The sequence below is a fragment of the Silene latifolia genome, chromosome 2, assembly GCF_048544455.1.
Source record: "Silene latifolia isolate original U9 population chromosome 2, ASM4854445v1, whole genome shotgun sequence".
Classification (NCBI taxonomy): domain Eukaryota; kingdom Viridiplantae; phylum Streptophyta; class Magnoliopsida; order Caryophyllales; family Caryophyllaceae; genus Silene; species Silene latifolia.
In genome coordinates this window covers 147,663,084-147,735,172 of record NC_133527.1, presented here as the reverse complement: position 1 = coordinate 147,735,172, position 72,089 = coordinate 147,663,084, and the positions used below count along the sequence as shown (strand labels likewise).

At 35.8% G+C, this 72,089-nt stretch overlaps 6 protein-coding genes across 6 annotated transcripts; 3 read left to right on the top strand and 3 right to left on the bottom strand.

Moving 5' to 3' along the window:
* The first annotated feature begins 31,769 nt into the window (after nt 1–31,769).
* On the top strand, nt 31,770–39,487 carry LOC141643098 (pumilio homolog 1-like). Its single transcript, XM_074452127.1, has 9 exons — nt 31,770–33,005; nt 33,818–35,298; nt 35,377–35,518; nt 35,619–35,726; nt 36,076–36,288; nt 36,376–36,486; nt 36,947–37,141; nt 37,825–37,999; nt 38,945–39,487. Exons 1-9 carry the CDS (start codon nt 32,391–32,393, stop codon nt 39,010–39,012), a joined length of 3,108 nt encoding a protein of 1,035 aa, XP_074308228.1. The 5' UTR covers nt 31,770–32,390; the 3' UTR covers nt 39,013–39,487.
* A 4,755-nt stretch (nt 39,488–44,242) lies between these two features.
* LOC141641440 (uncharacterized) lies at nt 44,243–45,652 on the bottom strand. Its single transcript, XM_074450100.1, has 3 exons — nt 45,498–45,652; nt 44,848–45,190; nt 44,243–44,611 (listed from the first exon to the last, which is right to left on the bottom strand). The coding sequence occupies exons 1-3, from the start codon at nt 45,650–45,652 to the stop codon at nt 44,243–44,245; spliced, it is 867 nt and encodes a 288-aa protein (XP_074306201.1).
* A 1,360-nt stretch (nt 45,653–47,012) lies between these two features.
* Nucleotides 47,013–48,920, top strand: LOC141643096 (transcription factor PCL1-like). Its single transcript, XM_074452125.1, has one exon. It carries the CDS (start codon nt 47,609–47,611, stop codon nt 48,407–48,409), a length of 801 nt encoding a protein of 266 aa, XP_074308226.1. The 5' UTR covers nt 47,013–47,608; the 3' UTR covers nt 48,410–48,920.
* A 215-nt stretch (nt 48,921–49,135) lies between these two features.
* On the bottom strand, nt 49,136–50,392 carry LOC141643097 (thaumatin-like protein). Its single transcript, XM_074452126.1, has 2 exons — nt 50,228–50,392; nt 49,136–50,013 (listed from the first exon to the last, which is right to left on the bottom strand). The coding sequence occupies exons 1-2, from the start codon at nt 50,283–50,285 to the stop codon at nt 49,328–49,330; spliced, it is 744 nt and encodes a 247-aa protein (XP_074308227.1). The 5' UTR covers nt 50,286–50,392; the 3' UTR covers nt 49,136–49,327.
* A 5,336-nt stretch (nt 50,393–55,728) lies between these two features.
* Nucleotides 55,729–60,655, top strand: LOC141643094 (uncharacterized). The gene is made up of 5 exons (XM_074452123.1): nt 55,729–56,065; nt 56,425–58,296; nt 59,365–59,566; nt 59,768–59,964; nt 60,208–60,655. Exons 2-5 carry the CDS (start codon nt 56,448–56,450, stop codon nt 60,282–60,284), a joined length of 2,325 nt encoding a protein of 774 aa, XP_074308224.1. The 5' UTR covers nt 55,729–56,065; nt 56,425–56,447; the 3' UTR covers nt 60,285–60,655.
* A 186-nt stretch (nt 60,656–60,841) lies between these two features.
* LOC141643095 (L-type lectin-domain containing receptor kinase S.4) lies at nt 60,842–63,162 on the bottom strand. Its single transcript, XM_074452124.1, has 2 exons — nt 61,106–63,162; nt 60,842–61,012 (listed from the first exon to the last, which is right to left on the bottom strand). Exons 1-2 carry the CDS (start codon nt 63,033–63,035, stop codon nt 60,993–60,995), a joined length of 1,950 nt encoding a protein of 649 aa, XP_074308225.1. The 5' UTR covers nt 63,036–63,162; the 3' UTR covers nt 60,842–60,992.
* Between the last annotated feature and the right edge of the window lie 8,927 nt (nt 63,163–72,089).

Genomic DNA, 72,089 nt, shown 5'->3' with positions numbered 1-72,089 from the left:
CATCCATGTGGAGGGGGGATATGATACGGCCTGAGCAGAACCAAGCCGAGGAAGAAGACGCCGGGGAAGAAATTTAACTTGCGCAGAATACGCTCAACACTCATCGAAGGTCCATACCACGGCATAGACTACGCTGGGGGCAAATTGATGGGGCATATTCTGCACCCGCTGACCGAGTCAACATATTGAGCAAGGTCAAAGACATCCACAGCAAGTCAACGTATTAGACAGCCTAACCGACGCAGCCTGTCGGCCTGTCATTTGGGTCTTGGCTAGGCAACTAGCCAGCCGGGAGGCATATCCGCGTACTCATATCCAGGACCCCTCGGCATGGAGTCAACCAGGCCAGCCGGCCTGCCATGGGTCCCTCGGCCGAGGGTAGAACAGTCTTTCCACCTGCTCTGCCACTTGGCCACTTGGCCACTACGTGACAAAAGGTGAAAGTCTATAAATACTCCACTTCTCTCATTGAGAAAGGAATCGGAAAATAATCCAATAATCCACAATTCATCCATAAACTCACTATTAATCTGGTATAAACTCCCTTATCTCTCTACAATATACTTTGCCAAGTAACACACAACTTAATCTCTTTAAGTTTACTGACTTGAGCGTCGGAGTGAGTACGCTCGGTACCAAGCCAAGCCATCAGTTTGTTCATTGTTTCAGGAGAGGCCGAAAGGAAGAGTCAAGCAAAGTCGTCATTCATCAAGCTTACGTGGTCACAAACACTGCTCCGTAATTACACCCGGAACAAAAGTATAATAAAAGAGTTTTAAAGTAAAACTCGAACGACAAATGTGATTATCACATATGAATAGTCAATGCCTGATTATTATTTCATATTCTATAATCTAATTTGATCTTGTATGTAGTCGTTCATCTCAATCCAATTGAAATGACATGACTCATCATGTTAAGCCTATGAATAGGCATTGTAAGTAGGTCTTAGCAACTCCCTGCTCAACCTTGCTACATACTTGTTTTCCTTTCGTAATGTATACATTTGCATTACAAAACTTTCTGAGTATGTGTCTAGATCCAATCTAGACATAGCCTTTCTTGCCTTAAAATAGCTCCCACTAATTTCACAGTGTGCGGGACTCATCCCTCTTGCACATCCCATGATTGCAAGTGTACTTAATTTCTGTTGTAAATATTTCTCATTGTTCTTTATTGCCTAGAACGATTCTAGAAAATCTATTTGTTAAATAACATAGCCACAATGGTATCTTAACCATCCTAATGTGTTTTGATTATGGTTTTGTTGAAAACCATGCGCAATCTCAATTGTCAATTGTCATTTGTGTAACACCCTTACACAAAATTGCATCAAAAACACTTTGCTTTACATCCTTAATGCTTCTGCAAGCACTTAAGGGTAATCTTTATGGCTTACTTGGTAACTATTACTTAAATTCGATTTGAAAGAATTCATCATACTCAAGGTATATGAAGTTTTATATATCATTTCCTATTTAATTGATTCGGCAGCGGAAGCAAATAGAATCAATTAAATTAGTCATAAATCTTATCAACATAAGACTCCTTATTTGACATTAATATCATGTGGATTTATCTACATAAATCTAGATATTAAAGATGTACTATATTACTCCAAAGTCTTAAATCATTCGCAATGCTCAATATGTCATCCATATATTACACTAATTAAAATTTCCGTAACTCCCACTAAACTCCATGTATAAACACAACTTCTCGACTTATCGAGAAAAGTTTTATAACATGATGAAAACATTGATTCCAACTCATTTATGTCCTACTTAAGACCCTCTCTTAAGTTTCACATTATCTTAGGATTGCAAGAATCTGCAAAATTCAAGACATGTATTGAATACATTCCTTCTAATTGAAGAAGTGGGTTTTTGGATTCACTTGCTATATGTATATCATCATAATGAAACACAATCCCTAAGAAGATCCAAATAGACTTAAGCATTTCAACTAGTGCAAAACCCTTTGACACCAATCAAGCTTTGATATCAAATAATTCACTTGGAATTTATTTCGGATTTTCATGGTTTTAAACCTTGTATTGAGTTGTGACTTAAACATTCTCATGTAAGTCATGAATTCACATTACTTTCCAGAAGTAACTTGAATCAAACAATTTCTTTGTAAGTTGTAAGGTCTTTACTTTCTTAAAAGTAACACTAATTCATCATCTTCAACAAATGATGACTTTAACCTCCTAGGTTTTGAAAAACAACGTCTTACACAAAACGTCTCATGTCGACATAACATTCTTTGTGGTTTTTGAATAATTTCTCCCACTCTGTCTTCTAGAAATAAACTTGTATTTTAGAAAGACAGCCTCACGAGCCACAAACCCGTTGTACTCGTGATTATAATAACGAAAAATGAGCATTTGTTTCTTTGAAAACTTACAAACATGGTACCCTACCATTTCATATCTCATATGATTCGTTTTAGATTTAGTGGAAAAATAATTTAGACAAAATGATAAAATCCCCAAAAGGATCAAGTCACTCAAAGTAACTTGATTGAAGTCCAAACCATATCGAATAGCATTTGATTTCTTTATCCAACCACACATTATCCCATAATGCGTGTTAAGAGAGATTAATTTGTGATACTATATCACATTTCCTTTGGCTTATATCAAAGTCTTCACTTTGATAATCCCATCACGACTAGATCGTGATTATTTGAACTCTTTGAACTTCTTCAAAGATTTCTCTATTTATCTTATTAAGTGAACACATTAGTGTCAACTTAAATCGTTGGTAAAAGTAAATGATCAACCTATTCTGTATCAATGATTTACATTCTCGATCTCCTTTTCAACCAAAAGCACGAGACATCTTGCTTTGAATACAAGATACGTATATACCATAAGATTAACAATAATGGTTCCAAGAGTACTCGGTAACTCTTTGCGTTCATCATTCTAGAATATATAGTTTAATCTTGGGTTACCAATTTCAGTCTTGCATCATCTACATGATATATCATTCTAGTTTGGTTTAGAATATAATCACCTTGATAATGGGCTAGCCATACATCAAATTATGGTGTATAGGGTCACAAAAGTGAAACCTCTTTTGTATCTTAACAAGTATATATTCTTATTTAGAGTTTATGTACTTAATAGTCACAATTAAGTACAACTTTAAACCCAAAAACTAGATTGAGTACACAATCACTCTATCTCTCGACATCATTTGATGCTAGTCGTCATATTATAATCATCTTATGTATCGAATACAATGATGAAAACCTCCACTGGTTTCTAATATTGACGAAGTAGTACTAGCAAAATTTATATTAATCAAATAAACATTTAAAGAAGAATGTCCCATTAGATGTCCCACAACTAACTTGCTGATTCTTTAATAATTTGGGGTAGTTTCCTTTCTGGTGTCCAACAATTAAGACAATGGAAACTTTTTCGGTCGGGATTGATAGGTTTAGTATCGTTATTCTCAATAACTTTACTTTTAACATTACCTTGTATCAATTCTATTCTAATTTTACTTCTTTAAACCTCACCCTTTTCTTAACGGTTTAAGAGAATGCTCCCACTCATTTCAATGAGTCTTTACTAAGAGAAGCAAAATTGAAATTCATGGAGACCGCTCTTCATTCATTTGTTTAGTCTTAAAACTTTCATTGAAGTGGTTGCGGTATTTTGGTCAATTTTGATTTCCAACAAATCTAGTTACCAAAATGATGTAACGTTTCAAAGTACTTAACTCAATTAAGCATATGAGAAACAATTCATTGTAAGTAGATATGTTAGTCAAGAATCAAAAACCCTTTTGATCACTAATAACTTTTATATATACTCTTCATAAGAGATCCTTACAATGGATAATACGAGGTTTTTTTTTAGAAGAAAATTTAAATTTTGTCTTTAGTTACGATGTTTTAATGGAGATTTGAATCAAAAATCGAAATGATATCGTATATGAATTGTGGTAAAGAAATAGAACAATATGATAACGGAATAGTGGAAAACTTAACATTTATCGTTTTATTAATACTTGTAAATAACAAGTAAAGCATTTACATAGTGACCTCTACCCAACTATGATAAATGATTCCAAGATCCAAATTCATATTAACTTGGGCATCGGTAAAGCCGAATACAACCCTCATCAATATAACTCGGTGGATTAACTCTTTAATCGATTCTACTTTTAGAACTCTTGGTCGATAAAATTCTTTAATATTTATCTTTAGCCCGAAACACATCTGGCAACCGTCGAGAATACTTTCGTTGATTTCAACCCAAATTTCGAATAAATGTGTCCATGATCCAAATTTATATCAACTTGGGCATCGGTAAAGCCGAATACAACCCTTTGTAGATACCTCATTTCTGCACCTCTCGCAAACCACCCGGTGATGATTGGGCCGCATGTTTGGTACACGGAACGATTTGTGACAGTTCGTAAGTTTATCGTCAAGTGATAGCTCAAACACTTGTGTCTACTTCATGGTCGTCATCTAGGTGTCATTACGGTCGTTTTGGCAGTAATTAGAGTTCATTTGGATTCCGGGTCAAAAACCGTCTTCATTTCCTAAAACCGTCAAATCCCGAGTCAAAGCAATGTGCTTGTCTACCTAAGGTTAGGATGTCATAAAATGTTGAGATTATATCTCATTTTGAGTCCCATGTCACTTCTTTGGGCTAAACTTAAAGTTTACATTACAAAATGTGCATTTCATTTAGTTAAAATGACAACCCGATATTTAGGCCCGTTTTACGAGGTCATAACGAGTTTTTTGGGTCAGGCCTATTTCACAGAAAGTTCTAGATATTTCTTTTAGCTTTCCAACGCCACCGAAATCACCTTAATCCGAGTCTTGTAGAGAACGTTATGCCTAAAATACGACAGGCTGTCAAACGCGCTTTCTTGCGCAGGAGGAACCTACCCGGGAAAGGACGCAGCAAGTGTTGCGCCTCTTCCAAGGGACGCAGCTCTGCTGCGCCTTTTCCTCAAGGTTTTCTTTTTGTCCAAGTTTCCCCGTTTAACCTAAGTCGGTTATTTCCGGATCTTTCTCTCCTTTCCTAAACCCTAATTCCGTGATTAGTATAAATAGGAGCCTTCGTTCCTCATATTTCTCACGCGAGTGTCCGCCCTTCTCTTCTCCCTTTGCATTCTAGACCTTTGTTCTTACTTTTTGGCGTCTACGTGCTTGAACTTTCGACCACGTAAGCTCTGATCCTTCTGAGTACCAGCCTCGTTTGCATGACCGACCAATTTGACCAACTCCACAATAATCAACTTTAATTAATCTAATCGTTTTCCTCTTACGAGGGCACTTTCGTTACATTCGCGTCGAGCATCACTAATCGATATCTTAGTCCTTCTCGTTTCGTCAAACATGTAAGTCTGAGGGTGTAAATCTCTCTTTATTTAATGTTATTTACCTTTTGTAATCATTAATGTAAGGTTTACGTCGAAAATACCTCCTTAAAACCGATTTCTAAAACCGTGCTTTAAAACCTCTTTTTACGGATTTCCAGAAGACAAACCGTCGAGAAAGGACGCAGCAACTGTTGCGCCTCTTCGAAGGAGCGCAGTTCCTGCTGCGGCTCTTCGTGAGGCTGCCGCAATTCCTGCTTCCTTTCTTCTTCCTTCGTCCTCTGAAATTCGTCAAACTTTTATTTGTTTCGTTTGTTTCCTGTTAATTCTTTGATATAATAGCATAGTAATTTCACATGTACACTATTTATCATTCATTAGCATATAATTCATCAGTAAATCCGACTTAAATCCCTTATAATCCAATATTTGCGGGTTTTCGTCATTAAACTCAATTCGGGTTTTAGAGGTTCGATTCAATCAATATTGAGTCTCTGAAATTCGTCGTTGACATATTTGCACCTGTTATTCATTGTTTGTTCATCACATTCATCATTAATTCGTCATGTTTAAACTAATTAATTTGTTTAGTTAATTTATATTTGATCTCATTCGTTCATTTAAATAATCCGTTTAATTCCGTCTCATCTATGTTTTATTGTTTTTATGACCATTAATCACATGTAAATAACCTGATAATCACTTTCATCCGAGTAAATATATTAATCGATCAATTAAATTCACCAATTAATATTAACGATTTGCAGTTCCGGCTTCACAGTCAGAACTCACCCTTGGAACAAACGCAGCAACTGTTGCGCCTCTTCCAAAGGGCGCAGTCCTGTTGCGCCTGTTCCAGGATGAGTTCTGTCTCTGAACTCCGTTGTTGCCTGACCTAGTTTAATTAGCTTACGTATAATTAACTATTATTCGTATTATCACCTTCTGATCTGTTCGTTAATTCTTCCTTTCATTCTTTTTTCTCAAAACATCCGTTTTAAAGGTATTTTCGACATAAATCGCCTAATCCATTGTAATTATTGTAATTTTCTTTCGTTGTATTATTTATCGCGTTTGTATGATTTATTTGCATGTTTTCATATATAATTGAACATTAAATCCAACTTCGACCCAATTGCATGCTAAATTAATTGTCAACCGACTTAGTCTAATTCTCACATGCTAGGATTAAAACTTGGATCTTGCATTGCATGCATATAATCGACAATATATCGAGTATAGATAATTTCCCTAATCATTAGTAGAAGCCGCTATCGAGGCGGGCGGGATTAGGTGTTCGATCAAAAGAGCTTCCTAATACGTACTCTCACCCCTTACTCCAGATCTCTGTGAACATCCATGTTCATTGGCATCCACGAGAGTCATTCTAGACATAGAATGCTAAGGGTAACGAGTTCTTGGTGTTCATGTCACTACTTTGTGTCCTGACATGGCACGAGGTATTCGAACGGTTTCCAATTTTCCACAATAAATTGGTGGCGACTCCACAAATGCAAACACTTGTTTCCCAAGCGCCCCCGTGGCCCATGTCCACAGTTTGGCGACTCCGCTGGGGATAATACACTTACGTGTAGCCAAGGGTGAAACTTGAACAAGGTTAGGGAATAGTTTGTACAAGACAATGGTCGGTTTTCATAACTCGGTCTTCCTAGATCCTTTCATTCGGCCTTCCTAGGCCCAACCCTAACCATTCGACCAATCGTCCCGTCTAAACGGTCCTAATTCTTATTTGGGCCTAAGGATGGATAGCGATTGACGTCTTCCATACCATGATGCTTACTCTTGTTTGTATCAAGGACTTTCACTACTTGAGGAAATGGACTAGGAATTGGCCTTACTCTTGTTTGGTACGAGCCTCTCCACAGACTTCGGGTTTGATTGTTCAGTATGGCAACCCACCCTTTAAACCAAAACCCTTTTAAATGCACTCAGCATCCCGTTATAATGCCTGTATATATGTTTGTACCTTACATGATCACCATTTTTGTAAAAATCAAAATCCACTTTCAAATGAAAATTTCGAAAAGGCCTTTGATTAGCGCAAAACCCAGTCAAAACTCTGTCCGTTTGTCGAGTCAAAACTTCGGGCCTAAAACCCATTGCAAAATCCGTGTAAAAAAACCAAAAAAAAACGAAAAAAAAGAGTCCGAAAAAAAAAAGAAAAAAAAAAGGTTTTAATCAAAATATTTTCAATCCATGTAAATGCGAATATGTAAATTCAATTGGGCTAAGTTAGAGTCAAAGTTCAAACCGACTATGTCCTAGTCGGAACTCTGTCAAGTCATAAACCCGTCTTCCTTTACATTTTGGGTCTTTTCAAAATTCAAGTCAAGTCCTAAGGCGTCACGCCGTCATTTTGGACTCCCTACCCCATTTCAATTAGGATCTAAACACTTCAACACCTCGACTCACGCACTCGAGGCTAACACATCGAGTCATTCCAAAATCCGTCTCTTGAATTATCCTAATGACACGTTCGGGACACACATACCCGAACCTCGAGTCAAGTTTGTCTTAAACAACACAAATTAGAATTAACATGTGTCATCAATAACGTCAATAAGGTTAATCATATAAGGGTCACTCCGTCAAAGTCAAGCACCGTGAATTCAAACACGAGAAGTCGCTCACGACGTTTCACGAATTCACAAATCAAGTCTAGATTTGTCATCTTGTCCCTTCCTTTGTTTGTTGCCTTAGTATGCGTGACCCCATGTCGAATCGAGTTGTAATGCGCGTCATTTCTGTCGAGTAGGAATCCAAAGAAGTTCGTCGGTCAAAGAAGGTCACGAAGAAGATCAAGCCACAATCACCATGTCTCTCCAGGACGTTTATGCCATGGTCCTACGAGTTCAAGTTACAGTGGAAAATTTGAGCATTCGCGTCCTCACCCTCGAGAATGGAATGGTGGAAAAGAATACGCCACCTAGGGAAACCTCTAGTCTAGGTCATCCAAAGCTTACCTCTTGTAATAACCATCGTCCTAGAAAGCCGAAAACAGCTGAAAGGAAACCTGGGAGGCATCAAATGGTGCTTACCAATTTAGACATGTCTTACGTCGATGTTTTGAAGAGACTCTCTGCCCAAGGCAAGCTACATCCAATAGGGCCAACTCCGGATCCACCTTTAGAGAAACAGGTGAACCTCTGGAAGGGCAACAAATACTGCTTATATCACCAAGGTAGAGGCCATGATATTGAAGAGTGTTTTCTCTTGAAACACACCATCCAAGATATGATCGAAGTGGGCAAGCTTCCTAAGCCACCTTCTGTCGGAAAATCCAAGAAAATCGACCCTCTTGGGTCTAATATCATTAAGCATGATGAAGAACCATCTCTAGATTGTTCTCATCTCCTCAATCATCATGATGATAAAGAAATCAATGTCCTCGAAGATGAAGATATCCAAAATGGAATGCTCATGCTTTCCATTACCTTCAACAATAAATTCTCCAAAATAGAAGGAGCCATTGATAATCTAAACTTCCGACTTTCCAACATGGAGAAACAGTTTGCTGAAATGAGTAAGAAGCTTGATGCCCGACCTCACAAGATGAAAAGTGTCCAGACAAACCCTCAGCTTGACAGTCTTAAGGAGAAAGCAACAAATGGACAATCTATTCCTAGTTCTTCTCATCCAAGAATCAAAATCAACAAAGGCAACCTCATGGAGCCTTCGGGGTCATTTACAAAGGCTTCCGAAAAGAAGGGCACGCCTCCTAGGAAATTTACCAACATTGGTATTAGATACGCCGATGCCTTTCAGAGACTCATGGAACAACGAATGTTGAAGCCTATTGGACCTACGCCTAACCCAGAGAAGAAATCCAAGTTTTGGGATGAGAATGCCTACTGCAAATACCATAGAGGCAAAAGGCATGATACAGAGAAATGTTACAAATTAAAAAACGACATTCAGGATATGATCGAAAACGGGAAGTTGTCCCTCTCAACTTTTAACTCACATGGCAGGTTAGGCAATCCTCATGGATATACCACTTATCAAGAAACTTTTCTTGACTATTACCCTTTCAATGTTCCCAATGACGAAGATAAGGTGCTCAAATGGGTGAATGCTCAAAGTCAGATGCCGAAGCCAGTTGCTGGAAGAGAAAATGTTCAAGCGTGGGCTGATGATTACGAGTCTAGGTCTAAGATCCCGTCAAAGTCCGGGTCCGAGTCCGAGTCTTAGGCTTTCTATCTCATATTTGTTCTAGTATCTTTCTCCATTTTCATTCCTAGTGACAACATGGGGGCTGTCCTATGAGTCACGTGTCTTCTCATATCTATGTTAAATACATTTATTATCCATTTCAATAAAAGCACACTTTTCAATCCACATATTCTCCACATATCTCTTCCTCTACCCTTTTCCTGTGACAACAAGAATTGGTTTGAGACATTTTTTAAAATGACAACAACAACACATGACAGTCAATGTGAGTGCACTTATATGATGTTCCGTTCAAAGTTGTAGAGGACCTAAGACTCCGTGTTCTTTCCTTACCTATTCCATGTCTGGCAATAGAAACCACAATATAACCCTAGTCTAGGACGAGCATATCTCAAGAGATTCTAGGACGAATCCAGACCGTCTCCCTTGTTAACAATCCATGACGGAAGGCAAGCCCATTCCCCACAATAAATAACCCGTGTTACTAAAACCCAATCCATTTCACACCCAAAGGTGCTAGTCTGACTCAAATACATGGTAGAAATCAAATCCAAGATGATATGAGCCACGATCAAAGACAAAGGCTCAATCAAGAGAAATACCCAAGATCAATATCCGAAGCCGTAGTTATGCCTATAGCCCAAGACAAAAGAGACAAAAGAAGAATGCTCAATCAAGCAAGTCAAGTCAATATCCAAAGTCAAAGTTATCCTCAAAAAGCCGAGTCAAAAATCTGAGCAAAAGCCGAGATATACTCTAGACCAAGAATCTAAGTGTGAATCAAGAACGTGTATGAAATCAAATAAGAAATACTGCTGAAGTCTATATACAATCAAGACATCAATGAAGATGGTTAGCTAGCACCCTCACTTAGCCTTTCACACATCACACACCCTAAGTCCTTCTCGAGACCGTTACGGGGAGATAGTTAGGAATTTTGAGAATCTTCTCAAGCTTGTAAAGTATACCTATCCTTTAGGGCCAAGACATGGAAACTTGATCCCACGTCATTTTAACCTACCTTTATGTGCTCAGGCTACATCAAGCCAATAGACCCCATTTCCAACCCACATTACACGCCATAACCCCATCAAGCCTTAACTCCACAAAATCAAGCTCCAGAGATTTGCTCATCAAAGCCTCTTATTACCGAGCTCCACATTCCAAACATCCAATCCAGTTTCACTTTGACCCATACACGGAGTCTTCAAATACTTTGTTACCTAGGACGGGACGAACCCATATCATCCTTAGGGTCCACTTCTAGTGTGCTCACATGACAAGGAAATTTTTACAAACTTAATTATACCTCTTTGGTCTATGATCGAAGGGAGTTATCTCAAATCGATTCTTCAAGTCACCAAAGGAATATCACCCTTGTGACCCCTGCACTTTAAGGCCCTAACAACATAGCTTAGGCACACATTTGAACTACGAGCATGGTTTGATTTCACCTCTTCAGGTGGATACGTAGGCAGTCCTTTCTTACACAAGAAGGATACAACCACAATACCCAAACAAAATTAACCAAACCTCAGAACTACGATCTGGTTTGATTTCACTTCACGTGAATACGTAGGCAGTCCTCAAGGACACAACCATCCCCACTTCCAACTTTCAACCACCTCAATCATCAACTTTCAACCTCAATTTTCAACCTTCCAACCTCAATTAACATCCCTTCCACAAACAACACCTCTATACTGGGGGCTCCTTATTGTCGCCCAGTCTCTTTTTTACCAAATTCCAGAGTCATATTCTCATCATGGGGGCTTCTCTTCCGAGATGCCACCCTTCCTTTATTCCTTTCTTATTTTAAGCCAAGTTAGTACTCGGTCCAAACAATGACAAGGGTCTTAGATCGATTCTCCGATTTATCGTGCCTCAAGAGGGGTCTCTTTTACAGCAAACGGTGGTGAAAGAAGTCCTAGTAGACAGATGATCCATGGCTCATGCCTTACCTTTATATGCCTTCATCATTTTTGCAATTCTTATACCATTGGAACTGATACGCATTGTCACCCACACTTGGCTAGGGTCGCGCATACTTAAACAAAGTCTGTCAAAGTCATCCCTATGTCGCGTCAAATCTAAGTTAGTGTCGCGTCAGTCAAACCTAAGTCTACATTTCGCGTCGTGTCCCAGTAGATCTGTGTTATGTCAAGCCCTATGTCTAAAGCCCATTTGAATATGCATAACGCATTACAAACAACGATTTTCTTTGAACAAGTTTTAAACAACTTTTATAAAGAAAAAACTTTTGCAAAGCCTATGTGTTTCCTCATTCGAGGTCCATGTGATAATTGCTTACGTGCATATATTAGATTGCATTCTTGTGTGGCTACTAACCATGCAGGTAAGTATCAGAAGCAGTACTTTATCAAGACCTGAGCGAATCTTCTTTGACAGGTGTTTCGACACACCTCTATTTATGTTCCCCCAGCGAGAGTACACAGATAGACATTCCCTCTCGAGACATGAAGATCAGTATCAAACCCAAGACTTATCGAAGTTTGTTTGAAGACGACCCAAGCAGATTTCTCCCGGCATTTTCTACCAACATTATTGTTTCCTCATGGAGTTCGGCAAAGGTGTCGTTCTCCAGAAGTTCCCAAACCAGAGCCTCCTTCCTTAGGTTTGAAGGAAATGTAGATTCATATACATACAAACATACTCTTATATGTCGAAATAATTTGTCATAAAATTAATTACGGATTTTATGCATGCAAACAAATAAACAAAAAGAGAAGAAATCGTATTCTTACAATGGATGTTTCGGTATTATGGGCACAAAAGAGATCTCCTTCTCTTTTGTTCTTGAGCTTTCCAAATGGAAGAACAAGGATTCAAGTGTAGAATCCCTCCCAAAAGCATATACCCAAGGAATACATCTTAATAAACCAATACTATTTAGATCTAGTAATAATATTAGTTTTACAATAAAATTGATACAATATAAATTGTATTTTCACTCTTGAAATTTCGGTCAAGAGGTGGTAATATTTGTGAGTTTATTTCTCTAGAATTCTCATAAATTGTAGAGAGTTTTTATGGATTTTCTTACACTAGAAAATAAGATGATGAATGAATGAATTAATTAGGAAAAGAAAAACTCTTTCTTTTCTCTTCATTATGGCCGAAAAAATGGCCTTGGGTAGGTTGCCCAATAGCTTTCATTTTTGCTCTTCACAAGAGACCAAGCATGCAAAGCCTACTACCGAGTTTCATGATTGTGTTTCCATTTAAAATAAATAACACAATATAAACTATATACCCACCCATATTTTCGGTTTTAAGTATAAAATGGAGAAACCATTTTATTTTGTCATTTGTCAAATTTGTCACATGTAACATGTTACATGACATGTTACAATGTAATGTATTTTTATCATATTAAAAATCAACATACTCATAAAATATGTCATTTACAAAATTGACTAGTAATTCGTAATTACTCGTACCAAAAATGTTTCCAAATTATAAACTACAACATTCTGTATTTATAATAATTTATTCATTCCGTTTCAATTGTTTCTTTAAACAATAATTTCATCTAAGTAATAAAATAATTCGATTACTTAGACCGTGTCTCATTTAATCATATTTACAATGAGATACGTAAATTATACTCACAAAATTATCCGTCAATTTTAAGCAATTTAATTAACTCGTATCGGTATACGATTAATTAAATAATCAATTAAGAGTATTTCCCTATAGGTATGACCTAAGGGGATCAACTCGATCACCACCGTCGCATCGCACGACAGAATGTCAAACTCTAGTCACCAATCATTACCGATATGTGTGGACCAGTTGATCAAAAATATTACATCCCACATGTATTCTTAAAATGAGATTTAATAATGATATTTAAATCATGTGATCGCACTATTGTTGAGGACACATTTCCCAACAATCTCCCACTTGTCCTCGACAAGTGTGCGTCACCAATTCTCTTGTCCTATTACTATCTCCCACTCAATGCAAGGTGTCTTCGGGTCGTACTTGCAAGTGATCATATCGAGAGTGGTTTCCTCGATCTGGAGAATAACCGATTGACCGGACTTATCTATCATAGATACTTTCCGAGCGTGGCCACGCATTTCGATTCATTACTCCTCGAGTGGCCCCGAGATATTGTTTTAACCCTGACAAGGGGATGGACAATTCCTATCGCACTCATTCCCTTCGACTAGCCACACCATCATAACCCAAAATATGCCCATTTGACCCCATTTACGAAGGTCGTAGTAACACAAATCAAAGTTAATCTGAAACTGAGCCATCTTAGGTGAATAGTCTTTAGTCAAAAGAATCGACTCATTTGAATACTATAGCAGCTCTCGCCACGACCAGGCTATATAAATTTGCCAGAACTCTATAAGCGGTCATAAGGCCCGACAAGGTGTTCCTAACATCTGCCTATGTGATCGACTAGTCATCTCACATGACTGTATGGCACTTGAACTTGCCATCAATCGCATCACACTCTAGTCACTTCGAGACGTCACCTCATACAAGTGACTATGGGCGAATACTATGTTAATCCGTGTTCACTTTAACGGGGTTCAATTGTCTCTACAACCCGTTTGGATGTAACAAAGTATAATAAAAGAGTTTTTAAAGTAAAACTCGAACGACAAATGCGATTATCACATATGAATAGTCAATGCCTGATTACTATTTCATGTTCTATAATCTAATTTGATCTTGTACGTAGTTGTTCATTTCAATTCAATTGAAATGACATGACTCATCATGTTTAGCCTTTGAGAAGGCTTTGGTTAGTAGGTTTTATCAATTTCTTGTACCTTACTCAACCTCACTACATACTCGTTTTCCTTGTAATGTATACATTTACATTACAATACTTTCTGAGTACGTGTCGAGATCCAATCAAGACATAGGCCCTCTAGCCTAAGAATAGCTCCCACTGTTTTCACAGTGTGCGGGACTCATCTTTCTTGCACATCTCATGATCGCAAGTGTACTTAATTTCCGTTATAAAAATCTCTCATTGTTCTTTATTGCCTAGAACGATTCTAGAAAATCTACTTCTTAATTAACATTGCCACAATGGTATCTTAACCATCCTAAGCTAGTGTGTTTTGATTATGGTTTTGTCGGAAACCATGCGCAATCTCAATTGTCAATTGTCACTTGTGTAACACCCTTACACAATATTGCATCATAAACACTTTGCTTACTTCCTTAATGCTTCTGCAAGCACTTAAGGGTAATCTTTACAACTTACTTGGTAAAGATTACTTAAATTCGATTTTTGAAAACAATTCATCATACTCAAAGTATATGAAGTGTTATACATCATTACTCATTTAATTGATCCGGCAGCGGAAGCAAATGGAATCAATCAAATACGTTCAATTTAATTGAACTAGTCATGAATCTTATCAACATAAGACTTCTTACTGACGCTAATATCATGTGGATTTATCCTCATAAATCCGGATATTCAAGATGTATTATAATACTCCAAAAGTCTTAAATCATTCTCAATGATCAATATGTCATCCACATATCGGACTAATTAAAACTTCCGTAACTCCCACTAAAATCCATGTATAAACACAACTTCTCGACTTATCGAGAAACGTTTTATAACATGATTGAATCATTGATTCCAACTCATTGATGTCCTACTTAAGATTCTCTCTTAAGTTTCACATTATCTTAGGATTGCAAGAATCTACAAAACTCATGACATGTATTGAATACATTCCTTCTTTTGAAGAAGCGGGTTTTAGATACACTTGCTTCGTATTTCATAACCTCATAATGAAACACAATCCTTAAGAGGATCCAAATAGACTTAAGCATTTCAATTGGTGCAAAACCCTTTGCAACCAATCTTGCTTTGAAATATCTCTTTATTAGTGCAAAACCCTTTGTCACTAATCAAGCCTTTTATTTCGGATTTTCATGGCTCTAAGCCTTGTATTGAGTTGTGACTTAAACACTCTTATGTAAGTCATATGTTCATTACTTTCTAGAAGTAATCAATTTGAATCAAACAATTTCTTTTGTAAGTTATAAGCTCTTTACTTTCTTAAAAGTATCATGAATTCATCATTTTTAGCAAGTGACGAATTTAACCTCCTAGGTTTTTGAAGAAACAGAATTCATCATTTTTAGCAAGTGACGAATTTAACCTCCTAGGTTTTTGAAGAAACAATGTCTTACACAAAACGTCTCATGTAGCCAAGAAAGGCCAGAGGCCAGTTTCTTGCGACATAACATTCTTTGTGGCTCTTGAATAATTTCTCCCACTCTGTCTTCTAAAAATAAACTTGTATTTTAGAAAGACAGCTTCACGAGCCGCAAAACCCGTCGTACTCGTGATAATTGAAAAGGGAAAAATGAGCATTTGTTTCTTGTGAAAACTTACAAACATGGTACTTTTACCATTTCATATCTTATATGATTCGATTTAGTGGAAAAATAATTTAGACAAAACGATAAAATCCCCAAAAGGATCAAGTAACTCAAAGTAACTTGATCGAAGTCCAAACCTTATCGAATAGCGTTTGATTTCTTATCCATCCACACATTGTCCCATAATGTGTGTTAAGAGAGATTAACTTGTGATACTATATCACAATTCATTTGGCTTATATCAAAGTCTTCACTTTGATAATCCCATCACGACTAAATCGTGATTCCTTGAACTCTTTGAAATTCTTCAAAGATTTCTCTATTTACCTTATTAAGTGAACATATTAGTGTCAACTTAAATCGTTGGTAAAAGATAATGATCAACCTATTTTGGATAGATGATTTACAACCTCGATCTCCTTTTCTACCAAAAAGGCATGAGACATCTTGCTTTGAATACAAGATACGCATATACCATTAACAATCTAATGGTTTCAAGAGTACTCGATAACTCTTTGCGTTCATCATTCCAAAATTTAAGGTTTAATCTTGGGTTACCAATTTGAATCTTACATCATCTACATGATATATCATTCTAGTTTGGTTTAGAATATAATCACCTTGATAATGGGCTAGCCATACATCAAATCGTGGTGTATAGGGTCACAAAAGTGAAAACCTCTTTTGTATCTTAACAAGTTTATATTCTTATTTAGAGTTTATGCACTTAATAGTCATAATTAAGTACAACTTTAAATCCAAAAACTAGATTGAGTACACAATTACTCTATCTCTCGACATTATTGTTGCTAGTCGTCATATTCTAATCATCCTATGTATCAAGTACAATGATGAAAACCTCCACTGGTTTCTAATATTGACGAAGTGGTACTAGCAAAATTTATGTTTAATCAAATAAACATTTAAAGAAGAAGGTCCCATTAGATGTCCCACAACTAACTTGTTGATTCTTCAATAATTTGGGGTAGTTTCCTTTCTTGTGTCCAACATTTAAGACAATGGAAACTTTATCGGTCGGGATTGATAGGTTTAGTATCGCTATTCTCAACAACTTTACTTTTAACATTACCTTGTATCAATTCCATTATAATCCTTACTTCTTGAACCTCGTTCTCATCTTAACGGTTTAAGAGAATGCTCCCACTCATTTCAATGAGTCTTTGCTTTGAGAAGCAAAAATTGAATTCATGAAGATTACTCTTCATTTGTTCGTTTTAGTCTTAAAACTTTCATTGAGGTGGTCGCGTTATTTTGGTCAATTACGAATTCTTGACAAAACTAATTACCAAAATAATTTATCGCTTCAAGGTACTTAATTCAATTAAGTATATGAAGAACAATCCATTGTAAGTAGATGTGTTAGTCAAGAATGAAAAACCTGTTTGATAATGAATAACTTTAATCTATACTCTTTACAAGAGATCCTTAGCAATGGTTCATTTGAGGTTTTAGAAGCAAATTCATATTTGTCTTTAGTTACGATGGATTAATGGAGATTTGAGTCAAAAATCGAAATGATATCGTATATGAATTGTGGTAAAGAAATAGAACAATAATAACAACGGAATAGTGGAAAACTTAACATTTATCGTTTTATTAATACTTGTAAACAAGTATAGCATTTACATAGTGACCTCTACCCAACTATGATAAATGATTCCAAGACCCAAATTCATATCAACTTAGGCACGGGGTAGCCGATGCAACCTTCATTAATATAACTCGGTGGATTAACCTTTTAATCGATTCTACTTTTAGAACTCTTGGTCGATAAAATTACTCTAATGTTTATCTATAGCCCAAAACACATCAACAAGGGCACGGGGTAGCCGATGCAACCCTTATCAATTACTTTTGTTGAGTTCAATCCAAATTTCGAATAAATGTGTCCATTATCCAAACCCACATCAACTTGGGCACGGAGTAGCCGATACATCCCTTATCAACATGAATTCGGTGGATTAACATTCATCACCCACTTCCCCTACGTAACAAGGTTTGTACCCCGGGGTAGCCGAGCGCACTCCCTCGCGAAATAGGTTTTCATGGTTTCTACTATTTGGTAAGGCTATGTCTCAATTAATTGTTTTAGCGAGAGGTCATGTCAATTTATTATCTATCACGTTTTAAGTGAACTAAAGCGGTGAACTACGATAATTTTAATTGACACGGTCGATGAACTCGATAAAATGACAATGCATGTTTAGTTATGGCGATTTAGCGATGCATGTGACATAAAATAAAATGCAAGCATAAAAATAAATAAATCCTAGTATGGCCTTTCCTAAAATATAAAAACTCTTAATCTATTACATATTCGGAAACCAACTCCATTGGTCCCTTGAACTTCAGTTGAGGCACGCATCTCGAGGTAACACCGTCTTTATGTATCGCCATTCTTGAAGAAATCCGTCTTTAGGAACTCCGGAATGAATAAAATTACATAATAAATTACATAATTCCTATTATACATTTGTAACTAAAATAAAATAAATCTATTAAATTACAAACGGTGATACGAGATCACAATAAAATTACAACCGAATCGATATTCCCATACATTTCGGGAAATACCAATTAAAATCTAAGGCCATACTAAGTAAAATTACATAAATTAAAATTATGACAATCATAAAGAAAATGCAGCATTTAAAATATGTATGAACATGCTCAATTTTATGCTAAATCGCCTTTAATTAGCCAATATCGTATATTACTCGGTTTTTACGGATTTGCGTGATTTCAACATTTTATAATCACAAAAATACATAAACTCATATTTATGTATAAGTTAATTACCCTAACCTCTTAGGACTCAAAATATAGTCTTCACTAATAATTTGACCATAATTAACCTTTATTTACAAAATTGTTCATAAATGGACCAAAAATTACAAAAATAAGCTATTAAACTTCAAATAAATCCAAAATTTCAAATAAATTCAAAATTTGAAATTTAAATTCATGAACATTCTGGAAAAATTCCATGACACTCATAATGTTCAAAATCTTAGGTTAAAAATTTCGAAATTTTTCGGGAAAAACAATGTTGCGGTTTATCGATTTATAATAAAATAATCATAAAAACATGGAAAAATTATTTTCACTAACTTTTCAATTTTAGATCTGAAAAAGATAATAAAATGCAACATTACACGTTTTTCCTAAGTCATAGATTATGTTTTATTAATTTTCCACTAATAATGTCACTATTTATGCTATTTTTCTTCAAAAATTCATAAATCATGCTAAAAGACTTCTTTATAGCCAATTATTTTACACACATCTTGTAAAATTGCATGTGACAACATATTAATTTTCTATGACCAGATTCGAAATTTAACTTATATTAACCTATTTTTCTCTTAAATCCTTATTTAATAATGAAAAATTCATTTTTCGAGCATAACAAGTCCAAAAATTATGAAAATTTACAGGTTATCTCAAAATAATATATGTAACAACATATCCAAAAACCAACTTAAAATTCGAAGTATAGCTAATTTTCGACCAAAAATGACATTTTTACTCATAAAATCACATTTAAATGTCATTATAGAGAAATATGAACAATAAAAATCCGTAAAATTAACCAAAATATCCTAAAACATTTTAGGACCAGAAATATTAACATGCATGGATTAATTTAGTGATATCTCATAATAACACAAATTTTACAAGTTTTATTTGTTATTCTTATAACTTGGAAAAACTTTTAACCAATTTGCATGCAAACAACCGTGGCTCTTGATACCGATTGAAGGAAATGTAGATTCATATACATACAAACATACTCTTATATGTCGAAATAATTTGTCATAAAATTAATTACGGATTTTATGCATGCAAACAAATAAACAAAAAGAGAAGAAATCGTATTCTTACAATGGATGTTTCGGTATTATGGGCACAAAAGAGATCTCCTTCTCTTTTGTTCTTGAGCTTTCCAAATGGAAGAACAAGGATTCAAGTGTAGAATCCCTCCCAAAAGCATATACCCAAGGAATACATCTTAATAAACCAATACTATTTAGATCTAGTAATAATATTAGTTTTACAATAAAATTGATACAATATAAATTGTATTTTCACTCTTGAAATTTCGGTCAAGAGGTGGTAATATTTGTGAGTTTATTTCTCTAGAATTCTCATAAATTGTAGAGAGTTTTTATGGATTTTCTTACACTAGAAAATAAGATGATGAATGAATGAATTAATTAGGAAAAGAAAAACTCTTTCTTTTCTCTTCATTATGGCCGAAAAAATGGCCTTGGGTAGGTTGCCCAATAGCTTTCATTTTTGCTCTTCACAAGAGACCAAGCATGCAAAGCCTACTACCTAGTTTCATGATTGTGTTTCCATTTAAAATAAATAACACAATATAAACTATATACCCACCCATATTTTCGGTTTTAAGTATAAAATGGAGAAACCATTTTATTTTGTCATTTGTCAAATTTGTCACATGTAACATGTTACATGACATGTTACAATGTAATGTATTTTTATCATATTAAAAATCAACATACTCATAAAATATGTCATTTACAAAATTGACTAGTAATTCGTAATTACTCGTACCAAAAATGTTTCCAAATTATAAACTACAACATTCTGTATTTATAATAATTTATTCATTCCGTTTCAATTGTTTCTTTAAACAATAATTTCATCTAAGTAATAAAATAATTCGATTACTTAGACCGTGTCTCATTTAATCATATTTACAATGAGATACGTAAATTATACTCACAAAATTATCCGTCAATTTTAAGCAATTTAATTAACTCGTATCGGTATACGATTAATTAAATAATCAATTAAGAGTATTTCCCTATAGGTATGACCTAAGGGGATCAATCGATCACCACCGTCGCACGACGAAGAATGTCAAACTCTAGTCAGCCAATCATTACCGATATGTGTGGACCAGTTGACTGTAAAATATTACATCCCACATGTATTCTTAAAATGAGATTTAATAATGATATTTAAATCATGTGATCGCACTATTGTTGAGGACACATTTCCCAACAAGGTTCGTAAACCCAAAGTTAGGATTCTTACCCCCTAGATTCTTATATCCCAAAATGGCTTCCTTTAGGTTCATAAACCTTTAAGCTCCCACACCAACATCCTTAGGTTCATAAACCCATAAAATCCTTTTGGAGTTCTCATACCTCAGAAAGCTTAAGCGCACGCGTTTAAAACAAGAATTAGTAACCCAGCAGTTCCTAAACTTAACCTTAGGATCCCAATTCCTCTTAGGTTCATAAGCCTTTAAGTTCCCATACCAGCCGTCCTTTTAGGTTCATATACCCATGTTCATACACCTAGCTCTTTAGGTTCCCAAACTCCCTAGATTTCATATACTTGTACCCTTTAGGATCATATTCCTTTAAGATCACCTTTTCCTTTTAGGATCACATTCCTTTAGGATCACCTTTTCCTTTTAGGATCATATTCCTTTAGGATCACCTTTTCCTTTTAGGATCATATTCCTTTAGGTCAACTTTAGGATCACCTTATACCTTTTAGGATCATATTCCTTTAGGATCACCTTTTCCTTTTAGGATCATATTCCTTTAGGATCATCACTTCCTTAGAGTTCCTACACTCAAACCTTGGTTACCCCTTAAGTTGAACTTATATTTGACCTCCTTCCCGATGATGCTTTCCTTTAGGGTCCCACATCCTAGCACAATGCTTATATATCTTTTAGATCTTACCCTTAGCTCCTACGCTTACCCTTAGCTCCTATGCTTACCTTAGTTCCTATGCACCTCCGGAAGCATCTCGAGGAAGAGGTCTCATGTATGGTCTCTTCTTATGGCTGGCGAGCCTCCTTACGTAGTCTAATGGACTTTAAACGACCCTCCCCGATAGTCGACAGACTCTAAAATGTTCCCGACGATAGGTCCTTGGCTCAGACCCCTTGAGCCGCCTCGCGTCGCCATAATCGTCAGGTTGTAATCTTCGATTGACCTGATGGCTATACTTTGACTTTCGCCTTGTCCAAGCCTCAGTCAAAGTGGGGGCTCTGTAGATACCTCATTTCTGCACCTCTCGCAAACCACCCGGTGATGATTGGGTCGCACGTTTGGTACACGGAACGATTTGTGACAGTTCATAAGTTTATCGTCAAGTGATAGCTCAAACACTTGTGTATACTTCATGGTCGTCATCTATGTGTCATTAAGGTCGTTTTGGCAGTAATTAGAGTTCATTTGGATTCCGGGTCAAAAACCGTCTTCATTTCCTAAAACCGTCAAATCCCGAGTCAAATCAATGTGCTTGTCTACCTAAGGTTAGGATGTCATAAAATGTTGAGATTATATCTCATTTTGAGTCCCATGTCACTTCTTTGGGCTAAACTTAAAGTTTACATTACAAAATGTGCATTTCATTTAGTTAAAATGATAACCCGATCTTTAGGCCCGTTTTACGAGGTCATAACGATTTTTTTGGGTCAGGCCTATTTCACAGAAAGTTCTAGATCTTTCTTTTAGCTTTCCAACGCCACCGAAATCACCTTAATCAGAGTCTTGTAGAGAAAGTTATGCCTAAAATACGACAGGTTGTCAAACGCGCTTTCTTGCGCAGGAGGAACCTACCCGGGAAAGGACGCAGCAAGTGTTGCGCCTCTTCCAAGGGACGCAGCTCTGCTGCGCCTTTTCCTCAAGGTTTTCTTTTTGTCCAAGTTTCCGCGTTTAACCTAAGTCGGTTATTTCCGGATCTTTCTCTCCTTTCCTAAACCCTAATTCCGTGATTAGTATAAATAGGAGCCTTCGTTCCTCATATTTCTCACGCGAGTGTCCGCCCTTCTCTTCTCCCTTTGCATTCTAGACCTTTGTTCTTACTTTTTGGCGTCTACGTGCTTGAACTTTCGACCACGTAAGCTCGGATCCTTCTGAGTACCAGCCTCGTTTGCATGACCGACCAATTTGACCAACTCCACAATAATCAACTTTAATTAATCTAATCGTTTTCCTCTTACGAGGGCACTTTCGTTACATTCGCGTCGAGCATCACTAATAGATATCTTAGTCCTTCTCGTTTCGTCAAACATGTAAGTCTGAGGGTGTAAATCTCTCTTTATTTAATGTTATTTACTTTTTGTAATCATTAATGTAAGGTTTACGTCGAAAATACCTCCTTAAAACCGATTTCTAAAACCGTGCTTTAAAACCTCTTTTTACGGATTTCCAGAAGACAAACCGTCGAGAAAGGACGCAGCAACTGCTGCGCCTCTTCGAAGGAGCGCAATTCCTGCTGCGCCTCTTCGTGAGGCTGCCGCAGTTCCTGCTTCCTTTCTTCTTCCTTCGTCCTCTGAAATTCGTCAAACTTTTATTTGTTTCGTTTGTTTCCTGTTAATTCTTTGATATAATAGCATAGTAATTTCACATGTACACTATTTATCATTCATTAGCATATAATTCGTCAGTAAATCGGACTTAAATCCCTTATAATCCAATATTTGCGGGTTTTCGTCATTAAACTCAATTCGGGTTTTAGAGGTTCGATTCAATCAATATTGAGTCTCTGGAATTCGTCGTTGACATATTTGCACCTGTTATTCATCGTTTGTTCATCACATTCATCATTAATTCGTCATGTTTAAACTAATTAATTTGTTTAGTTAATTTATATTTGTTTATATTTAATCTCATTCGTTCATGTAAATAATCCGTTTAATTCCGTCTCATCTATGTTTTATTGCTTTTATGACCATTAATCACATGTAAATAACCTGATAATCACTTTCATCCGAGTAAATATATTAATCGATCAATTAAATTCACCAATTAATATTAACGATTTGCAGTTCCGGCTTCACAGCCAGAACTCACCCTTGGAACAGACGCAAAGAATCGCTGCGCCTCTTCCAAAGGGCGATCTCTTTGCTGTTCGAGATGAGTTATGTCTCGAACTCCGTTGTTGCCGACCAGTTTTAATTAGCTTACGTATAATTAACTATTATTCGTATTATCACCTTCTGATCTGTTCGTTAATTCTTCCTTTCATTCTTTTTCTCAAAACATCCGTTTTAAAGGTATTCTCGACATAAATCGCCTAATCCATTGTAATTATTGTAATTTTCTTTCGTTGTATTATTTATCGCGTTTGTATGATTTATTTGCATGTTTTCATATATAATTGAACATTAAATCCTACTTCGACCCAATTGCATGCTAAATTAATTGTCAACCGACTTAGTCTAATTCTCACATGCTAGGATTAAAACTTGGATGTTGCATTGCATACATATAATCGACAATATATCGAGTATAGATAATTTCCCTAATCATTAGTAGAGGCCGCTATCGAGGCTGGCGGGATTAGGTGTTCGATCAAAAGAGCTTCCAAATACGTACCCTCACCCCTTACTCCAGATCTCTGTGAACATCCGTGTTCATTGGCATCCACGAGAGTCATTCTAGACATAGAATGCTAAGGGTAACGAGTTCTTGGTGTTCATGTCACTACTTTGTGTCCTGACATGGCACGAGTTATTCGAACGGTTTCCAATTTTCCATAATAAATTGGTGGCGACTCCACAAATGCAAACGCTTGTTTCCCAAGCGCCCCCTGGCCCATGTCCTCACCCTTATCTTTATAAATTCGGTGGGTAGACATTTATCACCCACTTCCCCTACGTAGCAAGGTTTGTACCCCGGTAAGGCCGAGTGCACTCCCTCACGAAATGGGTTTTCATGGTTTCTAATTTTTGGTAAGGCTAAGTCTCAATTGTTTATTTAGCGAGATGTCATGTCAATTTATTATCTATCACGTTTTAAGTGAACTAAAGCGGTGAACTACGATAATTATAATTGACACGGTCGATTTACTCGATTAAATAAAATGCATGTTTTAGTTATGACGATTTAGCGCTCCATGCAACATATAAATAAAATGCAAAGCATAAAAATAAAATCCTAGTATGGCCTTCCTAAAATAGTAAATCTAATAAACTATTATAAATTCGGAAACCAACTCCTTTGGTCCCTTGAACTTCGGTCTTGGCACGCATTTCAAGGCAACACTTTCATTGATGGATCGCCTTCTCGAATGACACCGTCTTCAAGGAACTCCGGAATAATTAAATTACAAAATGAATTACATAATTTCCTATTTATATTTGTAATTAAAATAAAAATAAATCTGTTAAATTACAAAACGGTGATACGAGATCACAGTAATTACAACTGAATCGATATTCCCATACATTTCGGGTAATATCAATTAAATCTAAGGCCATACTAAGTAAAATTACATAATTCAAAAATTACATAAAATTAAAATATGACAATCATAAATAAAATGCATCATTATAATATGTATGAGCATGCCAAATTTTATGCTAAATCGCCTTTTAAGAGCCAATATCGTATATTTATCGGTTTTCATGGATTTGCGTGAGTTAAAATCACAATAATTACATAAATTCATATTTATGTACAAGTTAATTACTCTAACCATCTTAGGACTCAAAAATTAGTCTCCACTAATATTTTGACAATAATTAAACTTAATTTCTTAATATTGTTCATAAATGGACCCAAAAATACAAAATTATGCTATAAATTTCAAATTAAATTATAAAAATTTCAAATAATTTCGAAATTTGAAATTTAAACTCATTAATATTTTGGAAAAATACCATGACACTCATAATGTTCAAAAATTAGGTTAAAAATTTCGAAAATTTATCGAGAAAAACAATGTTGCGATTTATCGGTTTTAACAATTATGACCATAAAAATATGAGAAAAATTATATTCATCAACTTTTCACTTTTAGATCTGAAATATATGATAAAATGCAACATGTGACATTTTTCCTTAGTCATGAAGTATGTTTTAGCATTATTGCTAATTATAGTCACTATTTATGTGATTTTTCATCAAAAATTCATAAATCATGCATAAAGACTTCATTATAAACAAATATTTTACACACATCTTGTAAAATTTCATGTGACAACATACTAAATTTCCATGACCAGATTCGAAATATAACTCATATTAACCTATTTACACATTTAAATACGATTTTAACTTGAAAAATCCATATTTCGAGCAAAATAACTCATTTTATCGTGAAAATTTTCAGGCCATTAGTAGATAATATATGTGAAAACATATCAAAAAAACCACTGAAAAAATCGAAGTTTAGCTATTTTTCGTCCAAAAATGACATTTTTATCATAAGAATCACATTTTAATGCCAATAATCTATAAAATGAACAATAAAATCCATAAATAAACAAAAATGTCCTAAAAATTACTTAGGACCAGAAACTTTTAACATGCAAGGTTATTTTTAGGTTTATCTTCATAAAACCAAATTAATTAGTTTTGTATGTTAATCATATAACTCGGAAAAACTATAAACCGATTTGCATGCAAACAACCTAAGGCTCTGATACCACTTGTTAGGATACACTAATTCCATTACATAACATATTCATATATGTGACATTTTAATTTAGTCATAAAATTAAAACTAGATCTTATGCATGCAAACTAAATAACAAGAGATGAGAAAATCGTTTTCTCACCATCAAAAATTCGGCCAAATGGGCACAAATTAAGGTCTCCTACCTTCATTTGTTCTTGAGTTAGAAAATACATTAGGATGATCATCCATGACTTCAAATAGAAGCCCTCCAATAAGTAGCACCCAAGACTATCCCAAAATCCCACAAAATAATATGTACTAGATATTTGTAATGTGGTTTACCTTAAAATCGATTACTAATACTCATATACTACTACTAGTATTATTAGTGATTGATTTGTACAAATTTGATTCATAAAAATAATTTTTATGAAGAACAAGAGAGGGAGTGTTGTATTTTTCATAAAACATGAGAGAATGAATAAAATTGAGAAAAATCTCTCAATTGTTACATGTAAAAACCGGTGGGTAGGAAGGGTTTTAGGACCTTTTCCTTTTTCCTTTTTGTCTTCACAAGACTAATTAGTGTAACCCTTTGTCATAGTCAAGTCACTATCAAATGTCATAGACAAATGAATAAGTCAAAACTTCTAAAATTGCCCACCAATTTTCGGTTATCATGTGTAATATGGAGTCCATTTTATTTTTGTCAATTGTACAATTGTATGTACACTTGTACATACAATTTATTACAAAACCGATGTTTTTTGACATATTTAGTGTTTTTTTATTTAATTTAAAGAAATTAATTTATTTATTTTTCTCTCCTTTATTACACTTTTTCACCAACCACTTCCTTATAGATTTCATCTGGTTCATTCCGGATCCTTCACTCTATTTCGGTTTTTAAAAATCGTTTTAATCTTTTCTCTCGATTTAAATTTTAAGTTTTTATAAAAGAAAGACGGAATTCGATTTTAAAACCCCTAAGTTCACATTGACTTTCAATTACATTTTCGTTCTTCCTTTTTGTTTTTCATCTTCCCTTTTTTATTCGCATTTTGAGGCGTGCGTGCACCCATGGACGGTTCGAAAAGATGATTCATGTCAGCCGACCCCAAATCATTTTGGGATTAAGGCTCTGATGTTGTTGTTGTTGTACAATTGTATGTCATGTGACATGTGACATGTCTTATGTCATGTTTTAATTTAAAATGCATATTTAACAAATTAAATATTATTTACAAATTAAATAAATCACATTTAACAAATTGACTAGTAATTCAAAATTACTTTCACATAAAATGGTCATTTAAATACTAGTTAGTATAATTCACAACATCTTGTAATTATAACTAACTTATCATTCTCATCTCGCGTGTTTCGCAAACACCGATGAATTTTAGCACTATAACTTCTTAAATTACTAAATAAAATCTTATTTAATCACATTATAATAAGATGTCATTTTCTCTCTTATGATAATAATTTGTTCAATTTTAAGGAATTAATTAATTTGTATCGACATACAATTAATTAACCTTTTTCAATTAAGGGAATCGTCCTTTAGGTGTGACCTCAAGGGATCAACTGATCACCACCGTCGCACGACAGTAATGTCAAACTCTAGCCAGCCAATCATTACCGATATGTGTGGACCAGTTGACTATATATGTAATGTATCATCCCTTTCGTATTCTTGTTATGAGATTTAAATATGTGATCAATATGATCGACAATTGTGATCGCATTATTGTCGGGGACACTTACTCCAACAATCTCCCACTTGTCCTCGACAAGTGTGCGCCACCAATTCTCTTGTCCTATTACTATCTCCCACTCAATACAAGGTGTCTTTCGGGTTGTACTTGCAAGTGACCATATCGAGAGTGGTTTCCTCGATCTGGAGAATAACTTATTTGACCGGAATTATCTACTATAGATACCTTCCGAGCGTGGCCACGCATTTTCAGTTCATTACTCCTCGAGTGGCCCTGAGATATTGTTTTAACCCTAACAAGGGGGTAGACAATTCCTATCGCACTATTCCCTTTGACTAGCCACAGCCATCATAACCCAAAATATGCCCATTTGACCCCATTTATGAAGGTCGTAGTAACATAAGTCAAAGCTAATCTGAAACTGTGTCATCTTAGGCGAACAGTTTTTAGTCAAAAGAATCGACTCATTAGAATACTATAATAGCTCTCGCCACGACCAGGCTATATAAATTTGCCAGAACTCTATAAGCGATCACTGCCCGACAAAGTGTTCCTAACAGTCTGCCTATGTGATCGACTAGTCATCTCACATGACTGTATGACACTGAACTTGCCATCAATCGCATCACACTCTAGTCACTTCGAGACGTCACCTCATACAAGTGACTATGGGCGAATACTATGTTAATCCGGGTTCACTTTAACGGGGTTCAATATCGTCATACAACCCGTTTGGATGTAACAAAGTATAATAAAAGAGTTTTAAAGTAAAACTCGAACGACAAATGTGATTATCACATATGAATAGTCAATGCCTGATTATTATTTCATATTCTATAATCTAATTTGATCTTGTATGTAGTCGTTCATCTCAATCTAATTGAAATGACATGACTCATCATGTTAAGCCTATGAATAGGCATTGTAAGTAGGTCTTAGCAACTCCCTGCTCAACCTTGCTACATACTTATTTTCCTTTAGTAATGCATACATTTGCATTACAAAACTTTCTGAGTATGTGTCTAGATCCAATCTAGACATAGGCTTTCTTGCCTTAAAATAGTTCCCACTGTTTTCACAGTGTGCGGGACTTATCCCTCTTGCACATCCCATGATTGCAAGTGTACTCAATTTCCGTTGTAAATATTTCTCATTGTTCTTTATTACCTAGAACGATTCTAGAAAATCTATTTCTTAAATAATATAGCCACAATGGTATCTTAACCATCCTAATGTGTTTTGATTATGGTTTTGTCGGAAACCATGCGCAATCTCAATTGTCAATTGTCATTTGTGTAACACTCTTACACAAAATTGCATCAAAAACACTTTGCTTTACATCCTTAATGCTTCTACAAACACTTAAGAGTAATTTTTATGGCTTACTTGATAACTATTACTTAAATTCGATTTGAAACAATTCATCATACTCAAGGTATATGAAGTTTTATACATCATTTCCTATTTAATTGATTCGACAGCGGAAGTAAATGGAATCAATTAAATTAGTCATGAATCTTATCAACATAAGACTCCTTATTTGACATTAATATCATGTGGATTTATCTACATAAATCTAGATATTAAAGATTACTATATTACTTCAAAGTTTTAAATCATTCGCAATGATCAATATGTCATCCATATATTAGACTAATTAAAATTTTCGTAACTCCCACTAAACTACATGTATAAACACAACTTCTCGACTTATCGAGAAAAATTTTATAACATGATGAAAATATTGATTCCAACTCATTTATGTCCTACTTAAGACCCTCTCTTAAGTTTCACATTATCTTAGGATTGTAAGAATCTACAAAACTCAAGACATGTATTGAATACATTCCTTCTAATTGAAGAAGTGGGTTTTTAGATTCACTTGTTATATGTATATCATCATAATGAAACACAATCCCTAAGAAGATCCAAATAGACTTAAGCATGTCAACTAGTGCAAAACCCTTTGCCACCAATCAAGCTTTGATATCAAACAATTCACTTGGAATTTATTTCGGATTTTCATGACTCTAAGTCTTGTATTGAGTTGTGACTTAAACATTCTCATGTAAGTCATGAATTCACATTACTTTCCAGAAGTAACTTGAATCAAAAAATTTCTTTGTAAGTTGTAAGGTCTTTACTTTCTTAAAAGTAACACTAATTCATCATTTTCAACAAATGATGACTTTAACCTCCTAGGTTTTGAAGAAACAACGTATTACACAAAACGTCTCATGTCGACATAACATTCTTTGTGGTTCTTGAATAATTTCTCCCACTCTATTTTCTAGAAATAAACTTGTATTTTAGAAAGACAGCTTCACGAGTCACAAACCCGTTGTACTCGTGATTGTAATAAGGAAAAATGAGCATTTGTTTATTTGAAAACTTACAAACATGGTACCCTACCATTTCATATCTCATATGATTCGTTTTAGATTTAGTGGAAAAATAATTTAGACAAAATGATAAAATCCCCAAAAGGATCAAGTCACTCAAAGTAACTTGATTGAAGTCAAAACCATATCGAATAGCGTTTGATTTTTTATCTAACCACACATTATCCCATAATGCGTGTTAAGAGAGATTAATTTGTGATACTATATCACATTTCCTTTGACTTATATCAAAGTCTTCACTTTGATAATCCCATCACGACTAGATCGTGATTCTTTGAACTCTTTGAATTTCTTCAAAGATTTCTCTATTTACCATATTAAGTGAACACATTAGTGTCAACTTAAATCGTTGGTAAAAGTAAATGATCAACCTATTCTGTATCAATGATTTACATTCTCGATCTCCTTTTCAACCAAAAGCACGAGACATCTTGCTTTGAATATAAGATACGCATATACCATAAGATTAACACTCAAATGGTTCCAAGAGTACTCGGTAACTCTTTGCGTTCATCATTCTAGAATTTATACCATAAGATTAACAATCTAACGGACCGTCCGGACTATACCAGACCATAACTGGATTTTAAAATTCCGGTCCAGTCTTCGATCCAATTTTTTTAGATTCCGGTTTTTGGTCCGGTCCAATCGGAATTATTATTAGTATTTGATTTTTTTTTTCTTAAAATACTTTTTTTTAAAAAAAACATTGTATGCTTACTTAATCCAGTCCAACCGATCCAATTCGTTCCATTTGGACCGAAATTTGAAAAAGTAGAAATTCCCATCCGGTCTTGGACCGGAATTATTCCGGCGGTCCTGGAGAAGAATTTTTTTAATTTGGTCCGGGCCCGTCCAGGTCCAGGATTTTTGTCGATTACGGTTCCGGTCCAAACCGGTTCTGGTTTCGGTCAAATGACAAGTGGACCAAATTAAGTGTAAATGATCAAATTTCTCATCAAATGCAATCCTAAAATAAAAAAATAATAACTAACTAAGACACCTCAAAATCAAATATGACAACAAATAACCGATCCGATAGCGGCAACTCCAAATGTACAGTAGGTCTCCCTTGTAACGGGTCGGATCTTGCGACGGGTATTTTGTGAGTGGAGATGGGTAGAGGGGACAAGGTGGGCACGCACTCTCATGTGCTCCTTCTATCACCCCTTATGGGTTTTTTGTGAGTTAATATGGTAACCGTCACAACGGATACCCTCCGTCATAAGGGAGAATTTGTGCCAAATGTAAATGTAATAAGGCACATGTACATAGGGGGAGACGCACATGTCATATGCTGAAAGGCTCCCGAACTGAACCACTTAACTCTCATTCATTCACTTACTCTTACTTCTGTCACCTCCCCATAAATTAGTGACACTTGCCCCCCTTTACATGACGTGATTCAGTTTTTCCCAAAAACAATACACTAAACTATTCCAATATCCAAAATATCCAAAACCTGCAACTTTTTATTCTATTTTATTTTTTATATACTTTTTCCTTTTCTCTCCCATCCTTTAAATTAATTGCTAATAATAAATAATAAAATAAAATATTAGTCCATATTCTCTCACTATCTAAAATAAAAACCCTAAACAAGCCTACAAACTAACCCCCGCCTCCCTCTTTACTCTTTATGTAATAAAATAACATTAAACTCACCACTCACAATCAATCTCAGCCGTCTATTTTCTTAATCCAATGGCTCAGAACTTCTCTACACTCGTCCTTATCACTCCCCTCTCCCCCTTTTAATTCACACTTCCATCAATGGCGAAAACCCTAATACTCCAATTTTCACCCAATTTTCTCTAATTAATTTTTCGACTTACAATTATCGGTAATTTCTGTCTAATTTCAGCTTAAAAAGCTTCAATCTTTTCGTTGTTTATGGAATGATTACGGAGATTAACGATATTAACAATATGACGTCGGATGTAGGGTTACGATCGATCGATTATAGTGAGGAATTAGGGAGAAATTATGACGTTTTTCGAAGTCCGTCCGCGCCGCCGACAATCGACGGTTCACTCGCCGCTATCGGCGGCATATTTTCTGGCGCCGGCGAGATTTCCGAGGATGAGCTTCGGTCTGATCCTGCTTACATAAATTACTATTATTCCAACGTTAATCTGAACCCTAGGTTACCCCCGCCATTGTTGTCGAAGGAGGACTGGCGGTATGCGAGGCGGTGGGAAGGCGGCGCACACGGCGTCGGCGGTGGGTTGGGTGGGATCGGAGATAGGCGAAAAGTGGGGAATAATAGTAACGGTAATAATAATAATAGTGTTAATAATAATGGCGGTGTTAGTAATGGAAATGGCGGTGGTGTTGGGGAAGGTGATCATGGGTTTGATAACTCGTTATTTGCGAAACAACCGAGTTTTAACGGAGGATTGGTGGAGAATGGTGTTGATGGAGGAGGGCAAAATGAGTGGAGTGGTGTTGGGTTACCTGGATTAGGGTTAGGGTTAGGAAGTAGGCAGAAAAGTATTGCTGAAATTATCCAGGTGTGTTTCGAATCGTCTTCTTTTTATTATAAAAGATTGAATCTTTGTGTTAGTTGAGGTTTTAGGGATTTATGTGAGTTTAATGGTTATTGCTTTGATTGGATCAATGGCAGAGCGTGAAGTGCTTCTAATTTAATACAGTAGCTACTTAATCTACTGAATAACTGGTTCAACCCTTGAAAATATTCAATCTATTTTTAGCGCCTTTGACTTCGTGTCTCCGATGGCTTGGAATATTGGATTTATGGTGTTCTGATTTATTTGTCTCTTCTTTGTGAGAAGCTTTAATTTTATAATTTTTATTTGGTGATTTATCTCACTATTATATATCAGGGCCATGGTGTATGGCAACTTACATTACTTATATACATGTAGTATTCTTATTCTTGTTAGGCAGTGTTATTTTGAATAGTAGAGTCAATGAATATTTTGGAGGGATTATATGTAGAGTTAAGAAGCGAAATTAGTCCTTGAAGTTTTTGTATCTTTTTTTGATACAGTCAATATGATGAAGTGAATGACTCAAGGCCATAGGTTTAACAGTGACTGGACTTTGTTCTTGGTGCATATTTGTTATACTTTTTTAGGCATTGGTGATGGTCGATATCCCGTGTCTTTATTTAAAATATTGCTTTGGTAAGGCTTTCGTGGTTTATTGAATGTAATGAAAAAGATTGTCTTGTTTTTGTTTTGCCTTCAGGTTTAGCAACTTCCTGAATGTTTGTGATTTCTTGATATTTTATGTCTAGAATAAGTATTTGTGCCAGAGCTATAGAACTATGACCCTGATTTTGAATTACTTTCTAATACAGAATGATTTGAATCATTCAACCTCTGCACCGAGAATTCCTTCTCGCCCAGCTAGCCGCAATGCTTTTGATGAGACCATATCTGTTTCAGAGGCTCAATTAGCTCCTCAGTCCCCATCAGACGCTCTCCGTACTTCTGGAGACGTACAAGGCAGTTCAGCAAACCACAATGCTAGTGTCTCAGCTGCTCTTAGTTATGCTTCTGCTCTAGGTGCTTCCTTGTCGAGGAGCACAACTCCCGACCCTCAGCTTATAGCTAGAGCCCCTAGTCCTCGGATACCAACAGCTGGCGAAGGAAGGGTCAACTCCATGGACAAAAGAAGTGTCCACAGTCCAATTGCACTACATGGCTCTTCAAATGGTCCAAGTACTACTTCAGATCTTGTCGCCGCTCTGTCGGGCATGAGCCTCTCTGTAGACCCACACATGGACGAGGAGAGGCAACTGAGGTCACAATTTCAGCGTGGTGACCATCAAAACCTTTTCAATTTACACGGGGATCTTGGCCATATGAAGAAGAATACACACTTGAATTCTGTGGACTATGTGCCTTTCCACCAGCAGTCAGTATCCCTTCCAGCTAAAGGATCATATTCAACTATGGGAAAAGGCGGCATTGATCAGAACTACTTTCTGAGGTCTGATGGGTTAATTGATCATCACATGCTTGGTGGGCCAAATTCTCCTTCAAACTTTCAGAGTGTTGGTAGCCCAAGCTCAGCTATTCCCAACTACAGTTTGAGTGGACACAATATTAACCCTGCACTGAATTCAATGATGGCTGGCCAACTTGGTAGTGGTGCGTTGCCACCTTTATTTGAAAATGCTGCTGCTACAGCCATTGGTGTTGGTGGCATGGATTCTAGAGGTATGGGAGGTAGTTTGTCTTCACGAGCAAACTTAATGGCTGCTGCTGGGATGCAAAATTTTAGTCGAGGAGGAAATCACTCTCCAGGGAGTGGTCTTCAGGGACCGCAGTTGGATCCCTTGTATCTTCACTATCTATCATCAGGTGATTATACGGCTGCTGCCCAGTTGGCAGCTCTTGGAGACCCTTCAATTGATGGAGGCAATTCTTACATGAATCTCCTAGCACTCCAGAAAGCCTATCTTGGGACATTGCTGTCCTCCCCGAAATCAGATTCTGGTAGGCCTTACCTTGGAAAATCTGCTGGAATGAATCATGGTTATTATGGCAATCCAGCATTTGGGATGGGGACAGGGTACGGTGGAAATCATCTATCGAATTCACTTCTTCCTAACTCTCCTGTGGGACCTGGTAGTCCCTTAAGACACGAGAGGAACATGAGGTTTCCTTCTACTGGTATGAGGAACTTGGCTGCTGGGATGATGGGGAACTGGCGGTCTGAAGCTGGTGGCTTCATGGAGCAAAGTTTTGGATCTTCCTTACTCGATGAGTTCAAAAGCAATAAGACCAAGTGTTTTGAGCTCTGTGAAATTGCTGATCATGTTGTCGAATTCAGGTCTACAATTATTTCTTGTTTGTTTTTATCATGGTAAGGTAGCTTTCAAATACTAATCCCTTCATCTAATTATCACAGTGCTGACCAATATGGGAGTCGTTTCATCCAGCAGAAGCTCGAAACAGCCACTCTTGAGGAGAAGAATATGGTCTTCCATGAAATCACCCCTCAAGCATTGTCACTAATGACAGATGTGTTTGGTAACTATGTTATTCAAAAGGTAATTGTAGTGTAATTACTGCTTGTATTGTGACGTTCATTTTTTGCGCATTCTAGTTTTTTAAACTCTTGATAATTGGTAACAATTCCTTTCTTTTCAGTTTTTTGAGCATGGCACTGCATCACAAATCAGAGAATTGGCTGAAAAACTGACTGGGCATGTTCTGACACTTAGCCTTCAGATGTATGGCTGTCGTGTGATCCAGAAGGTAAGCTTTTGACCACTCTCTGTAGTCTTGTTGTAGTTTTGTTACTTTGACAATTTCAGCTCACTATAAACTCCCAATCTTTACTGAAATTTAGGTTCTTGAAATAATATTACCATGTTTAAAAGGCTTAATTTTGATGAGATTTACTTTCTTATTGTGGAGCTATGGGTGCTTGGAGATGATATCCGTTCCTTTCAGTTTTTACATTAGCGGTTTGCTAGTATTGGTTCCATAGGGATATTCTCAATAACAGTATAATTCAAGATGACTCACAAGGGCAATGGCTGCTTAGAAGGATTTCCTCAATGCGTCCATGGATTTCTTACTAGTTTACCCTTTCTTATTACAGGCCATTGAAGTTGTTGATCTGGACCAGCAGAAAAAGATGGTTGTGGAACTAGATGGGCACATAATGCGCTGTGTACGTGACCAAAATGGAAACCATGTGATTCAAAAGTGCATTGAGTGCATTCCTGAAGATGCTATCCAATTTATCATAACAACCTTTTACGATCAAATTTTGACCTTGTCAACTCATCCATATGGGTGTCGTGTCATTCAGGTGATGCAGTAAACATTTTTTGTTTTCAAATTAATATTAAATGGAGGGTGAATATGCTAAAAGTTGTCATTCTGTTTTGATGAACAGAGAGTTCTGGAACACTGCCATGATCCAACAACCCAGCGTATAGTGATGGATGAGATCATGCAGTCTATTTGCATGCTGGCCCAGGACCAGTATGGAAATTATGTTGTTCAGGTCTGTTCTAATAAGCTATTTTCTGAAGTAACAAAATTAGTGTGTTATCAATAGATTAAATCTGTTACCAATTGGTTTAGTTATGACAGTTTTTTCACTTTTATTTAATAATTTATATTTGTAAAATCCTCACATCAAAGTAGTAGAGCTGGTTCATCATTAATGGCTAGAGGCCTAGCGTAGTAAATACTATTTGCATACAAATGTGGAGTCTTGTGACTTCTATACGTTTATCCGGCAAGAATTGTTAGGTTGAGTGGTCTTTAATCCATGCACGTATAGGACTCATTGGGGGTGTATCTATAGCATCTATGATTTTGTAGGCTGTGGCGCATGCAGAATAATTGTTTGACTATGTTTGTGTCTTTGTTATCCTTGCGGGGATATGGGGTTCATGCATTTTACGTAATCTTGTAGCTTGTATATTTGTACATGTCATTGACTTGTTAGATATTTACAGCATGTACTAGAGCACGGAAAGCCACATGAACGCACGGCTATAATAAGCAAATTGACTGGGAAGATAGTCCAAATGAGTCAGCAGAAATTTGCCTCAAATGTTATAGAGAAGTGCCTTGCATTTGGGGATGCAACAGAGCGCTCTAACATCGTTAATGAAATGCTTGGATCTAGTGATGACAATGAGCCGCTCCAGGTTTGTACCATTTAGTTCAACCATTATTTAGTTCTTATTTATATATGTAGATTTTAGAGCGTTGACTAAAATGTCGAAACTTTCCCGAGTAATGAACCAGGATTGCCCATTTATTGGATTCTCTTCCAGTCTCCCTTGTTAATTAGCTTTGTATTTGTTTGGGCTGTTTTGTCATCACTCGTGTTAGGAGCAGAGGCTCCCAAAATAACCATTAATCAAATTCGTCACCTCAAAAGCAATAGATGTCCCAGAGAAGATATTTGATGAATGGCAGAGCATTCAATATTTTACCTTCCTGCTTTTCTAAACCGGAAGTTGGTCTTTTGGTCTGCTTAGTGCCACCTGTTCTCTAAAATAGAGTAACAACAGTTCTTCTGATCTCGTTAGGTACAACAACTATAATCTCTCGAAGAATTTTGAACATTTGTGAATATGCAGTCAATTCTTGAATCCTATATTGACTGAAATCTAGTATAACTGTTGGGGTGACCACCTGGTTGATTTCTGCTGAAATCGTAGGTTGGTTTTCTGGAAGGCGCAAGGTGGGGGGAAGTGGGGGTTTGTTTTCGCTAATTCTGAAGTCGACAACTAGTTTAGGAAGGAAACTTTATCACGTTTCCATCTTGAATGCCTTTTGGGTTTTGTCAAGCTAATTTCTTTTCTGATTGATAATTTTTGTTCAGGTGATGATGAAAGACCAGTTTGCGAACTATGTTGTACAGAAAGTGCTGGAAACTTGCGATGACCAGCAGCTTGAGGTTATCCTCTCACGAATAAAAAACCATTTGACAGCACTGAAGAAGTATACCTATGGAAAGCATATTGTTGCTCGTGTAGAGAAACTTGTTGCTGCTGGAGGTAATTGCATTTGTATTATTTGTGTGCAATTGTTGGTACTGTTTTGTACCGCCTTCCTTCACTTGACAAAAGTTTCCAAGAGAAGATTGGGGACCATGATTATATGAAAATGTTTTCGCGTGTTATATCTTATTCAAAATAAAAGTGTACTCCCTCCGTCCTGGTCTATTGTTGTCCTTTGGCTTTGGCACAAAGACCAAGGAAAGAGGAGTGAGCCAGTTATTAAATGACAAGTGAACTAAATTAAGTGTGAAAGATCAAATTGCTTATCAAATGCATTTCTAAAATAGAAAAGACAACAATTGATTGAGACACCCAAAGTGGAATAGAACAACAAATGACCGGGACAGAGGGAGTAGTTAATTGGATTGAATGTCCTATAAAATGCAAATATAGTAAATCCAAAAATGAATAGACAACTTGCTTGCTTTTCAATTAGCATGGACCTCAGAGTCTCAAACCTAGGTTTTTCATCATTGTTACTACTCTCATCATCTCATGTGGAATCCTAGACGGCTACTTTTTTTTTTTTTGGTTTAATGAAAGCTACTAGGGTGCTTATTGATGTAGATGGGATTCAAACCCCAACTCTTGGCAGGACATTGTTTGTCACTGTATCCTTATGTCAAATAATAGTGCTATAATATCGTTGTAGATGATTCACTTGAAGTTGTTTATAATACTTCTAAATGTAAAAATTCTGAAAATTGATAATTTCTATATTCCACTGGAGTTTTCATACTCTTCAAATTATCAAGAGGAGAAATTTGATTGGTGCAAAGATTCCAGTGGAACGAAGGAGTATGAGGAAAATGGTCAAAGTTGAAATGAACTGACGAGCAAAATCAAATGGGGAGAATAAGTTTGGGATGGATGTAGTATTACAATTCCGCGAACATGTTTTAATATCGTTGTCATTATATTTGCTACTTGGCTATCTTGCAGAGAGGAGAATCAGTTTGCAGACTCCTGGATACCCAGCCCCGGCCCCGGCCCCGGCCCCAATGGCATAGAAGTGAAAGACGTTGTACAGCTAACTGAGGCTAGTTTGAGTGTGGCTCTCTACCCTTTGCTTTGCTTTCCTTTATGCCTACTATGGCTCCTGTCTATTTATTTAGGTTGGACGCGAGCTAAACGAGAAATAAAAGTTTGTTGCTTGTACTTGAGAACATGTAAATTAGTAGGTTTTTTTTTTTTTTGAGGATATAATACCTAGAACCAGCTTTAGGTTTTGAGAGGCTCAAATGGTACAAGAGGTACCCGGATGCCCCCTTGCAGAGAAAGAAGAGACTAAATTTACTGTACAAGTTCTGAGGGTGTATAGAGAAAATGTTGGGAGGTTAGTGAAAATTGTGACTTGTGATTGTACAAAATGTTGCTTGCTGGAGAAAGAGTGAGCCTTTGATGTTTAGGGTTAAGAGGCTATAAGTTTTCCCTTACGTGTACCGGATCGACAATTTTATCTTTGAAAGAACAATTTCCTCTTCACTTTGATGTTATTGTATGTTTGTTTTTATTAGTGGCTTTAAACTTTAGTTGTTTAAACTAAACTCAAGTTTGGGTGGTGAATGTCACTGGCAAATGCAGAAAAGATTTTATTTCTGCTGTCTAGTTTTACTGGGTATATTTTAAAGATGGTAATAATGGTATTGTAGAAAACTTTACTAGTATATACTCGGTATTAATTTTGTAAAACACTAAAACTAGATCTTCTGAACCGAATACCCTGATGCCTACTAGACGGATGCATTTCAGTGTTTCAAGTCTCTGTGCTGAAGGTGTATCATCCTGTGTGGCTTGGTTGATCCTGGGTTTAATGTGATTGCTTTAGTTGATCAAAGCATGTTTAGGAAAGTGAGACTTTGCTTAACGTGTGTCAATGAGACAAAAGATACGCTTGTGTTCGGAAGGTGTTGCTAGCGTTGTGTTTTGTTCTCTTAACACTTGATTGATTTTGATTATTCTGTAACACCGCTCATTAAGTTGTGTGTTTTCATAAATACGCCATGCTACTGACGTTTGCTCTTCATTATTCAGCTATTTTTCTTTGATTTTTTCAATTTATTTCGAAAATGAGTCATGGGAGGTATAGTTCTCGACGTAATTTCTATCTTGGGTAGTACGGAAACACTCTTTTGACTACTAATGTGCAGAGATAACAGGATGGAAAAAAATACGGGCATCACGCATTAGCTTTTACTTTTGATGCGAAACCCCAAATTTAGTATAAGTTCAACATTCCTTTACGAGTTCTTCATTTACGAGGAAATGATAATCGTAGCAATTTGGGTTGGTAGATGTGGTATATAATGACATTTTGTGTAAATGGTGTTTTTAAGAAGAGAGTAAAAGTAAGGGTAAAGAGGGAAAAAATAGGTGGAGTATGTAATTGTGGCCTTGTGGGTATAATTGTGGGTTAATAGGTGAGTATGTAATTGCATTTTGTGTAAATATCAAATGGGTATAAAGATAATTTGGTAATGTTGTGGGCCAAATAAAGAATGTTACCATTGGTGTGATACGGCCGTATTAGATAAGTGTTACCATTAATCTGGTATGGAAGGAGTACTAATATTTTGCCCCTCCCAAACTTTTCTTTTTTACTATTCCACACTTTCCGTCAAAAAATTCTTGTGTCCTTAGGGAGTACCGTCCTCCTCACACCTAAAATTAATCCACCAAATAAAATATTATAAAAGGTTAGGTGTAAGGAGTACGGTCCTCCCGAAAGGTTAGGTGTAAGGAGAACGGTCCTCCCGGAGGACACAAGAATTTTTCTTCCATCAATTAGCAAAGACTTAATTTTAAAAAATAAAAAGTTTACATTAACAACGTAGATTAAAGAAAAAAACCAAAAAAAAAAAATTGAATTAACGAATAAAGATTGAAAAAAAAACTACCTGCTAGCTAATAAAACCTACCAGCCTATAAAATATAAGTATTACATAAGAGGAAAATTTTTATTACAGCCTTTTAAAAATCACTTTTTGAAAATTACAGCCTTATATAATTTTTTTTGTAAATTACATCCAGAATATCGCTTTTCTTCTAAAATTGCACCAGCTTCAGGATTCCGGTGAATTTTGTCAAAATATGACCGATATACCCTTGTCTTGTTTTAAAACTTACCCAGATTTCTTACCCTCTCTCTCTCCTTTCATTGTTTTCGTCTCCTCCTCTTCTCTCTCCTTCAAACTGTGTTCTACACTTTACACTTACAACTTACAAGCTATATTCACTGATTTGCCGATCTCCGTATATCAATTACAGTTTAAAATTTGGGTTAAATTCAATTTGGCTGCTCAAGATCTCAACACCACTTTTACCCTAAACTTCCAAGTTTTTCAGCGCTACAATACCCTAAGACGATATCGACAACACAATGGTGACAATGGAACGGGGAACAATCCACTAATGGAGGATTGTACTTGCCTGGAAAAAACCGTGTTGTTTTTAAACGCCCCTAATTTGATACTTCGTATAAGGTTATTTTGTCAAAATATTACCAAAACTGAAGAACCCAAATTATTTTCAATTTGGGGAAAATTGATCTACTAAGTATAGAAGAGAGATGATGAATAACACTAATTATTTTTAAAAGAAAATAGAAACAATAGAATTCAGTTAAATTGATTAGGGTCGAATTTGAAGAAGATGGGCGAATTGGATTAGGTGAAAATGTTGAAAAAATGGAGAATTAGGAGAGATGGAGTTGTGAAATGTGATGAAAATAAGGGATGAACATGAACATAAGAGAATATAAAAGATTAAGGGAAGGGCATTTTCGTCATAAAAGATGAACTTAAGTGACAAAAATTCAAATTTGCATCAATTTTTAATCGGAGTAAATATTTTGGCTGTAATTTCTCATCGGAAGTGATATTCTGGATGTAATTTTCAAAAAAAATTATATAAGGCTGTAATTTTCGAAAAGTGGTTTTTAAAAGGTTGTACTTAACAATTTTCTCATTACATAACTCCTAATTTAATACACCATACTTTATGAGACTGTTTGAGACCATCTAGATTTTAAACCTTGCAACCGCCATTTGCACTCTGCTTTTACCTCCTGAATGATCTTCTCAGGCTTGATTAGATAGCCTTCCTTCCAACAAATATTTTTGGTCTGCCAAATCCTATACTGAATAGCACAAAACAGGGAGCTAAAGAGTAAACGAACAAAACCAGTAACCCGCCTCATTCTCAGAAAAACACTTGCAGAAATACTACCCATAACCTGAATCTGCACCCAACTCAGCAGCAGAGTATAGCAACGTTTAGCAAACACACTATCCTGAAACAGATGTATATGGGATTCATCACCCATACCACAGATATAACAGGTTCTGTTATCAACAATACCCATTTAATTAACCAGAGGATAAAGGTATGTTTTGGGATGTTCAACTTATTCCATACCTCAGTAAACCAAAGAACTTTACCATTTTCAATTGGACTCCGCCATTTATAGCCACTGTCAATATTGTACTCTGCTTCTTCACCCAGCCATTTCTCATTAACAAAACCAACTTTCATTTTGTCTTTCACTTCACAAATCTTTCTCCAAGGCCAAGAAATAGAATTTGTAGGAAAATAATCCTTCCATGAGGACCCCTTCAAGTATATGTTATCAATCCATTTAATCCATAAATGGTTCTTCTTTGCAACTATCGACCAGACTAGTTTTCCTATAGCAGCAAGGTTCCAGATTTTACTATCTATCAAACCAACTCCATTCTTCTTGCTTTTACATAAGATGGTCCAAGAGACTAATAGAGCTTTAGAATAAGAATCAGTCCCTTCACACAGGAAGTTCCTACATAAGGCTCTTATCCTATTCATCACCCCTACAGGCAAGATGAAAATTTGCCAGTAATTATGAATAGTTGAAAGAACAGATTTGACCAAAACAAGTCTCCCAGCATAGGAGATTTTCCTGCAATTCCACCCCCTGATCCTTGCAATCATCTTGTCAACTAGAATATTGCAATCCAGCTTTGACAATCTCTTATGCGATATTTTGACACCCAAATATTTAAAGGGTATGGATCCTTTAGTGAAACCAGTATACTCAAGGATGTCATTAGCAAGTTCGGGTGCAATGTCATTATAGATAATGTCTGACTTTTCAGAACTAATATGGAAACTAGAGGCATCAGAGAAACATTTAAAAACCTCCATGATAGAAATGTTAGACTTCAAGCCCCCTTTGCAGAATAAAAGGAGATCATTAGCAAAAATTAAATAAGAAAGTCTTAAACCTTTGCATAGTGGGTGACACATAAACCCAGAAAAGCTACTAACCTCTTCAAGAAGTCTACTAAGATACTCCATACAAAGAGTAAAGAGCAAGGGAGAGATAAGATCACCTTGTCTTAACTCTCCTTTTCCAGGGAAGAAGCCATGAGGTTGACCATTAAATACAATGGAATAAGATGGAGTAATGATGCATTGCATAATTAGAGCTATGATCTTGGGAGGAAAATTCAGAGTATACAACATTTGCTCAACAAAAACTCATTCAATAGAGTTATCAGCCTTTTTGAGATCAACCGTCAGTATGCATCTAGGGGATACATTTTTCCTAGTGTATAATCTCACAAGGTCCTGACTGATGAGTATGTTGCCCATAATACTCCTACCCTGAATGAAAGCATATTGGGCAGGATTAATGATCTTAGAGAGACCATCAACAATTCTGGAACAGAGAATTTTTGAAATGATTTTGTAAATCAGGCACAGGCAATTGGCCTGAATTGAGTGACATTGACATGATTATCAACTTTAGGGATTAAGACCAGATTAGTAGCATTAATCTGTTTTAGAAGCTGACCATTGTGAAAGAAATCTTTAACAGTCATAATCACATTATCCTTGATAATCTCCCCACTTCCCTTAAAGAAACAACTAGTATAACTATCAGGCCATGGACTCTTATCATCAGGAATTTCAAAAAGAACTTTCTTGGGCATTAGTAATAGATGAACCTCTAAGAGGTTTGTTCTCATGCCACATAAGCTAATATACAAACTCAATTACCTACAAACCTCCTACCAACAACATATAAACCTCTTCAAGATTCATATTATGACCCACTAAATTTTTTCTCCTCTCACATTCTCTCTCCATAAACCTTCATACTAATTTGTAATCCCTCTCATTCATGAACCTCAACACCCATCACTAACAATAGAAGGTTTGTAGACAAACCTCTAAAATGATGAACATGTCATCCTACAAACCTCATGATGAAACTTTATTGCTAATGCCCTTAATTTCATCTACAGAAGGAGCCTGACACATATTATCCCAGTCACAATTTGTACCCAGTAGAAAGATATAGTACTCTACAAAAGGATTAAGAATCTCATCAGGGTCCTTACAAACTTTTCCATTGATATTTTCAATTTTAAAAACCTTATTCTGGTATTGCCTTTGCTTTATTGCTTGGTGAAACATAGCAGTATTAGCATCACCATCCTTCACCCAAGCACATTTTGCTTTTTGTCTCAGGAAATCCTCCTTTGCTCTTTTCAGCATCATATAACTTTCTCTAGTTTGTGCCTCAACATCCATCAGAGCTTGATTAGTTGGATCTCTTTGCAACTTCAGCTAACAATCCAGAAGCAGTTTATAGGCCATATCGGAGTTTCTCTCAATGTCATCAAAGAGGCTTTTATTCAACTCTTTTAAAACAGGTTTAAGAGCCTTCAAATTCTTAAACTTTGAACATTGGAGTACCAAAAATATTAGACTTCCACCCATTTTTCACAATATCCATAAAATCCTCAACTCTACTCCACATGTTAATTAAATAACTTGAAAGGTTTCTTTCTGTTAGTCCTCACATTACCACATTCAATGACACAAGGACAATGATCAAAGTCACCTTCAAGGAGATAGTGGGCATAATAATCAGGCCTCTCAACTAGAGATGGCAATGGATCCTGGACCCTATTCAAATCCGTGGATCCGGACCCTGATGGGTAGGATATGGATCCTAATTTTTCGGACCCCATGGATATGGGTTGGATATGGATCCACTTATTTGAAAATGGATCTGGATATGGATCTGAAAAATTTGGATCCGCCGGATATGGGTCGGATATGGATTCAACGTTGGTGTGGCGGATATGGATCTGGATCCTATGGAACCCTACCAGATCCAGATCCAGTCCATTGTCATCCCTACTAGCATTACACAAACACAGTACACAAGTTGTAAGACTTAGAGATGACAACGGATCCTGGACCCTATCCAGATCCGCGGATTCGGACCCTGATGGGTAGGATATGGATCATAATTTTTCAGACCCCGTGGATATGGGTTGGATATGGATCCACTTATTTGAAAATGAATCTGGATATGGATCTGAAAATTTTGGATCCGCCGGATATGGGTCGGATATGGATCCAACGTTGGTGTGGCGGATATGGATCTGGATCCTATCCGACCCTATCCAGATCCGGTCCATTGCCATCCCTACTCTCAACTAACTAGCCATCATTTACAAGAACTCTATCAATCCTACTAAAAACTCTGGTATTACTAGGTTGCTTATTAGTCCAAGTAAAAAATGCTCCTGAAGCTTTCATATCCTGAAGATCACTCATATGAACAGTTTCCTGGAAAGGCATCATCTTAGCATCCATAACTCTTTTTCAAATTCTTTCATTAGAGAACATGACATAGTTGAATTCTCCTAAGACTATCCAAGGATCCACCATACTCATTTTGAGAATGGCATTCCAGAGAGGGACTCTCTGTTCAAGCTTATTAAAACCATACACATAAGTAACAAAGAAAATCTTATCATTCATTAATTCTTTGACTTTTAAATGGATATATTGTGCAGTTTATGAGCCTTCCATAAAATCCAAATTCTACCACCAGAATGACAACTTAAATTCGTTACAAAAGACCACCCATAACAAAGATTAGAAGCTACTTTATTTAGGGTGTGTTTGGATTGAGAGAATTGGAGGGGAAAGGGAAGGGAGAGGTTCAATTTCCTTTGTTTGGTTACAATATATGGAATGGGGGAAATGGAAAGAGAGGGAAATAAGAGGATTTAATTTCTCTCCTTTAGACCAAACTAAAATCATTTCATCATAGATAAGATTTGGAAGAAAAACTTTTTTTTGACTCTCATTGCATCAACATCCTCCATCCATTCTACCATCTCCCTCTTTCTCCCCTTCCATCTCCCTCTCATTATTTTTGTTATCCAAACAACCATAATTCATTTTCCCTTCCCTCCCCTTCCTTTCCCTCCCTTCACTCCCCCTCCCCTCTCTTTCCCTCCTAATATTGTATCCAAACACACCCTTAAAGACACAGGTTTAACCCTTGTCTCAAGGAGCCCAAATAGGTCTAGATCATGTTGATGTAAAAACCACTTTATATCTTTTTGTTTAGGTATACTATTTAGGCCCTAACATTCCACATTCCTATTCCTTTATTCAGCATTCTGAATAAAGAAATTTATATTATTATTATTATTATTATTATTATTAAATGGATAATTAATAACAATGATTTAAATTATGATAAAATGACGCTTATGAATGAAAAAAACTTTAAAAGGTAATAACTTTGCATTCAGACTCTATCAAATCCTTTATCTTAATAAGATATCTCAATAAGACTAACGCAACCGCTAAACAACCGAAAAATAGTCGGTTCGTGTATATTACACGAAATGACCTTGATTGGTTCGTGTTACACAAACTAGCATGGGTCAGTTCATGCTAGCCTTGGTTGAATCTGATTTGATCCACCCGACTCTATGACTCTAGCCCAATGTTTATTGTTGTTACAAACTGACAATAAACCCTAAACTTGAAAATAACAATAAAAACAAAGTCAAACCCGAAATGACCAACCAAACCCGAATTCTTGCAAATCCAAACAGACCCAACTCAAGTTGATCCGACTAAATTGACCCGTTTGCCAAATCTAGCTACGACAAAGTTATTAATAGCAATAAATTTAACAAAGTTGGGAAGTGGGCAGATATTTACAGTAGTAGTAGTACTAGGATCTGACTCGGAAATCGCCCATTTTTAAGGTGACATACTTCCACGTGATGTCCATCTCCTTAGATTTCTACTTGTCTCTCTTTCTCTTTTCTTTTCTTTCCTTTCTTCCCAATATTTCCCTTTAACTAACAAATTAAGTCTTTAATTCCCCACATTTAATACACCTTCTAAATTTCTCCCACAATCTTCCCTAACTTTGACAAAATAAACCCAATCATTTTCCCCACAATCTAAATTTCACTTGATTTGGGTATTTTACCCCTTTTTTTTTTTCGAAATCTGTAAAAATTTAGTAGGCAATCTAGGAAAAATCCACTCTTTTTCAATTTCCCTGGAAAAAAATCCAATAATTTCTGTCACTATCTTGAGTTTTGATTGCGTTAAATCCCATTTGATTTGGGTATTTGACCTTTTTTGGTTCCAAATCTGTAAAAAAGTAAGTGTGTAATCTAGGAATAAATCACTCTTTTTCAATAATTTTGATAAAACCCCAATAATTTCTGCCATATCTGGAGTATTTTTGGTTGGAAATTAGTGGGAAATCTAGGGATAATTAGGAGAATAATAATGGAAGATCAATGGGAAATGGGATTACCATCAATTGAAGATCTAACCCCATTATCACAATCTTTGATTTCCCCAGAATTAGCTTCTGCATTTGGGATAACCCCAGATAATTTTCGAGCTTCCATTGATCTAAACAGAGTAACGCACGACACATGTTCGACGTTATTCCCCAAAGAAGACAGCTTTGATGCAATGAATTTAAGGTTGTTTTCAGGGAGGAATGACTTGGATAGTGGTGGGAAGCTGAAAAGGGGTGATTCATTTGTACCCGAAGAGATGAATTCCGGGTCGAAAGATTCAAGTGGGGACGAAAATGGGCTTAATCGGGCTATGAAAAGGCCTAGGTTGGTTTGGACTCCTCAACTTCATAAGAGGTTTGTGGATGTAATCGAGCATTTGGGGATCGATAAGGCGGTTCCAAAAACGATAATGGAGATGATGAATGTGGAGGGATTGACCCGGGAGAATGTGGCTAGTCATTTGCAGAAGTATAGGCTTTATTTGAAGAGGGTTGAGGGTTTAGCTAATGAGGGTCATTCTAATCCTAGAAGGGCACCACCCTCTTTCTTTGACTGTGATGGGTTTGGGCCGGTTTCAACTCCAACTCCAATGCCGATGCCATTGCCACCTCAGTTGATGCCAATTCCGATGGCTGGACCGCCTCTCGGTCCTTACGGTGGTGCTGGTGGGTATGGGCATTTGGGTTTGGCTATGGGTGACAATAGTTCTGTCCAACCTGGATATAACTGTGGGCTGGAATCTGGGGCCTTCAACATGTTTTGGAATCGACAGCGAGGGTGATGGGTTTGGAATAAACATTTCCGAAGAAATAAATTGGTAGGTTAGTGTCAGGATCTTTGTTTGTATTCTTGTCACTAGGTACCCACAATTCTGAATAAGCAAGATTGAAATTTGGAGCACATATAATAATGCAATTGTTTGTATTCATCAAAAGGTCTCATATATGGTTCTCTTTTTCTGAATTTGTCCCTCATCTTGAAGTACTTGTTGATTTCTACTGTTTCTCTGTGTATGTTAGCTCTCTGAAGCCCAGTTAAATCAGTAATTTCTGTATCTAAATTCGACCATTTGTGTTACTATAATACTATCTCATTGACATATAGTAGAAATATTGTCTGTGAAAATGGTGAGGTTGTATTGAAACACACTCCCATGAGTATGGCGAGATGATAATAATTTACAGTGTATGATGAATAAAGTAGTCGTATGATTTTATGCGAGTATGGTGATACTGAAACTGATAATAATTTACAGTGTATGATGAATAAAGTAGTCGTATGATTTTATGCGAGTATGGTGATACTGAAACTGATAATAATTTACAGTGTATGATGAATAAAGTAGTCGTATGATTTTATGCGAGTATGGTGATACTGAAACACATAACTCGCTGTCATTTTCCTTGCGGAGTATCTATCTTCTTTGTTTTCTCGACTTGTCAAAGCAATTTCCATGTTTAGCCGATTTCATGGGATTCCCAGTTAGTCTGTTAATAATAGAGTTCAACTTCATTGATTGAATACCCATCATAAAGCAAAGATAATAAAAAAAGAAAATGAGAAAACTAATTTCACTAAAATTGATTTATTCCAATATCCAATTTGATAAGAATTACAGTACCATTCTAAGAAAAATCCTCAAAACTCAGAGACAAACTATGCCAAAATATAAGAAAACTAACATGTGGGATACATAAAATCAAGTAGAAGGGCAGAATGTAATGACATACCGAGGAGCAGTACAAGTTTTAAGGCCAGTAGCCTCATCATAGGGGTGACTATAAGCCCTTGGACAAACCATCTTAAATAACTTTCCGAACACCGTCGGCTGACACTTTTCCCCGACATAATCCCCAGTACAACAATACTTTGGCAAACCGGTCGCCAAACAAGGGCTCTTGCATCCCACAACCATCCCTTTTTCCTTCACCTCCAAGCTTGATGGGCAACAAACATTCAAGTTCATTTCACACGCCGCCACCCCACAACCATCACCATCATCTTGTCTGCCGCCAAGAGGGATCATGGAGATGGGAAGGTTAAACCCGTCAACCAAGCTGACATCATAATAGTGTTGAGGGGATGTTGGGGTTCCAAAGGTCATTTCTACCAGTGTGGCAGGTGGTTTCCCACCAAGGCCCTTGCATTGCAGGAGCCCGCCACAGTCCCCTGTTTGACATGCGCCAAGGCCGGTAGGATGGTCGAATGTGCAACCTTGTCTAGCCCATATTCTTCCTGACCAATTCTGTGAGACGCGCAGGACTCGTCTTTGGCCTGATTTTAGTACAAATCCGCCTCCTAGAGGTGTTTCTTGACCTGCTGTTGCTAGGATTCCTGGCCAAACAGTGTAATTGCAGTTGTTCGTTACCATCAGTTGTACCCCATCTGTAACAAAACAGAAATAAACAAAAAAAGACGTCAATATAAATACCTGTTAATATAATAATCATTCAATGTTTGCCAAGTAAATTGCTTTCTTATTTGAATGATATTATGCTATCTTGTCTGTCGTAAAACGGTTTTGCATAAGAGTTTTGTAAAAAAAAAAAAAAAAAAATCGTAACAAACGAGAATTGAAAGAGTAGATGGGTGCGAGAACCTGTTAGGGAAAAGCAGAAGAAGCAGAAGAGTATCAAGAAATGCAGAACAGATGACATGATTAACGATTAATTAAGAATATTTCAGATGATAATTAGTGATTAGCGCTCAAAATTTTGCAATGTTTACAAATGAGAGAGGAGGGTAAGATCTTATAAGTCAGGGGAAAACGGTTATAGAAGAAGAGTGGATATAACTGTTTCTTCCACAACTCCCCTTCACCACTGATCACTTCCTCCACTTTCCCTAACCCTATTTTTCTCTTTTCATTTTTTTAAAAAAAAATTAAAAAGGACTAATACTCTTAATTGTTTTGACTGAATTAAATTAGCGCGTAATTCGAAGTTACTCGACTTTGCATGATGAGCCTCTTAAGTTTTTGGTCTAAAATGAAGTGTCCGAGTGTTCAATGTCCAACGCGGGTACGCGAGGTAATAGTGAAGTGTCCGAGCAACATAGGTCTTAACAATGGATTGATACCGTGGAGAAAGAATAAATTTCATCAGTAAGTAACAACTCCAGTTTTCTTTCTAACCTAGCCGAGTAGCCATCTACGAAAATATCCCAGAGCTTGGACTAAATGTTTTACCACAGCCTGAATGATATTCGGTTCACCTGATGTCAATTTTTCCTATGAACAACTTGTTTCTCTCTAATTTCGCATGATCCACCAGAGACCTCCTGCATTTCCGGTATCCGTGATGATGGAGAATCAGATAATTGAGAGCGTCCTTGGAGATGATTACATCCTATTAATTCAGTCTCATCTCCTTTGCCATACACTGCATCATTTTGCCTGCATACATAAAGATCACAGTGATTACCATACCAAAGTACTTTCTTACTCAAAATTTACTATCAAATTTCAGTAATCACATCATATCACTTGTCTGTTCTCGTTTCTCGAGCAAATTTATGAGTCTAGTAATCATACTAAAACCACATTTAACTCTAAGCACGTTACAAATTTCAGAATTGCGAGTGCGTCTTAAAACAAATGGAGGCCCTGTGCTCCACACATAAATGAGACCCCAAATATAATGTACAAGTGTACAATTTTTCAAGGCCGCGATTAAATCCCATCAATAAAGCTTGTAAATTTAATATCCAAAATTGGAGTACCGGTTCCCTGCTCATAACTGAACATGGCCTTAGACGCCCCTGCAAAATTGTAACAACAAAACTTAATCAAATGCACAAATTGCAGCTTGTGATACTTAATATGAGCTCATTAGCAAGAGTACAAAAGTTGAGTTTCCCATATAAACCCGAAATAATTTTGATCATAAACATCAATTCAATCCCCAAAATAATCCCAGAAGCAAATTTAATTCAAGTCAAGAATCCATTGACCAATACTTCAATACTTGCTACAGCAAAGCCTGACAGGTTCCTTGGTTAGTCTTCCTTTCAAACGGTCTTAACTTAAGACGACAAAAATGTCACCATTTTATATATATGGAGGTGTGTCCTAAGGGCATACGATAAGAAGCTAATTAGAGGAAGATTTACAAGTTCATTTCATTAATTATGGTAAATATTAGTTCGTAAATCAATTTCTAATGCTATGTTTTTAAATTTTTTTCTCTAATTAGCTTATTATCGTGAGGCACACATTCGAAAAAACTTTATACGGTAACACGTAATCCTAAAAAATTATAACTAAAATTGTCACTTTCTAACAATAAATTATGACTGCTTTTTATCAAAAAATACACATTTTATCGTAAATGGTAACATTTTATCTGTCGTAATTTCAAATGAATTCGGGACATTTAAAATGAGAAAGTGCGTAAGTGCATTAATAAAAGACCATCTCACAGTGTAAGATGGTCTTATAGTCGATAATTTGTGGAACAAAAATAGGTGCAAACAGCTTAACATACTCAACAAACAAAAGTGAAAAAAGTTGATCAAGTTTTAAAGTTTAAACTAGGTTTGTGACCCGTGAGATTCACGGGTTTATCTGTTTAGTTTTGTTATTTTTATCGTATTGTTTATATTTGTCTGAGCAATTAGTTGATCCATTTAAAAAATATAGTCTTGAAATACATAAAAGTTAGTTGGTTAATGCCTTATTTTTTTGACAATTTTTGTTTATTTTCAAAACTATTGTATTTTAGTTGTTATTTTGATTAATATACTAAAAACATGTGGTTTTAAAAAAAAGTTACCTTCAATAAGTTCAGTAATTCATGACACCATGTAAAAAAAAATTAAATGATTAAGGTTTCTTTTTTATTAGATTGTATAGATTTTGTACTAAATTTTCTATGTAAAAGTTTGAACGTCGCTTTGTCTTCCGGCAAATAAGTTAGTAAGTAAAGACGAAAGACAAATTAATGCATAATGTTGAATTATTTCTCTTTTTTTTCCTTCTTTTTTTGAGAATAACAAATCTCACAATATAAGGAGCTTAAAACATATAGAATTATAAGGTTTTTTTATCTTCTCAATATTTTAATTGTCATAAATCATATAGTAGCATAGTTATGAACTTTAATAAATGCTAGTCTTACTATATCATCTAGACCCGTCAAACGGGTCGGGTGGGTCGGGTCATACGGGTCGGGTCAAATACGGGTCGGGTTATACGGGTCACGGGTCGGGTTAGGGTCAGAATACGGGTTCAGAAATAATTTCTAACGATGCTTTTAATTAATTTTTTTTAAATGTAAATCATATTTAAAATTAATATTTTAATCATATTCAACGTTTACATTAATTATATTGACATAATTATTAAAATAAAGTTTTTTTAATAATTATTTTGTTATTAAATATTATAAAAGTTATATAAAATTAACTTTTTAGTTGTTTTTGTAATTTTAAGTAATAAAAAAAAAAAATTTTAACTATTTTTTCAAATATAATATATAAATATTAATATTTTAATAAATTTCTTGATTTACCTTTGACCCAACGGGTCGACCCGTTCGGGTCAGGTCTCGACCCTAATATAACGGGTCATTTCGGTTCGGGTTAAATGGGTCGCGGGTCGAAAAAACCGGGTCTGTAACCCTAAAAAACGGGTCGGGCGAGTCGGGTTTTCGAGTCGGGTCGAGTTTTGACAGGTCTAAATTATCATCTATACCAATTTGTCAAAAATTCTAAATTTTATATTTTTGCATAAATGATAAAATGAGTTAAATAATAGCCTACTACAAATCTCACTGCAATCTCTTATGTGTTATAAGACATATGCATTAGATAATATTACATGTACACATAAATATTAGATAATAATTTATATTTAGCCATTATCTATGTCAATAGATTTTTTGTGTCCAACTTATTAATAAGATTGAGATCCTCGCAACTCCAATTTCATTCTACGAGAGCTAATTTTCAAAAGGAAAAATGATGAATAAAAAAGAAACACATACCTAAATAAAACATACATTTGAAAGTTTCTGAAATACTAAATTTTATTTATGAACCTGAAAACAATTAGTCATTCACATTCATATAGTCAATTTTGTAGTTAGTTTATAACATATAGTATTGAGTGGAACGGAAGGAATATTTGTTTAAGCAATTCTAGTATTTCTCTTATTCAAATAGTCTTCTTTCTCCAATGAACTATCTCTGAAGAAAATCCACCGAGGGATTAATAAAAAACAAAATGATGGAATTTGATTTATGTAATATTAACCTTATCGTTATTAATTTAAGCTTTCCCTTAAATAATGTAAGAAATAGGGTATTGAATCATAAAGATGTAAGTATATTTACCTATGAATAACACAACTCCACAAATCTTGATAGCCCCTAAATGAGAACAAAACAACATATATGTGAAGGTTAAAAATGTGAAAATTACTTCATAACCAATGGAACTTAAAAATAAATATAAATTATTAATAGTACACTTACCTTGATGTTGATACAATGATAAGAAAGATTATTGACACATATATATAATTCTTTTGACGATGGGGGTAAAAAAATATTCGCTTGAATTTCGGCTCACAAATGTTGCCTTTCATCAAACATTTATAGCCAAATAAGGATCCGTTTTATGACTTTTGGTTTTTTTTATTATTACCAAATTTAATATATACACAAATATGTATAAATGTCTTATGAGTTTTGATAATTCATTTTCATTATTAACAAATTTAATATAGACATAAATATAGAGTAATGAGAAATGAAATATAAAAAGTTTACTTTTTTTTATTTACAAAATCCACATTGCATGAGAATTGGAGAGTTATCTTACGAACTAAAAAATGGTAAATATTTTGTCTTCCCTTTTATTTATAAATCATATTTATACATTTACATATATATTCAATTTAATAAAATTGAGCAAGTTTATTGCAATAATATTTAAGAAGGAGTTGCACATATAAATAATTTAAAATTAGAGTGATGTAAATTTTTATTTTTCGTTTAACCAATTGTAGTTCTAAAAATTAAAATGTTAATGTTTAATGTTAAGTATGTTATTATTTGCCCTTAATATTTACAAATTCTTTATTCTTTCATAAACGGCGTAAAATTAGAATTATGTGATATTTATTTGTTACTTAAATATTCTAGTAATAAACGTAGAAATTTAATTTAGTATGAATTTTGATTTTTAATTATTTTTTTAAATTTTTCTAGAAATTAAAAAGGTCAAAAATTTAATGGTTGTTATGCTAATTTATTTTTTATGTAAATATTTTTTAATTTGTGTATCATTTTAAATGGATCATTATACGAACATTAGGGCGGAGCAAAAAATCCGATTATCCAAACTGATCTGATATCCGATCCGAATCCGATCCAAAATTTTGGATATCCGATCCGAAAGTTAAGTTTTGTTTGGATATCTGATCCGAAATCTTTGGTTTTGGTTTGGATATGGATATTAGAATTAAAATAATTGGATATCCGATCTGATCCGAAACTATAGTTTTCTAGTATAATTTCGAGAAAATAAAATTTTATTTGATACAACAACTTAATTAATGTTTAAAACATTAAAGAAATATCTAGGTAGTACTTAAATTTTATAGCGAGAACATTGGAATAAGAATACGAAAGAAAATCATCATGTAAAACTATGAATATAATCGTGTTTCAAACTTAATTTTAAAGTAAATTCAAAAGTATGGATATCCGATGGATATCCGCATCCGATCCGATTATTTTGGATACCCGAACATTGGATATCCGAGACATTTGGTTTGGGTATTGGATATCTAATTTCAGGATTTCTAATATGGATATCCGATCTGAATTAGCACTTTGGATCAAATACCCGATCCGTACTCTGCCCTAACGGACATGAATTACCCTCATAATTAAACACGTCATATTACATGGAGGATTGGTGACGTGGAACACGTCATATTACATGGAGGATTGGTGACGTGGAATTTTGGTAATGTAATGTGGCATTTAGTAATACGAGGTGACATTGTCTACATGACTTTTAAAGTTTATCCTTTTAATAATATTTATAGATATGTCCAAATTGAAAAGAAAACAACATAGACTGTCAACAGTAAACTGGAGACGTTTCTTTTCCTTTTTTTTATGAGACGGTTAGTTCGGACCTAAAACCCAGGTATCCAAACCCGAAATCCTTTGGGTTATTTTTACGAACCGGTTCACTTGGTAAACCCTTTGTTATTCATCCCATTTCGAACCGGATCAGCCGGTAACAAAATAAATTTCCAATACGCACAAAACGCAGCGTTTTGGTTGAAATAAACCGGCTTACCCGGTTCTTATCATCTTAGAGATAACAAAGCTAAACCTAAACCTAACCCTAAACCAAACCCCCACCTTTTCCTCCTTTCATCCCTTTTCTTTTATTGTGGGTTCAATCTCAAAAGATCAAGTAAGATTGTCTTCTGGTTTTGTTTCATTTATTTGTTTTTTGTTTTTTGTTTTTTTTTTGGTTAATTATAAAGTGGGTTTGGTTCATCTTTTTGGTTTAGTACTTTAATTGTTGTTGCTCTTGGTTTTTTGTTATAAAGTTTTGATCTTGTATTTCCAGTGATGAAATCCCTTTTTTGTAATCTATGATCTTTTATTGTTTTATGGCTGTTTTAAATTTGATATCCTATGTGTTACACAAGGGTAAAACTGTGTATATCCGACCCCCTTACCCAGCAATTTACGAGAGCGATTAATGGGTAATTATTAATGTAGTTGGACTGTATAAGTTAAATGTGCGCATTTTGATGAATTACACAGTTGATATAATTTGATTGGAAGAAATGTCATCTGGGTTTGAGCCAGTACCTGTAACCTCACAAAAGCATGATCCCGCTTGGAAGCATGTTCATATGTATAAAGATGGGGATAGAACTCAGCTCAAGTGTATATACTGTGCTAAAATCTTCCGGGGCGGAGGAATTCATAGGATTAAGGAGCATTTAGCGTGTCAAAAGGGTAATGCAGCTACTTGCCATCATGTTCCCCTTGATGTCAGGCAAGCCATGCAACAAAGTTTAGATTGCGTTGTGGTGAAGAAGGGAAAGAAACAAAAGATTGGAAACGAGATTTTTCCTAGTGCGAAAAAAGGTACCATCAAATCCCCCCGCCTTAATGACGATATGGATAGATTCGGGAGAGAGGGTGGTGTCAACTCTGAGATGCAGTTTATTGCTAATCCCGATCCCCTTGACCGAGTTGACCCTATCTCGACACTTATGACGACTGCAAGAGTGAGTTTGAGCACAAAATCCAAGGAGAAGAGGAAACGAGGGAGGCCTTCTAAGAATTCTTTGGCTTCTGTTAGTGCTAATACTCATGGTTTTCCTGTAAGTGATCTAGCTCATATCGTTCCTGTGAATGGGACAAAGGCCAACCCCGAAGTGCATTTGGCAATTGGCCGATTTTTATATGATATTGGTGCTCCACTAGATGTCGTGAATTCTGTCTATTTTCAGCCTATGCTTGATGCTATTGCTTGCGAAGGAACAGGCATTGTGGGACCCTCACATCAGGACCTTAGAGGGTGGATTTTGAAGAGTGCCGTTGATGAGGTGAAGTCAGATATGGACTATTGTTCAAGGGCATGGGCCCGCTCTGGCTGTTCTATTTTGGTGGAGGAGTTCAGCCCTGGGAAGGAAACGACACTACTGAATTTTGTGATCTATTGCTCTGAAGGCTCTATGTTCTTGAAGTCTGTAAATGCTACGAATCTAATTGATGACACTGATTTGTTGTTTGACTTGATCAAAGAAGTCGTGGAAGAAGTTGGTGACAAAAATGTACTACAAGTGATTACACCCAACGAAGACTGTTTTTCTGCTGCCGGGAAAAGACTGTCCGATACTTACCCTACAGTATACTGGACTCCTTGTGCGGCTAGTTCCATAGTCTTAATGCTTGAGGACTTGGGGAAAATCGAATGGATAAATGCAGTCTTAGAACAATGTAAGTCTATTACAAGGTTTATTTATAATCACAGCGTTGTTCTAAATATGATGAGGAGATATACTTTCGGTATGGATTTAGTGGTGCCAGATGTAAGCCCTCACGTCACCAATTTCAAATCCGTTAAACGAATGGTCGAACTGAAACACAATTTGCAAGCCCTAGTTACTTCACAGGAATGGGTAGATTCCTATTATTCCAAAAAGGAAGGAGCATTAGCTATATTGGATCTCATTAGCGATCATTCTTTCTGGTTGTCCTGCAACCAAGTTGTCCAATTAATATACCCACTTCTCCGACTTTTGAGCATTGTCACGAGCGAGAAGAAACCCGCCATGGGTTACATATATGCGGGAGTATATCGAGCCAAAGAGTCTATAAAAAGGGACTTCAGAAAGAGGGAGGAATATTTGACTTATTGGAAAATCATTGACGATAGGTGGGAACAACATCAGCAGCTTCCTCTTTATGCTGCAGGCTTCTACCTCAATCCTAAGTTCTTTTATAGCCTTGATGGAGATATCCCTAGTACCGTCGTATCGGGAATGTTTGATTGTATAGAAAGATTAGTTTCAGACACCAACTTACAGGATAAAATTATTAAAGAACTTAACTCCTACAAAGTTGCTGCTGGGGATTTTGGACGGAAGATGGCAATCCGAGCTCGAGAGAGTCTTCTACCTTGTAAGTATTTACATAACATGTTAAATTTATATATTGACCACAGTTGAAAGTTTCATTTCTTCTTTGGGATTTTGAATGTTTCATATTTGACAAAAATATGTACTTGGCTTGTCGGGTGATTCTTCTCAAATAGTCTATTTGTAAAGGTGAATCATCTAAAAGTTGTGGAATTAGTTTTAAATTTATTTTTCTGAACTCAAGAATGGAAGAAACCAATTTTAAGATTCTAAATGAAGGGTAAAATTTTGTAAGCTGGGCCTTGAATTTGAATTATGATTCACTCCAATGATATATGATGGAGCAAAAGAGACATTATTTTTATGGTTTTCGGATGTGGAGTAAATAAAAATTACTTCTTGAGACTAGACCTGACAAAACTGATCGACCCAATTGGAAGGGAAGTGTATGTGTTCAAAATAAGCCAAAGGTAGACCTGAAACTCGAATCCAACCTGGCTTGGATCCGAACCCAAAATGCAAGCATACGTGAAATGACCCGACCCATATGACCAGTTTATCAAGCCTACTCTATTGACACTTTTTATTTAATTTTGTATAAAGTATTTGATGGTCTTCTCATTTTGGTTTAGGGTCAATTGGTGAAACGTATGTTTGGCACCTTATTCCATCCGCGCAAGAGTCTGTCTAGAGTCTCTATGCTAGTGAAATGCCTATAAGGGGTTGTTTGGTTCAAGAAGACGGAATGGAATGAATAACGATACTATGGGGGGTATGGGGTTGTAGAACCAACATTCTTGAAGTTGTTTGGTTTGTTATGACACTTGTAAGTATTTAGAATGGGGTAATTAAGTTTGAATCCTAGGGGGAGGGTCGGTATCGGATTTGAAGGAGTTGGGGTGGAATTAGAATCCATATGATATCTAACTCCATTCCAAACCACCAAAACCAAACAATGGAATGGAACGCCAACCAAACAGCTGTTAATAACCATATGAACATTAGTTACTATGAGCCGAACTCAATCTTGCTGTCTTGAGAAATTTGTATGCATTGCTCTTGAAGTAGTCTTGTTTGGTTACTCATTTCTGTCTATTCTTGTGAGATGCAGCTGAATGGTGGTCAACATATGGAGGTGGCTGCCCTAACTTGTCACGTTTGGCTGTCCGCATCCTGGGTCAGTCTTGCAGTTTAACACGATGTAAACGTGATCTTATCCCACTCGAGCAATTGGAAAACACTATCAACAGTCTAGAACATCAGCGACTCAGTGACCAAGTCTTCACTCAGTTTAACCTACGCCTTAGACAAACGTGAGTATAATAATATGAAAAGTCACTCAAATTCTCATATGAACTGGTCTCATGATGATGATATCATGACACTGATCCATATGTGTATACTTAATCCTTGATAAAATTTAAATAGGTTTCTGGGTATATAAGGGTTCTGTTTTTACTAATATAAGATCGTCTCTAAGTGATTAATTGCATGTCGATGATATTTTTTCATAGGTCTCAAAAGGGCAAAGAGCTTGATAATATGGACCCCCTCTCGGTGACCAATCAATCCAGTGTTGCTTCTTGGATAGCGAAGAAGGAATCATGCTTAGAAGATCCTGGAAGTTCTGACTGGGCTGCTATTGAGTCCCCCTCATTGAATCAAACGCGCTTGAAATCTTCTATTGACGAGTTTGAAGAATTGGGCGGCGGTAATACTCATTTTACTCACACTTTGCTGTAACTTTTCCTCCCTCACCCTTACATTATATAGTTATATGCGGACTCGAGCTTTCTATTTTCTCAAGATCATATTAAGTGCTAGTGATACTTGTACGAGATCGATTCACATGTGACACCAATCCAATTCATTGTGTATTCCTCATTTAATTTTAGGACAATGAAATGATCTCACATGTAAACCATCTCATATGAGTCTTTATGTTGATGTGCAGAGTTCGACGACTATGAAATATTTGGAGCAGTGAAGGGTGAGGAAGACACTCTTGCAGACAATGTAGAGAGCCAGTAACCAGTAAATCAGTTTTATGACCCGTGTAAATTGAGTTTCTTGACTTACGTCTTACAGTTATAGGCGATGCTCTGCTTGGCGTCCCTTTTCTATTACGATTGAGCAAGTAGTGTGCAAGTGAGAATCTTTTACTATCCTTGTAACTTAGGAACGGGAACCGGAAATTCACTGTTTAGTGCGACTGAAATTCAACTGGTTTAGACATTGAGGCATTTGAATTCAATAATAGAAGGGGGATGTAGGCTGCTGCTTCCTCTCGGTTAGTTCTTACTAGTAGTTTGGAAAGGCAGATTGTGCAAGTAGAGTTCCTAATGCTAGAAATGTAAATAACTTTTTTTTTTTCCCTAATCGCAGCCAGTTTCCTTGAGAACTGAAATTGATCCCATTCCAGTGTTCATTTTGCAAAATAGTCGCAAAGTTTGCAAATTTGATTCAATACTTTTTTCTATAAATTGGTCATTCATCTTGGACCCCTTTTGTGTTTTTGGTAATGATAGTGATTCAAGAAAGAGTACAAGTTCAGCGGGAAGTTTACAAATTATATACAAGACGAAAGCTTAAAAGAAAACCATCTAAAACTTTGATTGCACAACCGAAAAGTTAGTAATTTTACATTATAATCCAAAGCAATTAATTTCTAAACAAATTTAGATTGATGGAAAAATCTTGAATCGCATAGTGACGGAATTCCGTTCCTCTGGTCTCTGGCTACCTGCCTTCACTTCCACCTGACAAAGACAACAAAGACACTGAACCACCTTCAATATTCATATAAGAAGTAGCAGAATATGTATGTAGAAAATCTTCAAATTCTCCGGTACCATTTCCGGGCTTTCCTCGTTTGCCGTTATATCCTCCGGGGTCCGCCACCACGTCTGGCAATGCCATCTCGCCTTCCAAGTACCTCACCACCTGCCTCATCGTAGGCCGGGGATCAATAGCTTCAGCTGAGCACATTAAACCCAACTTCAACACTATAGCCGCTTCAATCTCATTATAATCACCCTTCATTTTAGGGTCCATTACTTCAAGTATAGCCCCTTTCTTCCATCTATCCCAAACCCAATCCACTAAGATCAACTCCTCTGGTAACGCCTTGGGCTCAATCGGCCTCCTACCACAAGCTACCTCCAATATCAATGCCCCAAAGGCAAAAACGTCTGAAGCCGGGGTGGGCTTCCCAGTTCGAGTCAGTTCTGGTGCCAAATACCCAAGTGTCCCAACGACCCGGGTAGTGCTAGCATGGGTCCCATGCTCATATAACTTGGCCAGACCAAAATCACCCAACTTACCATTAAAGTCAGCATCAAGCAAAACATTCCCTGCCTTGATATCTCTATGTATCACAGTTTGCTCCCACCCTTCATGTAAATACAACAATCCTTGGGCTACCCCATTGATGATTTTAAACCTTTGATCCCAGCTCAATACAATTGGAGGGTTATCAAATAGATATTTGTCCAAACTTCCATTTGGCATATAATCATAAACAAGGATCAAATCTCCCCTACGCCGACACCACCCAAGTAACTGGACCAAATTCCTGTGTCGGAGACGGCCAATACTGGCAATCTCAGCCACAAACTCTGGCAATCCCTGTCTTGATTCATGGGATATTCTTTTAACAGCCACCTCGGCTTTGGACTTGGGAAGGGTCCCTTTGTAAACCCTTCCAAACCCACCAAAACCAAGCAATTGTTTCTCTTTAAAACCCTTTGTAGCTTTCCTTAACTCTTGGTAAGGGAATCTATGAGGACCAATATCAAGTTCCCAAGATTCAATCACATCTCGATTCTTATAACACCAGAATAAATAAATAGCTAATCCCACAGCAATGAAAAATGCGAAGACAGATCCTAGTGACACCCCTAAAATCAACCCAAAGTTGGTCTTTTTCACTTTAGGAAGTTTCGGAAGCGAAGATAAATCAAGAGGGGTGGCTTGACCATCTATCTTAAAACTCCACCCCATGATGTAATGTGAACTTGCTAGTAAACCAGTTGAAGCAGAAAACCCAACATACATAAACTCATCCAAAATAGGAGAAAGGTCTACATCATAAGACAACATACTCCTATTTGGTTTTCGAGACGACAGGGAAAGAGTAACATTCAACTGATTAACATCAGCATCATATTCAATCCAACACATAATTGTTTCTCTACTTTTCATAGTAATATTTTGAGCAGTTGAATTCCCATCAACATAATAAGCAGCAGTAGCAGAAGCATTAGAAATCATACTATTAATATTAACACCAACATGATTATCATTAATATCCTTAAACTCAAAATCTTGAACTTCATCAAACTCAATTGCAAACACATGATTAGTAAGATTACCATTATCAGTACTATTAAGTAATCCAAGATATTGACTAGGAAGAGCACCAGGTAGCTCTTTACTAGGAGAAAAGGCAAAGGCAAATCCATGCCCACCTAAAGTTTGAAACTGAGGAACAATTGCAAAAGCAAAGATTGATGAAAAGGAATAAGCTTTTCCATTTGACCTTTTTACCCTTACTCTATTAGGAGTAAATGCATGACCAAGAAGCCTTTTTGTGTCATTTGTTAGCTGAAGAATGCCATTATTTTGAATCTGAGCAACTCCATTCAAGCTTAAACTGTTACCTGCATGCTTAAATCCACTGTAAAAAAGCTGTTGACTTTGAGCAAATTTTGGGATTTTTACTACAAGTAGAAGGAGAAAAACCCAGAAAGAATTAATCTTTGAGGCCATTAACATTAGCATGAATTGGGTGTTGAACTAACTAAGCATATCTAGGGTTTGGTTGAGTTTGGAGACATTTAGAAAGAGTATAGTGGCTGTAAAGTAAGAAAATGGAGAAACTGGAGGCTCAGGTTTCACATGGGAATACACTACACTATGTGTCTATATCTATATTCCATTAAATACATAATCATATAAATGGGACCTGTCAATCCATTAAATTAAAATTTTAAGTAGGAAAATTAATACTGTAGCAGACTAGCAGTAAATTCCAAGTTGATTGTTTTGGTACATTTGCGCTCTTGTCTGTCTGGCACTCTGGCAGTTGTTGTAGTATAGTCACTAATCAATGTGTACTAGGGGAGTAGCACCTTGTGCTTCAAATGAAACCAAAAATGATGTATAAAATGCTAAATATAAGTCTACTACTTTCCAATTGGTCTCCCTTGTGACGGGTTACCATTTGTGGCGGATATTTTGTGAGATAAAATGGTAACAAAATGGGTTAGTGGAGAAAGGGGACCACATGAATAGTGTTGCAGAGAGAGAAAAAGTGGATACATTGTGAGGTAAAATGGTATCCGTCGCTTGTGACGGATATGTCATGTCTTCAATGAGAATTTGTGACTACTTTTAACCGAGTCAAATTTACCTCATTTTTTCTATGAAAAATTCACATGATATCCTTTAACTTTAACATTTTGTACATAATACTCGGTATTTTAAATTTATAAACATGATACATAGTACCCGGTATTTAAACCATCCGATTAGGCCCAGAGTTAATCTGAACCGTTTAGAAATAATGGACTTCCATTTTTTTATGACATGGAGAGGATCTTTACCCATATATTTTTTTATGTATTTTCTCATCTACATTACCTACTTATAAATAGATGAGATTTCTTTCTGACAAAAATGTAGGGCTTAGTTTTGGACTCTCGGAGTATAACCAACTTTTCAGTCTCTAATTCCAAATTGTCATGTCAAATTTGGACTATCAGTTTTATTTTCAAATAGTCTCCATAACTTTTAGCTGTATATTCGTATTTAAATCTACCCACCTTACTAAAAAGTGGGTAAGGAGCTGTTTAGATCTAAACTTTACATCACTTTGGCCATTTTGACATGACAACACACCGTTTTTAATCTCTGATAAGCAAGCCCTGTTATTCCTATTTCCCTTTCTCTACCGCTCTCCCCCTTGAGCTCTTTCCTCCATCTTTAAAAACCCATTCACTCTTTTTACAATCTCAAATCAATAAATAGCGTATTTCAATGTCCTCTCTAATCTTCACTCCAAACCCTAATATCATCCCAAGAGAAATCCAACTTTCCACCATTTTATAACTAAAAGTAAGCAATGGAATGGAAAATTTGAGAGAAAGAAACGAAGATGATTTACCATAGCCTTTAGGGGTATATTCATGCACCTTGCAATATTGACTCGTATTTAAATATAACCGAAAATTTGAATTGATTTGTCATACTCGAATTTTACCGACTCGAGGCTAAAATGTATTATTTCAAACAATCTTTTGTAAAAATAGTACCAAATTTAAGAGAAAATTGTTTATAGATTGGTTTGCCTCTTTAGAAAATGCTTGCAATATTTTTAGCAAATGATATTCAGTCGGTAAAAAAATAGCGGTGAAAATCAAATCAACAAAATCTCCCACTACTTTTAAGACAAAATTATCTATGATCTTTTTCTTGACAATAACTACAAGCACGGTACACAGTTGTAATCCAACCTTAAAACATGCCATTTGCAAGGAAGACCATCTACATTAATGCGACCTTTTGTTGAAAGTTTTGTTTCTTAAGAGACATTGTAAGTGTACAGTCCGGTTTCCCACGGTTCTTTCAACTCCTAAATCAAGGGTTGGAGATATACACTCATATTTCAAGTATGATTTTTAGGACCTTAAACGATCAGCGATAAGAACATAATCTCTTCATGCATAATTCAATCAATATGTAGTGAGACTGTAACAAGTAATGAGTATCTCTGACCCAACAACAAGTATCCTGAGACTACATTCCTCACGTACCCTTGAAACATTCTTCACCACAGAAGAATCTGAGGTATTACCAGCTAGCAGGGGGCGGACCCACCTAATAGCAAGGAGTGGCGGCCGCTACCCCAAACAAAACAAAAAAAATGGTATAGAAGACAGATTTTTATTACCCCAATTATTGTTGAATAGTAGATAAGTAAATATTATTCCATTAAATGTTTAATAAATAAACAGTCTGTGGTTCAATGATAAAGGCTTTGTTTTCCACCAATTGCCCCGAGTTCGAAATGCAGAAGACCTCTTAAGATTAAACTTCTATTTAGAATTAGTACCATTTACTTATGTAATTTTCTCCTTTAAATTTTCATAAAATAATTAGTTAAAAACTTGAATATAGTTTTTTTTACATATTTTGATCTTTTTTTAATATCTTATTATTTCTATTCTTAAATATTATTAAAAATGTTCAAGAAAAATCATCGTTTATATTTTTCACGGAAAAGAAAGAATTCGGGAAAAAAAATAATTATGTATATATTTAGTTTTGTGAGGAAAAAATAATTTTTTTTAATGCTAATTTTTTTCCAATACTCATCTTTGATGTGATACCCAAGGTATCATTCTCATACCCACCTCCCCCCTTGGCTATGAGAAACCTATACCTCATGGGTTTGAGGTATGGGTATCAAATTACAAAAATAGTGAACCAAACACAAAGTATGAGTTTAACTCATTCCAAACCCATACCTCATACCTACAATGCTTGAACCAAACACCCCCTAAGTAGGTTTCATCGTAGAGGAGTAACTCGGTTTATAAAGTGTTCAACTCTGTCCACTTTCGTCTATGTATAATACTCAGTCTAGGGGTGTTAATGAGACGAGCCGAGCCCAAGTTTGGTCTTGCTCGGCTTGTGCTCAAGAATCAAAACTCGAGTTCGAGCCGATCTCGTGCTTACCCGAGCTTGAAAAAAATGTGCTCGTTATAAAGCTTGCGAGCTATAACATGAGCTCGAGCCAAACTCGAGCCTAAATCCAGCCTATATAAAGCTGTTTATTTTTTTTTCTTTCGATATTTTTAATAATATGACTCGAAGGTTATAAGTAAAAATATTGGCAAATCAGCGAGACATTTGATATGTGTCATACAAAAATATAATCATGATAATTTTTTTTTTATAAAATATAAGCAATATCTTATGTATTCACATAAGTTCGAGCCGCTCGCTAGCTTTTCGAGTCGAGCCAACCTTTGCTCGGCTTGACTCGTTAACTCTCGAGCCGAGCCTGAACTCGAGCCGAGCTTTGAACGAGCCGATCTCGAGTAGATTTGATCTCATCTTCACGGATTCTATTCTCCTGTCATATCAACCCATTTCAACCTAAGAAATACATTCGATTTTACGATCTATTAGTATTTTACCGATGTTTTACCTCATTTACAATTTTTTTTTTTTTTGCAGTAGTAAGAAAAAAAGTTCCTTACACAATACCTATCCAAATCTCGGAGTTGGATTTTATTAATACATTATTATAATAAGCAATTAAACTACATATGGGGTTGACAAACAAATTAGGCTTTTTAACGGGACGATCGAAGCCGGCCAATTGAGCGAACAATTCTTTCTTCTTCTTTATTAACTGAACTTCGAAAGAGTACCTGCAACAAAATACACTTACGCCATGAAGACGTAGAAATTTATGGGAGAGAGATCTACGTAGAAATTTATCAACTGATCCCCTTGACTATGATTTACAACTAGAAAGTGTATCTCACTCAATTTCTTGATAGGACGACACATAAAGATTAGCAACATTTTATTATTAATAACTATATAAGTCTTGCTTTGATGGCGATTGTTAATATTTTTGTAATAACCATAATATAAATACAAAAATTCTAAAAACAATCATTTTGTCTTGCTAACAAAATAATGAATAAGAATGCTACACACTTAGGGATAATCCAACGGAAATCGCTTATATAATCCCCTTATACTAAAAGAATAAGAGTTTCTTAAAATTTCCCGCCTAAATGACTTGCTATAAATATGCTTCATTATAAATTATATCATATCTACAATTAAGGCAACTATTCTATGCAATAGATAATTTTATTCCGTTTAAAAGGGGTAATATTTTTTCAATCTATGTGAACATATTGAAACGATTTTTTAATTTTGTTATATAAATGAAATTGCTTTAATTATAGGTAAGATGTGATAGAAATATTTCATTATTATTATATATATTTTTTTTTTGGTATTATATTTTGAAACTAAACATGATGGCCACGAACATTTTTTTAGCAAATACGTTCTAATTAATTCTATTATTATGTCTTTTGAAACAAATGTATTACAAGTTGAGAGTATTCATAGATTGTTTTTTTTTTTTTTTTTTTTTTTTTTTTTACTTCTAAAAGGAAAAACTTACGAATAACATACGTTTTCTTACCGTTTAACTTAATATCTATCTCTGCTCCATACTATGTGAACATTTAAACTTTGGTTAATTTTTAAAAAATTTTAATTTAACATATGCATAAATATATTTATTACAACACATGTCCTTCCATTTTTTGGCTTTTCATAAACACTCATGCTCGAGCTACTCGGCTAACTCTGGTTTTTTGAAGAAACCCTTCATTTGAAAAGAAAAACCAACACCCGATCTATGATGCAAATATTTTTTTATTCTTTATCTGATTGTATTTTGAATGTCGTTCCTTCACGTTTATATTACGTCTTTATTGAACATAATGATACAATAACAATATTTCTTAATTAAATTTCAATTGGAGTTATTATAGTGGTAAAATTTTTAAATTCTCTAATATCTCTATCTAAAAGTAAATTTCATAATTAAATTTCAAATGGAGTTATTACAGTGATAAAATCGTTAAATTCTCAAATATCTCTATTTAAAAACCGCGCATTTGCGCGGGATCTATACTAGTTAATCAATAACTCTCTCTTAAGACTAATACATCCGCAGTCTTGAGATTAAAACAGGCTAAATACACTCACTTGCATAAATCCCCTATCTATAAAAGCCAAAGCATTTAGAGCAATGCTATTGACTCCTAATTTTTAGGGATGCAAGAAACTTCTTTCATTCCCTACCTCACCACTCTAGGGGTGGTCAACAGTGAGGGTCGGCCTTGCTAACCCGGACCCGGCCCGCCTGTGACCCGTGGATGAAACCGGCCCCCTGACCCGGGCATGTACCCGGCCCGACCCGACCCTATATCCGGCCGGTTCCGGGTCCCCAAATGTCAAACCCGGCCCGTCAAAACCCGTCCATAAACCCGCCCTTGACCCGCCTCACGGGTCACTTCTGACCCGACCCGGTTCGACCCGCCTCAACCCGGCCCGCCCCATCCCCTTACCCGGGCCAGTTCCGGGTCTCCCAAAACCCTGACCCGCCCCCGCCCTTGGTCATTGCCCGCACCCGACCGACCCGCACTGTTAACCACCCCTACACCACTCAATATCAAGTCTTTTATTTCCAAACTATCAAACCATGTTTAAAATTTACATTTTAATCACTAATATTACTAAATTAAAAAAATTAAAAAAAAAAAAATATTGTCAAATAATTAATTAGCTGGAAGGTTGAAAAGTAAAAAATTTCATTTTTTTCCTAATTTGGTAAACATATACTTGCTCATTAAATAACTCAATTACAAATTATTAAATTTATACCACTCATTCATTAATGACGGGTCTGATTTGCAGATTAAATAGAATATCGGGGTTATTTTTTTAACGGAAAAACTAAATTATAAATGAATTTAAAAAGAAAAAGTCATCTTGTATATTATTATTATTATATAAGAATAATATCAATATTTATTTCCAAAAAAAAAATGAGATTGAAAAATTAAATATGGTAAATATGCTTATACAAGATTATCAATTGCAAATGTTTGATTATATTGTCTTCAAACGTCAAAAATCGTCTGCAAAGGGGAGTCATACATACTTTTTTGAAATTTTTATAGTCTACACTTTACACTTCATGAACCCCTAATGGTGAGATTGAGACTGATTCGGATTGATGGGAGAGATCGGTGTTCAGACGATGATGTATATTGGGTTTTTGTTTATATGAGGTGAGAATTAAATGGCGCTTTTAAGTGACAAAAAATAACACGATGAAGATCAAAGAGAGGACTAATAAGTGCGACTGAGTAAGAAGGAAGAGCGAGAGAGTATCAATTTAGTCGGCCGAGTGTTGTATATTGGTGAAGTGTAGGCAGTGGCGGAGCCAGAATTTGAACTTAGAGAGGCGAAAAATTTTAGGGGGGCGAACGACTAATTTCACAAGGCACCATCGAAAAAATTGCGAAAAATTTATGATATATGAGGCCTACACATTAATAATAATTAATTAGTCTTGCTTAAAATTGACTTAATTTTAATTTTTTCATAGCCTCTTTTTGTTTCCACCTCTATTTTATTTTGTGCTTGAAATTTTTTTCGTTTTCACTTTTATTTTAATCGTATGTAAAAATCGTCTTATGTTAAGACGATCTTAAACAAAAAATAACAACAATTATTAGAGGAATTGTGTATATCCGCTCATGTTTAAAAAATTGTACTCCGTATATAAGTTCAAAGTATATACTATTGAATTTTATTTTATTATATATGTATACCCGTGCATTTTGTGCACGAGTGTAAAACTAGTAAAGTTTAAAGACAAATCTTTTGTTAATATTTGGACATTTTGTTTTTGTCCTATATATAAAAGCACAAAATCTCATTGAAGACGTCACGTATCCGTCACTTTGGAGTGACGGATACCATTTTCTCTCACAAATGACCCAAATAGAGGAGAGAGGGAAGCACATGGGGGTGCCCCCACCTTATCCCCGCTATCCGTTTTGTGAGTGGCATTACCTGTCACTTGCTCCGACCCGTCTTCAGCAAGACTCTTTGATATAAAAGTGGTAATTATGTAACTCATTGTAACTTTAAGATGAAGATTGTCCGTTGTAAATGAAAATTTGTGATAGTTATAACAAAATTACTAAAGATCGCCCCTATATTACTCATCTCGCCCCTAATATTCATTTTACTTTCCAATTTTGCCCTTTACTCTAACGCATTTTCAAAACTATTTTTTATCGATAATTCAACATATGAATGGCGGTGACCCATTTTACGATAATTAATAATCAAGCACGATTAAATTCGAAACAAAATTGACGATTAGAAACGTAAAAACTTCAAATGATCATAACTTTGTGCTCGGGTGTCCGATTTTGACGAATTTTTTTTTCAAATCACTTAACTCGACGAGACGAACGCAAAGGTAAAAAAAAAAAAAAAAAAAAAAATTGGAAAGCGGGCCCATTCATGCGAAAAACACGAACAGGCCTAGGCCGGTTCATGTGGTTTACATGAACCAACCTTGGCCAGTTCATGTAAATCACACGAATGGGCCTAGGCCAGTTCATGTGGATTACACGAATTGGCCCAGGCTGGTTCGTGTAAACCACAAGAATTGGCCTAGGTCAATTCGTGTTTTTTACACGAATGGACCATTTCTCAAATTTTTTTTTTTTTTTTTTTTTTTGCATTGCGTTCGTCTCGTCGAGTTAAGTGATTTGAAAAAAAAATTCGTCACAATCGGACACCTGAGCACAAAGTTATGATCGTTTGAAGTATTTTGGCTTTATTCGTCAAATTTAGTCCAATTTAAATCCCTATTTCGTATTATTTTGAGACGGTTTTGTTTTTGTTAATTTATGAAGCGGTTTTTTTGAAATTTTAAATTTAAAATCGAAAATGAGTAAAAAGGAAGGTAAATGGGGTTTTAATTACACAAGGGCAAAAAGGTAATATTTAGGGGCGATATGAGTAAAACTAGGGGCGATCTTTAGCAAACCCGAATTATAATACTAAGCATATACTCCATAGAATAGAGTAATTATTAAGGGTCAACATCCAGCAAGTCGGCAACTTTAAAACAGAAAATAAGTAGTACTCCCTCCTATCCACTCTTTTCTTCCCTATTTCCTAAAACGGATTATTCTGGTTTTCTTCCCCTTTCCTTTTTGAGAAAGTTTTTATTAATATTATACTTCTACAGTTCTACCTCTTTCCACTCACCAAACCCCACTATATACTTTATTAATATTTAATTCTAATTATTCCTACCTCTCTCCAATAACCAAACCCCACTCATCACCTTTATTAATATTTAATCATAATTATTCATACCTCTCTCCAATTACCAAACCCCACTCATATATTTATCAATATTATACTCCCCACCCTTAATCCCCGTGCCCACTTCAAAGGGGAAAAAAACGATGGATAGGAGGGAGTACAAGACTACAAGGTGTAATCAAGCCTATCGCTTGCTGTTTTATACGGCTGACGTCTTATTCGATTTGGTACAAACGTGGTACTTCATTTTCAAGTCGCTTGTCCGTGGAAATTAGTTTAGTCACGCATGTCATTAATTATCCAATCGTAATTTGTTACTTTTAAATTATTATTTGGCTTGGTCATTAGCGTAATAATAGCAGCACTAATCAAACTTGTACAGCAGTATTATACTTTATTAACAAGAGATAGCTTTTGTTTGGTGTTAGATAAGTAGAGCCTGGTATAAGTGAGTCGAGCTCAACTCGAGCTCTCTTAGACCATGCCCAAGCAAGGTCACCAACTGGGTTATGATCTTGTTGGGTCATACTAATGACGGTAATTAAGGAGTATTAAGGTGGTAATTTGGTGACCTTGAATAACTCAGGGTCAATTGGTGACCTTGAGTTGAGTTGGTGACCTTGTTGGTGACTCGGTAGGTGGCGCTCTCCCATTGGCTGAAAACAAAAAAAAGTACAACCATCAAAACAAAGGGAAGGTGACCTTTGGTTGAGTATGGTGACCCGGTAGGTGGCAGTCTCTCATTGGCTGGAAAGTGGAAAATAATTGGGTTGCTGACCTAGGTTGTGACCTTCTGCTTGAGAGGATAAAAGTGGGTCGAGATAATTAAGGTGTGATTAAGAGGAAAAATATTGGTGACCCGATTATCTCGAC

Bases quoted from the DNA above. Each gene is read 5' to 3' on its own strand.
- LOC141643098 (XM_074452127.1), top strand. From the start codon at position 32,391: ATGATTACGGAGATTAACGATATTAACAATATGACGTCGGATGTAGGG. The intron at 35,519-35,618 runs GTAATTGTAGTG...CTTTCTTTTCAG, and splicing joins GTAACTATGTTATTCAAAAG to TTTTTTGAGCATGGCACTGC. The intron at 36,289-36,375 runs GTGATGCAGTAA...TTTGATGAACAG, and splicing joins ATGGGTGTCGTGTCATTCAG to AGAGTTCTGGAACACTGCCA.
- LOC141641440 (XM_074450100.1), bottom strand. From the start codon at position 45,652: ATGGATGCTAAGATGATGCCTTTCCAGGAAACTGTTCATATGAGTGAT. The intron at 45,191-45,497 runs GTTAGTTGAGAG...GTGTAATGCTAG, and splicing joins GTTCTTGTAAATGATGGCTA to TAGGGATGACAATGGACTGG. The intron at 44,612-44,847 runs GTGAGGACTAAC...CTGGATTGTTAG, and splicing joins GTGTCATTGAATGTGGTAAT to CTGAAGTTGCAAAGAGATCC.
- LOC141643096 (XM_074452125.1), top strand. From the start codon at position 47,609: ATGGAAGATCAATGGGAAATGGGATTACCATCAATTGAAGATCTAACC.
- LOC141643097 (XM_074452126.1), bottom strand. From the start codon at position 50,285: ATGTCATCTGTTCTGCATTTCTTGATACTCTTCTGCTTCTTCTGCTTT. The intron at 50,014-50,227 runs GTTCTCGCACCC...GTTTTGTTACAG, and splicing joins CTTCTGCTTTTCCCTAACAG to ATGGGGTACAACTGATGGTA.
- LOC141643094 (XM_074452123.1), top strand. From the start codon at position 56,448: ATGTCATCTGGGTTTGAGCCAGTACCTGTAACCTCACAAAAGCATGAT. The intron at 58,297-59,364 runs GTAAGTATTTAC...TGTGAGATGCAG, and splicing joins TCGAGAGAGTCTTCTACCTT to CTGAATGGTGGTCAACATAT. The intron at 59,965-60,207 runs GTAATACTCATT...GTTGATGTGCAG, and splicing joins GTTTGAAGAATTGGGCGGCG to AGTTCGACGACTATGAAATA.
- LOC141643095 (XM_074452124.1), bottom strand. From the start codon at position 63,035: ATGCTAATGTTAATGGCCTCAAAGATTAATTCTTTCTGGGTTTTTCTC. The intron at 61,013-61,105 runs GTACCGGAGAAT...TGTCTTTGTCAG, and splicing joins ACGAGGAAAGCCCGGAAATG to GTGGAAGTGAAGGCAGGTAG.